We start from the raw sequence: 72,089 nt of genomic DNA on the forward strand, positions 1-72,089 counted from the left end.
GAGTGCACCACGTACCAGTCTTCTGGCCAAGGAAAGTGCTTACAATTTCCGGGAATGTAATTCGAGTTCTCCATACGGCAGCCTTCTACTTTGTGCATTGACCTACTGAGACGGAATGAATTCAGCAGTAGTAAAAAATAAAACGTTTTTCGGTGAAATCAAAAGGAAAGGCGTAAATTCCTTTGTTAAACGCTGGGAAAGAGAGTACACTGAAGGCCTCTGCTTGGTGGATGTAATGTCTGATAACTGGCAGAAGATGATATGGCATAAATGTAAAATACAGGTATAGAGAGTCCAGTATCGAAGTCAGAGCTTAACAGAAAGAATTGCGATCAAATAAGACGGAACAGATAAGTAACATTCACTCGGAATATGTAAAGTCATTGGTGGAAGTGGCAAGAAAATTACAATTCAGTGCGTTTGTAGAAGCTGCGAATCTGGAGAAATACTATCAGACTTTCGCAAAATTATCTTCGATTCAATCTAGGAGGTTGAATCAATTTAGGAGAGAGATCAATCATCTTAACAGCTAATGCATTCATTCTGTTGGAAGGAATAAGGCACACTAGAAATAGAAAGAATATGGAAGATATATTGTATGACGATCAGTGTACCTTGAAGAAACGTAAAGGCAATTGAGAGACTGGTCTAACGCTGCGCTTCACGATGGGAGTAAAACGTAAAATGACCGAGACACGCTCATAGGTTTTGTAGGCCTAGCAAAACCGTTTGTCAACCTACAATAATGCAAGACATTCTGAAGTCTCGGAAAAATAACTGTAACCTACAGGAGAAGGAGGAAACACACAATAAAATACAAAATGTAAGGGTATTCATGGCCAGCGGAAAACTACTAGAGCCACACACACAGACCTAGATTTGAGGAAGAAATGTCTGAGAATCTACGTTTGGAGCACAGAATTTTGTGGTGGTGAAACACGAAATTAAGGAAACCGGAACAGACGAGAATCGAAGCATTGGAGCTGTGGTTCTAGAAACGACTATAGAAAATTATTGAAAAATATACAGGGTAGTCCATTGATTGTGACCGAACCAAATATCTCACGAAATAAGCGTCAAACGAAAAATCTACAAAGAACGAAACTTGTGTGCTGGAAGAGGGAAACCAGATGTCGCTACGGTTGGCCCGCTAGATGGCGCTGCCATAGGTCAAACGGATATCAACTGCTTTTTAAAAAAAATAGGAACCCCCATTTTTTATTACATACTCGTGTAGTACGTAAAGAAATATGAATGTTTTAGTTGAACCACTTTTTCTGCTTTGTGACAGATGGCGCTGTAATAGTCACAAACATATGGCTCACAATTTTAAACGAACAATTCGTAACAAATAGGTTTTTAATTTAAAATACAGAACGTAGGTGCGCTGAACATTTTATTTCGGTTGTTCCAATGTGATAGACGTACCTTTGTGAACTTATCATTTCTGAGAACGCTCTCTGTTACAGCCTGATTACTTGTAAATATCACATTAATGCGATAAATGCTCATTATCATGTCCGTCAACCTGATTGCATTTGGCATTACGTGTAACTACATTCCTCTCGACAGCTAGTAGTTCGTCTTCCGTAATGTTCGCACATGCATTGACAATGTGCTGACACATGTTGTCAGATGTTGTCAGTGAATCCTGATAGCAAATATCCTTCAACGTTCTCCACAGAATGAAATCCGGGAACGTAAGATCCGGTGAAAGTGCGGGCCATGGTATGGTGCTTCGACGGCCAATCCACCTGTCATGAAATACGCTATTCAGCGCCGCTTCAACCGCACGCGAGCTATGTGCCGGACATCCATCATGTTCGAAGTACATCGCCATTCTGTCATGCAGTGAAACATCTTTTAGTAAAATCGGTAGAACATTACGTAGGAAATCAGCATGCGCTGCACCATTTAGACTACCATCGATAAAATGGGGACCAATTATTCTTCCTCCCATAATGCCGCATCATACATTAACCCGCCAAGGTCGCTGATGTTCCACTTCTCACAACCACCGCAGATTTTCCGTTGCCCAATAGTGCATGTTATGCCGGTTTACGTGACCACTGTTTGTGAATGACGCTTCGTCGCTGAATACAACGCGTGCAAATAATCTGTTATCGTCCCGTAATTTCTCTTGTGCCCAGTGGCAGAACTGTACACGACCTTCAAAGTCGTCACCATACAATTCCTGGTGCATAGAAATTTGGTACGTGTGCAATCGATGTTCATATAGCATTCTCAACACCGACGTTTTCGAGATTCCCGATTGTCGCGCAATTTGTCTGCTACTGATGTGCGGATTAGCCGCGACAGTAGCTAAAACACCTACTTGGGCATCATCATTTGTTGCAGGCCGTGGTTGACGTTTCACATGTTGCTGAACACTTCCTGTTTTCTTAAATAACTTAACTATCCTGCAAACGACTCGGACACTTGGATGATGTCATCCAGGATACCGAGCAGCATACATAGCATACGCCCGTTTTGCATTTTGATCGCAATAGCCATACATCAACACGATATCGACCTTTTTCGCAATTGGAAAAGGGTCCATTTTAACGCGGGTAATGTATCACGAAGCAAATACCGTCCGCAGTGGTGGAATGTTACATGATACCACGTACTTATACGTTTGTGACTATTGCAGCGCCATCTGTCAGGAAACGAAAAAAGTGGTCCAACTGAAACATTCAAATTTCCTTACGTACTACACGAATATGTAATAATAAATTGGGGTTTCTATTTAAATAAATGCAGTTGATATCAGTTTGACCTATGGCAGCGCCATCTAGCGGGCCAACCATAGCACTATCTGGTTTCCCCCTTCAAGCTAGACGAGTTTCGTTCTTTGTAGTTTCTTTGTTTGTTGCTTATTTTGTGAGATATATTTGCGCGGTCACTATCAATAGACCATCCTGTATGCATTGAATAAGCAATGCCGAATATTATAGTTTAAGAATGGTGTTAAAACTGCGAGCGAAATATTATCAATGATAAATTTTGCCTATGACATTAGTATCCTCAGTGAAAGGGGGGAAAATCCACGATCTGGTGATATGAATGAGCAAGGTAATGAATGCACACTACAGAATTAGAGTAAATAGAAGAAAGACGAAAGTAATGGGGAGTAGCGAAAATGATATTACCGATAAACTGAACATCAAAACTACTGATCATGAAAAATGTGAGTAGAAAACGTGATGAATTTCTGCTTCCTTGGAAACAAGATAATAAATAACTGACCAATTAACGAGGATTTATAAAGCCGCATAGTACAGATAGAGAAAGGATTCTTGGTCAAAATAACTTTATTTCGCCTTTAATTTGAAGAAGAAATTTTTGAGTGTTTATTTGGGGCAAAGCATTGTATGTAAGTGAAAAATGGACCGTTGGAAAACTGGAAACGAAAGAAACTGAAGCGTTCGGAGGTGGTGCTGTAGAAAGACGTAGAAAGTTAGATGCACCGATATAAGGCATGAGGCGTTACCCCTCAGGATCAACGAAGATAGGTACATAGGGGAAGCAGTCACAGGAACAGTGGAGAAATTGAACGGGAAGTCGTAGATTGGAAGCGCTGCTCCGTGATGAATAAGTTCGCGAAGGAGAGAAGTTTGTAGGGGACTGTGTAGAAAACTGTCTGATGCTCCTGTGAAAAATCTTCAATAATATTAGTAACATACTTGAAATTTGATTTTGTCAATATATAGCTGAAAGATAGCTTTGTCTGTGCTTATGGTAATACTTCTCGAATTTAGGTAGCCTAGGACTTTTTCTATATTTTTTGACTGTCCGCAGCCACCACTTACATCACAATTCACGTTTCCCCACTTAATAAGATTGGTTTCACACCATGATACTCCAGATTAAAGGATTCACAAGTGAGTTATTGAAAGTGTAAGCTATTAGAGGGAGCTTCTTCTAATCTTAGTAATGGGGCTCTCTGACACCTTCTCTGACGCACTTCTGTGCTGTATTACCAGTAAGTGGCTCACCTGGTCTTAAAATGTTCTTCCTATATCTAAAGCAGGAAGGTGGCATTCGATAGTTATGTAGAATATGACAGATCAGCTATCTGCTTCTTCTGCTACACGTCTGCTGCGACGAAATCTCATTTCATGGCGAGCAATAATGCATATAGTGGGATTCATTTTTTCAGTAGAGTTTAATTTAGAACACCCCGGTACAATACTTCCAGCGCCATTAAGGAAGACATCTTCTTGCTTGACGTAATTGGAATATTTCCATTCGTGTGACGCATATCCTGCAACTGACAAACAGTGAGCAATGACCTATGTGCAGAAGACGTGAGGCTGCGCATCCCAAATAGTTCCACTAAGTTCTCGTATGACGTTTGTTACGCTCAGGCTTCGTTTCAAGGTTAAAGTTCTATCCTGTATATCTCCAAGATACTTCGCGTATAGCAGTGATAAAGTTCTTGTTGTCCCTTTTTCATCTGTAGTTTGTTTAGAGCTTAAGTGAAAAGTACATACCATGCTTTTTCTGTGGCGTATTTACGGAAGGTTGATGTCGTTGTAAATTTTTACAGCGATCTAGTTAATTTGTTCGATGAAGTTTAGGTCACCGTCATAAGATGCGTTTAATGAATAACGCTTGATTGAGGACTTGCTTCGGTAGGTTGTATCGTTTTCAAACTAGCCTAAAAATGCATCATGGTAACAACATCTTGGTAGGATAGGTTGATACGTAAAACATCATGCACTAGTTGACAGTTATCTTGGTCTGAAGAACTTACACCTATGCCCGAAGATTTCTTCAAATTTGATGAGTTTCAGCTTGGCCCACTGGTAGGTTGCTAAAGCGCTTTGTGCATCGCTTGGCGAAGTGCAAACCGTAAAACATGTTCCACAGGTCTACTACACTCGTATTCGAGTAAATTTAGGTTTACATCATAAGTTGCTTATGAACAATAGGACTTTATTGAGATTTATCTTCGGTAGGAAACACAACAATTATTTCAGAACTCGTCTTCTACAAGAAACGAGTGGCATATTTATACATCTAGCGCTTCTGGTAGACATTTACTGGTAGTTTTCGATGAAGTAGCTCACTGCCTTCCGATCAGAATTCGCAGTTATAGCCTCCAAAGGAATTGAGAAAACTTGAAACCATAACTTTAACATAATACTTTCATGATATTATGAGCCATTGTGGTGCTTTTATGGTTCCGCGTAAAGACTGGCACGTGTATGATTTCGAGACGATTACTAATAGATTAAGAGAAGATGTTCTATGATTCAAAATGTCAGAATAAAGAGGTCTTATTTATTTATGAAGTCATATGGCCATCTAAGTGAAGAAAGGACGTTCTTTTTCTCTCCGATCACTGTTAAAGTTAAGAAAACTAACATATATCATTTCAAGGACATTGATCAATCAGCTGTACTAAAACCTAGATATAACGTGAGCTGACGATATAAAGAAATTTAAGTGATTTTCTTATATATCGTCAGAACAATCACGAGATTTCTATAAGAAAGACCTAGAGGTATACGATGAACATAACATTGAAAATAATGACGTACAATACCATAACGGAACAGTTATTAAATTATTATTTATTCAGTCGGTTGCAATAAACTAGAAAATTACAGCTATAAAGTAATTAATCTGTAGTATTTCATTTTGGCAAAAAGTCATGAGTTTCGCATATTTTTATTTGCAAATGAAAATCGATAGAAAGTTTTCCACCGTTTCATTACCTACCTAAAGTTTATTTGTGAAACATAATTTTTAAAACATCAGCATTGTTCACTGAAAAGCAATTCAAAAAATGAATTTTCCGAAAATTTCTATTTTTTGTAGACGTGGAAACAGTTCTCAGTTTTAAGTGGCTGTAAAAAAAACGTCTTACTATGACAGATACACAAAATTTTGTGTAAAAGTTAATACTTGTAAAGAAAACTTACGTCATAACATCATGTATTACTGTTATACGTTCTCCGCATGACATAAAAACATAGGTATGTCACAGCTGAACGACATCTAATATTTACAAATATTAACTGCCATATGACGTTCCACCTGTTAACCTGTTCTACCAAGATGTTTTTCTTATGAAGTGCCGACCGGAGTGGCCGTGCGGTTCTATGTGCAGCAATCTGGAATCGAGCGACCACTACGGTCGTAGGTTTGAATCCGATATCGGGAAAGGATGTGAGTGATATGTGAGTGATGTCCTTAGGTTAGTTAGGTTTATTTAGTTATAAGTTCTATGCGACTGATGACCTCAGAAGTTAAGTCGCACAGTGCTCAGAGCCATTTGTTATGACGTACTTTTTCTCCAAAAATGATATTCCGTACCGAAACGAGTGGTCAATAAAACATTTCACATTAAGGGCAGTTTCTGGTGGCATACGAATTTCTTCTAATAGATTAGAGATATGAAGTAAATTTTACAAAAAAAAAAAAAAATCGTGGAGGTCAGTGGAGCCACCGTTGTAACATCAGCATAGCAATACTTGACTTCTGAATGAACTGGTTGGCCGTTGGCGTAGGAAGTAAGTGAATTTTGTACGACGGCCATCAAGAACGGAAAAGCCAAGCTGTGTTCGCGTGTTCTGCATCACCGCCCACCATCTCGTTCACTTTGCATTGGGAACGCGATGCTGTGTTAGGTCTGCTATTTCTGCTTCTCGCCTCCCTCCCACAACAATCAACCTGTCCTCCTCTGCCAACCGTCACGGGGGCGTGCAGTGACGTCACGGTGGTCATAGTGTTACAAACGTGTGTGTGTGTGTGTGTGTGTGTGTGTGTGTGTGTGTGTGTGTGCGGGTGGGTAGGTTGGTGGATGGGTGAGTGGGTGTATGTGGGCGCGGCAAGAGATAGGTGGGTGGATGGAGGGAGGAGGGGGGATGAGGGAAGGAGGGGCGCGGGGTAGTTTCTGCCCGCGTAACCCACTCTGGACGCAGCTATCAAATATGCATCGGCTGCGTCGCAGCGCGTCGTGATGCTCCATTAGGCTGCTCCGCCACGCCTGCACGCCTTTCCCACGTGGACCGCCCCACCCGCCCTCGAGGCCCTTCATTATGCATGAAACAGGCCACCTGCACTGACGTAATTATCCGCTAGTAACATCTAACAGCTGTCACGAAAGTGGGAAGATTTTACTTTCAAAAAGAGGCTGCTAAGTAAATAAAATAATTAGTAGCAGCAGGAAATATGATTTTTGTGTATGGTGGATAATTTCACATCTTACAGAAGCCTTGTCAAAGAGCTAGTTTTTCTTCCCATTTCCAGTGACGTTTCTTGGTAGTATAATGCCTTACATAAGAAGACTGAACTTGTTTAGAAAGGTCCATTCTCAATTTTCCTTTTGTAAAAGTTCGTTATTGTGATTTTTTGATCATCCAACGACTGGTGCATCAGTCCGTGCTTAAGAAGCTGGTAGTCAGCATTTGATTTTGATAAAGGAAGCCCAAAATATTTCTTCTGGAGAACTGGTGGTATAGCAGTGAACTGTCATTGTAAATAGTGCTAATGAACGAGGAGAACATTTTAGATTTTAGCAAATGGTTGATTCATTTCTACAACGAAATTGGACTCTCTTTGGAATCCCCAAAATAAAAAATGGTTCAAATGGCTCTGATTACTATGGGACTTAACATCTATGGTCAGCAGTCCCCTAGAACTTAGAACTACTTAAACCTAACTACCTAGGGACATCACACAACACCCGGTCATCACGAGGCGGAGAAAATCCCTGACTCCGGGAATCGAACCCGGGAACCCGGGCGCGGGAAGCGAGAACGCTACCGAACGACCACGAGCTGCGGGCTTGGAATCCCACATGAGATGCTTGGAACGTCAATCAATGGTAATGTTCAGTTGTACTGTTATTCGGAATTTAGATTCAATCCAAAATTTTTATACGTGACCACCTTCGCTGCACGTGTAAAACTGGCTTTCCAGTGAAGTTTAGGGTGAATGAATAATATAGCTCTTCCTCATTGTCCTAAGGAAAAGAAAGATATGAAGGACATTAAATATATCTAGGACAAACTGTACTGGCAGGTCCATGTAAAACAGTAGTAGAAGAGTAACAGAGTCAGAGACGGAAACATCATTAAGGCAGAATGAGATTTTCACTCTGCAGCGGAGTGTGCGCTGATATGAAACTTCCTGGCAGATTAAAACTGTGTGCCCGACCGAGACTCGAACTCGGGACCCTTGCCTTTCGCGGGCAAGTGCTCTACCAACTGAGCTACCGAAGCACGACTCACGTGCGGTACTCACAGCTTTACTTCCGCCAGTATCCGTCTCCTACCTTCCAAACTTTACAGAAGCTCTTCTGCGAACCTTGCAGAACTAGCACTCCTGAAAGAAAGGATACTGCGGAGACATGGCTTAGCCACAGCCTGAGGGATGTTTCCAGAATGAGATTTTCACTCTGCAGCGGAGTGTGCGCTGATATGAAACTTCCTGGCAGATTAAAACTGTGTGCCCGACCGAGACTCGAACTCGGGACCCTTGCCTTACGCGGGCAAGTGTTCTACCAACTGAGCTACCGAAGCACGACTCACGTGCGGTACTCACAGCTTTACTTCCGCCAGTATCCGTCTCCTACCTTCCAAACTTTACAGAAGCTCTTCTGCGAACCTTGCAGAACTAGCACTCCTGAAAGAAAGGATACTGCGGAGACATGGCTTAGCCACAGCCTGAGGGATGTTTCCAGAATGAGATTTTCACTCTGCAGCGGAGTGTGCGCTGATATGAAACTTCCTGGCAGATTAAAACTGTGTGCCCGACCGAGACTCGAACTCGGGACCCTTGCCTTTCGCGGGCAAGTGCTCTACCAACTGAGCTACCGAAGCACGACTCACGTGCGGTACTCACAGCTTTACTTCCGCCAGGGTCGTGCTTCGGTAGCTCAGTTGGTAGAGCACTTGCCCGCGAAAGGCAAGGGTCCCGAGTTCGAGTCTCGGTCGGGCACACAGTTTTAATCTGCCAGGAAGTTTCATATCAGCGCACACTCCGCTGCAGAGTGAAAATCTCATTCTGGAAACATCCCTCAGGCTGTGGCTAAGCCATGTCTCCGCAGTATCCTTTCTTTCAGGAGTGCTAGTTCTGCAAGGTTCGCAGAAGAGCTTCTGTAAAGTTTGGAAGGTAGGAGACGGATACTGGCGGAAGTAAAGCTGTGAGTACCGCACGTGAGTCGTGCTTCGGTAGCTCAGTTGGTAGAGCACTTGCCCGCGAAAGGCAAGGGTCCCGAGTTCGAGTCTCGGTCGGGCACACAGCTTTAATCTGCCAGGAAGTTTCATATCAGCGCACACTCCGCTGCAGAGTGAAAATCTCATTCTGGAAACATCCCTCAGGCTGTGGCTAAGCCATGTCTCCGCAGTATCCTTTCTTTCAGGAGTGCTAGTTCTGCAAGGTTCGCAGAAGAGCTTCTGTAAAGTTTGGAAGGTAGGAGACGGATACTGGCGGAAGTAAAGCTGTGAGTACCGCACGTGAGTCGTGCTTCGGTAGCTCAGTTGGTAGAGCACTTGCCCGCGAAAGGCAAGGGTCCCGAGTTCGAGTCTCGGTCGGGCACACAGTTTTAATCTGCCAGGAAGTTTCATATCAGCGCACACTCCGCTGCAGAGTGAAAATCTCATTCTGGAAACATCCCTCAGGCTGTGGCTAAGCCATGTCTCCGCAGTATCCTTTCTTTCAGGAGTGCTAGTTCTGCAAGGTTCGCAGAAGAGCTTCTGTAAAGTTTGGAAGGTAGGAGACGGATACTGGCGGAAGTAAAGCTGTGAGTACCGCACGTGAGTCGTGCTTCGGTAGCTCAGTTGGTAGAGCACTTGCCCGCGAAAGGCAAGGGTCCCGAGTTCGAGTCTCGGTCGGGCACACAGTTTTAATCTGCCAGGAAGTTTCATATCAGCGCACACTCCGCTGCAGAGTGAAAATCTCATTCTGGAAACATCCCTCAGGCTGTGGCTAAGCCATGTCTCCGCAGTATCCTTTCTTTCAGGAGTGCTAGTTCTGCAAGGTTCGCAGAAGAGCTTCTGTAAAGTTTGGAAGGTAGGAGACGGATACTGGCGGAAGTAAAGCTGTGAGTACCGCACGTGAGTCGTGCTTCGGTAGCTCAGTTGGTAGAGCACTTGCCCGCGAAAGGCAAGGGTCCCGAGTTCGAGTCTCGGTCGGGCACACAGTTTTAATCTGCCAGGAAGTTTCATCATTAAGGCAATTATCCATCCCGAATTCGACAATGTGTGCTAGTTGTGTACCTACCATACTAGATAAATAGGAAGCGGAAGGTGATTTAGAACACCACTATACAAAATTCCATTGAAGGCGGTATGCACTTGCCTTCCTCCGATCGTTGATCCAACATACCCGCTCATTACAGGGGGACTCCTAAATAAGCTACGACTCGCCGATTTACACAATAACGAACATTGCCAGAGGTTGCAGAAGTTATGACAGAGGAAGACAAGAATTGAGTGGGGATCGAACGTCATACACTGAAGCGACAACGAAAGTGGTATAGGCATGCCTATTCAAATACCGAAGTACGTAAATAGCCAGTATACAGCGTTGCGGCCGGCATCGAATACATAAGGCAACAAGTTGCTAGATCGGTTACCGCTGCAAAAATGGCAGGTAATCTCGATTTAAGTGAGACTGAACGTGGTGTTACAGTCAACGCACGGGCGATGGGACACACCATCTCCGAGGTAGCGAGGATGTAGGGCCCTTCCCGTATGACCATTTCACGAATGAACCTTGAAATCAGGAATCCCTTAAAACATTACATCTCCGGCATCGGTGCTGGCGGGAATAGATCTTGGAAGAAAGGGACCACCGACGACTGAAGAGAATTGTTCAACGTGACAGAAGTGAAAACCTTCTGCAAATTCCTGCAGATTTCAACGCTGGGACATCAACAAGTGTCAGCGTGCGAACCATTCAACGAAACATCGTCGAGGTGGGTGTTCGGAACCGAAGGCCCACTCGTGTATCCTTGATGACTGCACGGTACAAAGCTTTACGCCTCGCCTGGACCCTTAAACACTGTCATTGGACTGTTGACGACTGGAAACATGTTATCTAGTGGGACGAGTGTCGTTTCGAATTGTATCGAGTAAATGGACGTGTACGGTTAGCAAGACAGCTTCATTAATCCATGGACCCTGCATGCAAGCAGGGGACAATTCAAGCTGGTGGAGGCTCTGCAACGGGGCGTGTGCCGTTGGAGTGATACGGGACCCACGATATGTTTAGATACGACTCTGACAAATGACACACAAGTAAACATTCCGTCTGATCACCTACATCCATTCACCTCCACTGTGAAATCCGACAGGGCTAGCCAGTTGCATCAGGGCACTGTTACACCCCACACGTCCCGAATTGCTACAGACTGGCTTCGGGAACACTATTCTGAGTTTAAAAACTTCCTCTGGCCACCAGACTCCGCAGACATTAATATTATTGAGCATATCTGGGATCTCGTGCAACGCACTCTTGGAGATTTGAAGACAGCCCTGCAGGATTCGTAGTGCAAATTCTCACCAGCACTTCTGCATATATTAGCGAGGTCCATGCCACGTCATGCTGCGGCACTACGTGGGGACCCTACACGATATTAAGCTTGTTTATCAGTTTCTTTGGCTCTTCAGTGTATATGTGAATTCGTCATCTCATTCTCGCACTCATAACCAGCGAACCACAATTCCATTTCGAAAGAAGCAAATAAATGAATTTATTTTTACATATTAAGGCCTAAATGAAGTAATAAGAAAGAAATTATTTTAGAATTCGGTGCTTATAGGAGCAGTAAATATGCCGTATTTTACGCGATTCGAAAGCTTGTCACATCCTACCCACTGGTTATGATGTTTTTATAATATGTTCAATATAATATATTCTAAAATACAGAATCAAATAAGGGTAATGTAGGAGTAGGTTTAAGAATGAATAAAAAAATAGGAGTGCGGGTAAGCTACTGCAAACAGCATAGTGAACGCATTATTGTGGCCAAGATAGACACGAAGCCCATGCCTACTAGAGTAGTGCAAGTTTATATGCCAACTAGCTCTGCAGATGATGAAGAGATTGATGAAATGTATGATGAGATAAAAGAAATTGTTCAGGTAGTGAAGGGTGACGAAAATTTAATAGTCATGGGTGACCGGAATTCGAGAGTAGGGAAAGTGAGGGAAGGAAACATAGTGGGTGAATGTGGACTGGGGAGAGAAATGAAAGAGGAAGCCGTCTAGTATAATTTAGCACCGAGCATAACTTAATCATAGCTAACACTTGGTTCAATAATCATAAAAGAAAGTTATATATATGGAAGAATCCTGCACGTACTAGAAGGTATGAGATAGATTATATAATGGTAAGACCGAGATTTAGGAAACAGGTATTACACTGTAAGACATTTCCAGGGGCAGATGTCAAATTTGACGACAATCTATTGGTTTTGAACTGCAGATTAAAACTGAAGAAACTGCAAAAAGGTGGGAATTTAAGGATATGGGACCTGGATAATCTGACTAAACAAGAGGTTGTACAGAGTTTCAGGGAGAGCATAAGGGAACAATTGACAGGAAAGGGGGAAAGAAATACAGTAGATGAAGAATGGGTAGCTCTGAGGGATGAAGTAGTGAAGGCAGCAGAAGATCAAGTAGGTAAAAAGACAATGGGCTAGTAAATATCCTTGGATAACAGAAGAAATATTGAATTGATGAAAGTAGGTAATATAAAAACGCAGTAAATGAAGCAGGCAAAAAGGAATACAAAGGTCTCAAAAATGTGATCGACCGGAAGTGCAAAATGGTTAAGCCGGGATGGCTAGAGGAAAAATGTAGCGATTTAGAGGCCTATCTCACTAGAGGTAAGATAGATACAGCCAACAGGAAAATTAAAGAGACCTTTGGAGAAAAGAGAGCCACTTGCATGAATATCAAGAGCTCAGATATAAACCCAGTTCTAAGCAAAGAAGGGAAAGCAGAAAGGTGGAAGGAGTATATAGAGGGTCTATACAAGTGCGATGTACTTGAAGACAATATTATGGAAATGGAAGAGGATGTAGATGAAGATGAAATGGGAGATACGATACTGCGTGAATAGTTTGACAGAGCACTGAAAGACCTGAGTCGAAACCAGTCCCCAGGAGTAGACAACATTCCATCGGAACTACTGACGGCCTTGGGAGAGCCAGTCCTGACAAAACTCTACCATCTGGTGAGCAAGATGTATGAGACAGGCGAAATACCCTCAGACGTAAAGGGGAATATAATAATAGCAACCACAAGAAAGCAGGTGTTGACAGATGTGAAAATTACCGAACTATCAGCTTAATAAGTTTCAGCTAGAAAGTACTAACGCGAATTCTTTACAGACGAATGGAAAAACTGGTAGAATCCCACATCGGTGAAGATCAGTTTGGATTCCGCAGAAATGTTGGGACACGTGAGGCAATACTGACCCTACGAATTATCTTAGAAAACAGATTAAGGAAAGGCAAACCAACATTTCTAGCATTTGTAGACTTAGAGGAGCCTTTTGACAATGTTGACTGGAACACTCTCTTTCAAATTCTAGAGGTGTCAGGGGTAGAATACAGGGAGCGAAAGGCTATTTACATTTTGTACAGAAACCAGATGGCAGTTATAAGAGTCGAGGGTCATGAAAGGGAAGCAGTGGTTGGGAAGGGAGTGAGACAGGGTTGTAGCCTGTCCCCGATGATATTCAATCTGTATATTGAGCAAGGAGTAAAGGAAACAAAAGAAAAATTCGGAGTAGGTATTAAAGTCCATGGAGAGGAAATAAAAACGTTGGTGTTCGCCGATGACATTGTAATTCTGTCAGAGACAGAAAAGGACTTGGAAGAGCTGTTGAATGGAATGGACAGTGTCTTGAAAGGAGGGTATAAGATGAACATCAACAAAAGCAAAACGAGGATAATGGAATGTAGTCGAATTAATTCTGGTGATGCTGCGATAATTAGATTAGGAAATGAGACACTTGAAGTAGTGATGGAGATTTGCTGTTTGCGGAGCAAAATAACTGATGGTGGAAGTAGAGAGGATATAAAATGTAGACTGGCAATGGCAAGGAAAGCGTTTCTGAAGAGGAGAGATTTATTAACATCGAGTATAGATTTAAGTGTCAGGAAGTCGTTTCTGAAAGTATTTGTAAGGAGTGTAGCCATGTATGGAAGTGAAACATGGACGATAAATAGTTTAGACAAGAAGAGAATAGAAGCTTTCGAAATGTGGTGCCGCATAAGAATGCTGAAGGTTAGATGGGTAGATCACATAAGTAATGAGGAGGTATTGGATAGAATTGAGGAGAAGAGGAGTTTGTGGCACGACTTGACAAGTAGAAGGGACCGGTTGGTAGCAAATGTTCTGAGGCATCAAGGGATTACAAATTTAGCACTGGAGGGCAGCGTGGAGTCTAAAAATCGTAGAGGGAGACCAAGAGATGAACACACTAAGCAGATTCAGAACGATGTAGGTTGCAGTAAGTACTGGGAGATGAAGAAGCTTGCCCAGGATAGATTAGCATGGAGAGCTGCATCAAACCAGTCTCAGGACTGAAGACAACAACAACAACGACAACATAATATATTCAGTACAATATAAATTACCGACGTGAGGAAATAATTATTCTGATACCAAGAGAATTAATTTAGAAGACAATTTGTTGTTTCTCGTGTAGTGGCGTGAATGGGTATGGAGCATCTTAGAAATGCCCGATGAAACAGTGTTTTACGCTGCTCAGATTCAAAACGATAAACAGTTTCCATTTTTTTTCTGCCATGTTATGTAGGGTGAATATGGCTTGCGTATTATCATGTGTAGCTCTCTGACACGATTCTATAGAACGTAAAGAAGAAAATTCGGAATTGTTACAAACTCGGAAGGAACCGTTTAATCCACTTTACTCCCCACTTTTGCTATGAATTATTTTAGTCAGTGGCTTAGCATACCTGCTAGTTGCATGGCAAATAGCAGCGCCTGCTGAAAACAGGTCTGTGTTCCATGAGCGCATACATAAACCTTATTCTTTGTCGAAATGTTCCCTTGAACGTTTCGTTAAAAGGTATTATAAACGCAGGTTACTTATAGTAAATGAAGAAACAGTAGCCTAAATTCAAAATAGTGAACAAATTGAAATTTTACGTCCTTCAATTTCATTTTTTATAAAGGCTTACCGTATGCACATGTTCGCTAAAGGTACTTATTGATGAAGCCTCCAGAACTAATTTCATGCAGTTATCTCCTCGTTTCAAACGTTTATTTACTCGTCCTTGCATCTGAATGTTATATTGGGTGCTTCATTTTGCGGAATGCGGTGAATGTAATCATTCAGTTCCATGTGCTGACTACCCACATACCGAAACCCGGAATATTAAAATTATTTTATTATAGTGTTAACAACAGACATTAGCAGAGATTAATTACAATCGTACTATTAATTAATTGAAATACTGATATTATGATTCTAAGTAAAAATTAATAAATCGAGCTACAAACTTTTCACGATAATACACCAGACTGATAATGTTTTAAATAAAAGAATAAATATTACAGATTCAAATTACAACTCGTAATAGTTTAATTAAAAAGAAAATACATTAAATAGTTAGACATAATAACAATTTATGGTACTAAAAGTAAATGAAACTTTTCTAGAAAATGACTAGCTTCTTGCTTTGAACTCACCCTTGGCACTTTGGGAGGTCGCACGGGTATCAAAACTAAAATTCCACTCTCCTCACCAGCGAATTTAGTGTGGTAACCACCTCTTCAAAGAAAAAGTCCCTGCAATACTGAATATTACTTTGTACAAGGTGCCCGTCAGTCACGGAATACTTTAGGGAAGTAGTCTAAAACTTTTTTTATTTCAATGGCCCTAGTCAAGTTTATACAAGTATTCTCCCTGAACAGCTTCGGCTGTCCCTACGAGACCCGAGCTGTCAGTCTTTCAGAACTGAGGCCTGTCCGGTGAAAGCTGCTGAAAAGAGACCCCTTCAGAACTCTACCGAAGTTGCTACCGAATTTACGACATTTGGTTAGCCAGTGGCGAGCCTGTGATAAGGATTGCGTGTGTCGACGCTGAGAGAGACTGGAGAGCAGCACTCAGTCGCTTCTCTCTCTTGAGATCGAGCCAGATCTAGACTAGCACCGACGTCTTTCTTTGGAAACGGAGCCTCTGGCTCTGCGTTCCTTGCCCGGTCACTAACAGTACATAACATGAACTAACAACTGTCGATGTGCCCGTGCCCTTAGATTGTTAGATGTTTTAAACCGGCCTACAGCTGAAAACTTCCTATCCTGGGCGCGCCCCATGTGTTCCTATTATCAAGTATACACTCTCAGTTTGACCTAACATCCTGTTCTCATCAGACCCAATAACTTCCTGTACACCAAGTGGGCAAGCTTCAGTTGATATAGTTCCATAATGTGACACTCTCCCTTCCCCTCCTCTTCAGTGCTGGAAACAGCCTTTCTACTGTATCTATACTCACAGGAATTTTACACAATATCGTTAGTATACCAATCTGCTCAAATCTTAATTTAACACTGAATTCGTGCTAAGCAGTCTTACAGGTTCACTCATTGTTTTATTTCTGAATGCTCCAATATTATACACTACGCCAGAGAGCTCATTTCTCAATCATGCTGGCGAGGAACTTTACATACTCATCTAAGAGACTCTGCAAGCTGCTTTCGCGGAACTGATTAAAATACTGTCCATAATTAACACGTGACAATATATTCGAAAATTTTAATTTAGCGTAATCTTAAAATCATAAATCCAGGTGCCTGCAAATGTTATCAGCCACTTTACAACAGATGCCTTTATAGTTGTTATGATTCTTCTTCGAACGTTCTCCTACCTGAGAGATGATTTCTTCAACAACATGTTCACAATCGTCAAGTAGTGCGTCTGTTTGGCGGCGAGTCATTTGAACTTTCTGGTTCAAAATGGTTCAAATGGCTTTGAGCACTACGGGACTTAACATCTAAGGTCATCAGCCACCTATAACTTAGAATTACTTAAACCTAACTAACCTAAGGACATCACACACATCCATGCTCGAGGCAGGATTCGAACCTGCGACCGTAGCAGTCGCGCGGTTCCGGTCTGCAGCGCCTAAACTGCTCGGTCACAGCGGCCGGCTGAACTTTCTGTTCACGATACAAAATATTACATTCTTGTCTGTGAAGGATGGTGTAAAACAGGTGGTGCAGGCTGTGGCTGTTGACCTCGCACGGAAATAAATGTAGCTTGTTGCGCATACAAAGCAAAGGGAATCCACTACAGCACAGCTACAGTATTGGTGAGAAACTGCTGGGGACAGCATCTGCCGTAGAATATCTAGGCGTAACTATCCAGAGCGACCTTACATGGAATGACCACATAAAGCAAATAGTGGAAAAACAAGACACACTCAGATTCATCCGAAGAATCTTAAGGAAATGTAACTCATCCACGAAATAAGTGGCTTATAAGGTGCTTGTTCGCCCTATTCTTGAGTAGGGGGAGCAAGCGAGAGACCTCCAAGGGAGCAGTTACTTTTTTCGTCTTCGAATGCATCTTTATGTGCCTTGATCACTGCCGGTGCTCCCTTGGCAACTCATTGGTCCTTTCAAATTAGGCTAACTCTCTCAGAAGGCGATTTAAAGGTAATTACAACAGCGATTAAGAAATTAACAGCAGTATGAAACCCTATACAAACGGCACTGTTCAGAGCCAACTTAGAAACGTATTCAGAATATGACAACTGAATGCTGAGGGACTGTCCAGAAATAAGGGCGAGATACTACCTAAAATTTGGAGAGGGAATAGTGCGGACGTCTTAGCGCTGCAAGGGACTCATACTGAAGATGACAACGCTCTGTGGAAGCGTGGGCGGATCCCAGACTAAAAATTTGTTTCCCGAATTAACCACCCTCAATACGAAGTTGCCAGCTTTGTCCGCAATTTAAAGGATGTCTGTTACTGTCGAGGAGAAAGCATAGAAAGAAAACATGATGGTAGCGACGATTCAGATCGGAAATAGAAAAATAGCAAATATCTACAAGCCACCGAATAGCAAATAACTCCCAGTGCTAGAACACCCTGCAATATATGTAGGAGATTTTAACAGCCACAGTAATGAGTGGTGCTATGCCAAAGAGGGCGAAAATGGTAGAAGTCTGGAAGAATGGATAGATGCAAATAACTTAAAGCTCCATTGTGGTGCAAAGTGAAACTACACACTCAGGCCTTGAACAATCGGTACAGAGAACACACCTGACATCTGACTGTAAATTAAGGACCCTTCCGAGAGTAGCAGCGGAACTATCATCAGAAAGGTCCTGCATGACTTTCCCGGAAGCCAACATCGCCCCATTCTCATTTCCTACGGGCTACACATTCCCCCAGTGCGATCTGCTCATGTCTCCCCCTGAACTTTCAAAAAGGAGACTGGGATAAATTTTCTAAATAGCTGGACGAGTCAATAACACAGGTCACTGCACTTCCAAAATCATACTCATAGTTTTTAAAGACCGTAATATCTACTGCCAAAAGGAGCACACCCAGAGGGTTCCGGAAAGAATGCATTCCTGGCTGGAATGAAGAGATCAATCAGATGTTTAACTAATTCAAGGAACGTAGAGACCAAGAAACAGCTAAAAAGTTTATGAAGTCCTTGAATGAACAAAGGAGAGAAAATGGCATAAAGAAACAGAGGACCTCGATTTCAACACTCCAGAAGAAAAACATGGACGCTGATTCACAAACTTTTGAAGACCCTTCCCACAACAAAGAAAGGTCAACGGTCTCAAGCGACTCAATCGCCAGTCACTTAGTGAGAGCTTCCAAGGTCCCAACAGATAATGCAAATCTTTTGCAAGTAAAGAGAGAGCTTACGGAAGTCAAGAAATCTGTGTAAGATAACCCGGGGTTCTCTTCTTCATTTACAATCAATGAACTAGAGACAGCCCTTAAGCATACGAAATATAGGAAAGCTGAAGGTGAAGAAGGGCTTTACCCTGAAGTTTTGGTGCACAGTTGACCCGGTAAGGCGAAATTAGCTATTTTGCCTTTTTAACGAAATTCTTCGTACAGTGGCATTACCCAGAAAATTTAAAAGAGCGAACATTATCGGTATCAAGAAGCCAGGGAAAGAGGGAACAACTGCAGAACACTTCCACCCAATATCCCTACATAGCTGTGCTTACAAGCTATTGGAAAGAATGATTCTAAACAGAATCCATGATCAAACTATTGCAATGATACCACCTGAACAAGCTGGAGTCAGACCTTATAGAAGCTGCTGTTAACAAGTGCTCTCCTTGACTAGTCACGTGGAATCTGGATATCAAAAGAAACTTAAAACTGGAGTTGTGTTCGTCGGCCTGTCAGCAGCTTATGACATTGTAAGGTGTCCGGCAAATCCAACACCTTCCATGAAAACCCTGACATGATAAGCAAATCCAGTAGTATGTCACATAGCTCCGAATAACTCGTGACATTAAATTAACCAAAGTAATATGAGTAACGAGTGAGCAAATGGAATACCACAGACTAACACAAGAATGCCTAAATGCATATCGTACTTTCCCACCATGAGACCCACGCAGTTCTGAGGGGAGAAACGAGAACAGAAGCTGAGAGCAGAACCGTGTTAAGCTAGAAGGCCCTACGATAAGGGACGGACTGGACACCCACGTCGCCAGCTAACCACTAGGGCACAGCACCCGCAGGTTTTAGCGTGAGACTTTTCGCGTCTCTGTTACATCAAGGACCACCCCCCGCCTCCCCAAGACCAAGTTAAAAGCTAGAGCCCTCCAGAAAAACAGTATAGATCTTACAATAACACAAAAATGGCCACTACCACCCGCAAGTTTTAGCGTGAGACTTTTTCGCGTCTCTGTTACATTAGGACCACCGCCCAGCCCATGTTAAAAGATAGAGCCCTCCAGAAGAACAGTATAGATCTTACGATAACGCTAAAAGGACCACACCAGCTGCAGGTTTTAGCGTGAGACTTTTTCGCGTCTCTGTTACGTTGCAAACTTTAAAAACATTGTCGCACCACGAAAAGTATAACGTTTCTCATTGGACAGACAGAATTTTTGTAGGCGGAGCTTAAGGTTAACAGTGAGACCATGATTGGTCAGATGAAAACACAGCCAGATATTTTTTTTTTTTAAACCAACTTCGGTAAATTGTAGTAAGGAGAAGATAGGAAAGAGTTGCTTCCGAGATGGCGAGGTGAGCGGAGCTGTGCTGCCCGCCGTCGCCCTGACGCTGCCCAAACACCGACATGGTAATGAACGCACGCGATGCCGCATTTTTGAGCGCGCATAAGGCTTCACTCAGAACTGCAGAAGACTCATCTGTTACACCTCTTTTTTGCGTAATACTAGTGTCGATCGTTAATTAAAACTCATGGTGTTCACATTTGCCACTTGAACCGAAAATCTGAAACGCGATAATTTTTCTATTATATAGTTATTGAGAAGCCACTGTAATTTACGAGAAGTTAGATAAGTAATTAAAGATAATTGAGGGTCACTGTAGACCATTTTGATAGTTTTCTCTTTTGTGAAACTTAATTTAAACCAAGATTATAAATGTGATGTGGCATAGGTCACCCTTCGATCCATTGTAGAACTTGGAAACCCATTCAGGGAATATTCGTTCACATTTTGTTGAACGCAGTTGGTTTTCACCATCCTGTATTAAATCACTTCCTTTTATCAATAGTGCAATTTATAAACAATGTTTTGTGGGTAGAATAAAATTTGCAGTGGTAAACTTAACTGATTTTTCGACGTTATTTTACCAGCTAACTAAAAATAGGAAAGCCTTGAACCCCTTCCACTAGATTTAGATAGTATTAAGATTCTTTTACAGGGAGTGCAGTGGAGCTGACGCTGAGACCATTTAGTATTTCGTTATATCATCGCTAGTCTCACTGAACTGTTCTGAATTCTACATGTCACATGTGGTCTGGCGTCTCCTTACCAGCAACATGTCCCAGCTTCAAACTAGTTAATTCCCTAAAAAACACGGTCAGAGCGTCGTTGCGCGAAAGTGGTAGGGAGACACGATATGGAACAAACAGACACCACCATGAATGTTTAGAACATGGTGTGGTGTGACGGACTTTTATTGAAATTTTTAAGAGCAATACGTTGGAAAACTCTAGGCAGTCTCTTCAGTAACATGTTAAGCCATAAGCGGTTTGAAGTGCATCAAGGAGAAGAGAAAAACTGATGGCATGTACTCAGTGACAGATTACCTCAGGGGTCTGTTCTTGCTCCAGTGTTATCCAGCCTCTACACTGCTGACCTGCCCTATTTCACCTGCCGAAAATTTCAATTTGCAGATGACCTGGCAAGCTCATATGAGAAAGAAGACCTTTCTGAATGTGAAGAACACCTAACGAACAGCTTTACTAAACCTTATGAGTATTTTGAGACATGGCGACTGAGACCAAACGTTTCTAAGAGCGAGGTAAGCCTGTTGCACCTCTCTAATCACCTTCCAGCAGCAAAGGTCAGTACACAGTTCGGCCCTCTTGACACAGTGAGATACAACGAAAGCCCAGAATACCTCGGAGTCACTCTGGACAGAACTTTAACATAGAAAAACACCTTTCCAACTTGGCCAAGAAGATAAAAACGCGAGTGAACCTTGTGAGAAAGCTGGCAAGTAGTACATGTGGAGCAACCATATCAGTCCTCCGAGGAGCATCCCTTGCACTTGTATAGTCTGCAGCAGAATACTGTGCACTAGTTTGGCTCTGAAGCTCCCACGTAGTGAAAGTAGACCTCCAACTGAACTCAGTTATGAGAGTAACAGTCAGGTCAACACCAAATTGCTGGCTACCGGTGCTTTCAAACATCTGTCCACCAGACCTCCGTCGAAAGGCTGCTGTTTACAACCTCTGTCAGCAAGTTTCTGAAAACAATTCGATCCCTTTTCATGACGATTTGCTATCACTGACCAGGAAACGCCTCAAATCTAGAAGATCAGCATATGAAATTGGAGTCCAAATGCTATCAACCGGATTCAACCAGGACGCAGAGTGGAAACGTAAGTAGCAAGCAACAAGAACCCGAAACCACGACCTTGTAGATAATCCAACAGTTCCAGGCTTCCGCCAACCAAGGGAGGTGTGGGTGCAGTTAAGTAGATATCGGATTGAAGAGGGTAGGTGCAAAACCAACAGGCACAAGTGAGGCATTTCAAGTGTTTGTGACTGTGGTGACACCCAAACAATGAGCCACATTGTGAATGAATGCCCAAAAGGCGCTTCCCTGGTGTCATTGAGAAGCTCCATCAAGCATCCCACCAGGCACTCCATTGGATCGAGTCCATCAACATCGAGTGTAGTCTGAGCCATTTTAAAATTGTGTACTGTATATAAAAAATGATTCAAATGGCTCTGAGCACTAAGGGACTGAACTTCTGAGGTCATCAGTTCCCTAGAACTTACAACTACTTAAACCTAACTAACCTAAGGACATCACACACATCCATGCCCGAGGCAGGATCCGTACCCGCGACCGTAGCGGTCACGCGGCTCCAGACTGAAGCGCCTAGAACCGCTCGGCCACTCCGGCCGGCGTACTGTGTATAATTGTATATGTTAATTTTATATATATTCCTTTGTTTTGCAAATTGCGTATTACTGTAATTGATGCATACGATAATAATAATAATTCTTAAGTATTGTTCAGCCATCTGGGATCCCTATCGGATAGGTTTTACAGAGTAAATAGAGAAGATCCAAAGAAGAGCGGCGCGTTACGTCAGTGGATCGTTTAGCTGGCGAGAAAGCGTTATAGAGATGATAAACAAATTCCACTAACACACGTTACAAGACAGGTGTTGTGTATCACTGAGAGATTTGCTATTGAAATTTCGGGACAGCAGTTTTCAGGAAGAGCCGGACGACATATTACTTCCCCCACATACATCTCGCGTATTGACCACGAGGAGAAAATTAGATAAATTAGAACCAATACAGAGGCTTACTGACAGTCATCCTTTCCACGCACTATTCACAAGTGAAACAGGGTTGGAGGGAACAGATAGTGGAACTGAAAGCAACGTCCGCCACACTCTACCCTCCGCCACCCACCATTAGGTTGCTTGCGGAGTGTAATGTAGATGTAGATATAGATCGGAGAAATTAAATATTTTGTAGAATGTGTTCAATATAAAAACAAATTGTAACTCTTCTAAAAGTACAGATAGCCATGAACTGGAGCCAAAATACGTCTGTCAGTTTCTGAAGAATGTTATATCATAGCGCTAGAAGCATCACAGATTTTAGTTTTGTTTCGCACACAGTGTTTTCCAATCGCTATGAGAAATTCCATCGTATTGGGCAGATGTGTTTGAGAGGTTTTTGAAAGAACACTGTTAGCAGTTATGGCAACTAAAAAAAATATTTTACATTCCGGTATTTCATTGCTGCTTTGCGTCATGGGTGTAGCAGTGAAAACAATATAGCTTCGTTATGTGAGACTTTGATAAATGCTTGTACCCCATTCACTTTTCCCATCAGAGTCGCCACACCATGAGAGGTTTGTGCACTCAGTGTTTCATTAAAGCCTATTTCTGATGCCAGAGTTGGAAAATACTGCTACAGTTATAATTTTCTTTACTTTGGTACACGACCGGTTTCGGGCTCTTATACACCCATCTTCAGGTGTTATTAGTTCGTGCTGTAACCCCGAGTGCCGCGGTGGACTCCGTGCTGGTAATACACCGCGTCCTGTACTAGTCCACCGCGGCGCTCCGGGTCACAGCAAGAACTAGCAACACCTGAGAATGGGCGTGTGAGAGCCCGAAACCGGTCGTGTTCTAAATAAAAGAACCTTACAACTGTAGCAGTATTTTAAGCCTCTGGTACAGTGCTCAGCTGCGTATGTTTCTCCGACAGGACGATTTCTGAAAACAAGTGCCGGATGGATTTTGAGATACTCTTCTCTTGTTTGTCGCTACTTGTATTCCAGAATGCCAAGAGTCTTTTCTTGATCTCTTCTTCATTTACACTACGCAGCACAACAAAAAAGGGTGCTGTATTTGCCTCATCTGAAGTTTCGTCATTTACGAAGGCTACAAAAGGAACATCCACAATTTCCCGCTCTATAGCTGTTAAAACAGTCAAATCAGCGGGCCGTATTGGATCATTTAGCATTTGATCATAAATTCCTTTAAGCACATTATAGGTCAATATGTGCACGGCTAAAAGACGATCACAGTCTGTAATGTACTTCAGCAACTGCAAATAATTTTGTTGATTAATTGAATTAATTGTTTCATCGTGTCCATGAAAGACCAAATCCTGTTTTCCGAGGAAACTCAATGCGTTAATAAGCTGTTTAGTGATGTCCATGCCCTATCTTACATTTTGATTCCATAGACATTTCATTTTCCTAAAAACCATCTGTAGGTACAGACTTTCGTAGACAGTCCATGCTCCGTTATCAACTTCACTACATTTCCCAAATGCGTTTACCGATTTTTGGTCCAAATATATATTCTATCCAAACAGCAGGCACGACCTACAAAACCGCGCAGTTAGGTCATACTGCCGGCTAACCAGCAAAACACACTATTACACTAAAAATCCTAATGACATTACTCGATTTTTTAACGAAACTCGGTAATTCCAGTGTTCGCTGACTGTTTTCAGTTATCTCCTTCTATAAGAAAAAATGCGAAGAACATAGCTTGGGCAAAGTTTTTGTAATAATATATGCACACACAGGCTAGTGGACAAATTTTAAGGTTTTAAAGGCATATGTCACTAGGGACAGATGTAAGTAGCCTGTGCAGGTTTTTATGTTGGTAACGCCACGTAGTGCTTTGTATGAAAATCGCTGAAGGCGCTGTGCAGTCTGTGGCTGGTTAGACTCATTGTTGGAACATTCGCTTGTGTTGTTTTGGGCAGTTGGATGTGAACAGCGCGTGGCTTTGGGCAGTTGGAGGTGAGCCGCCAGCAGTTGTGGATGTGGCGAGAGAGATGCCACAGTTTTGGGAGGTCAATGTAAGCGGACGATCTGGACGTTTGTCCACCAGAAAAAGGAAATTTGTAAAGATGGATGTCATGAATTGATGCATATTTATATGATGCCTTTTGAACATTATTAAGTTAAATAAATTGTTTGTTCTCTATCAGGATCTTTCATTTGCTAACTATGCCTATCAGTAGTTATTGCCTTCAGTAGTTTGAATCTTTCATTTAGCTGGCAGTATTGGCGCTCGCTGTACTGCAGTAGTTCGAGTAACGAAGATTTTTGTGACGTAATTTATTCATGAAATGTATAGGTTATTTTCAGTCAGAGCCATTTTTTTGTAGGAATAATTGAAAGTCAGATTGCGTTGCGCTAAAAATATTGTGTGTCAGTTTAGTGATGATCAGAATAAGTAAAGAGAAATCTGTTTGAGTACGTTGAGTTTTGCTCAGGTGTTTGGAAATCAAATAACGTAGAACTTTACTAGTACGGTCATTCTTATTTTTGCTAAGTGGACGTTTCACAGGTAGATACCGCCTACAGGAAAATTGAAATCTTTGGAGAAAAGAAATGGGGCTGTACGAATATCAAGACCTGAAATGGAAAACCACTCCTAAGATGCGAAGTAAAACTTTAAATGTGGAAAAAGTATATAGAGGGTCTATACAAGGGAGATCTGTTTGACGGCAGCATTATTGATATGGAAGAGGTCGTAGATAAAAGTGAGATGTGAGATATGATACTGCGAGCAGAATTTGAAACAGCACTGAAAGATCTAATTTGAAACAAGCCCCGGACGACAGTCCGTCAGAACTTCTTGGGAGACGGAGCCATTATACACCTCTTCCATATGGGGTGCAAGACGCATAAGACAGGTGAAATACCCTCAGACTTCAAGAATAATGTAACAGTTCCCAAAGAAAGCAGATGCTAACTGGTTAGAGTATGACCTAACCACCAGTTTAATAAGTCATAGTTGTAAAATATTAACATGAATTCTTTTACAGAAGAATGGAAAAACTGGGTGTAGCCGACAACGAGGCAGATCAGTTTGAATTGCGGTGAAAGGTAGGAACACGCTAAGCCATATTGACCTACCACTTCTCTTAGAAGGTAGGTTAGGGAAAGGCAAACCTACGTGATAGCATTTGTAAAGTTAGATAAAGCTTTTGACATTGTTGACTGGAATACTCTGTTTGAAATACTGAAGGTAGCAGGGAGCGAAAGGTAACTCACAAGTCGTACTACTTACAGCTTGTACGGAAACCGGATGGGAATTGTAAGAGGTGTGGAGCATGAAAGGGTACAGTGGTTGAGAACTGAGTGAAACAGCGTAGTACCCTATCCCCGGTGTTATTCGGTCTGTACATTGAGCAAGCAGTAAGGGAAACACATGAAAGATTTGGAACTGGAATTAAAGTCCAGGGAGCAGAAATAAAAACTCCGAGGTTTGAAGATGACATTTCAGTTCTGTCAGAGACAGCAAAGGACTTGGAAGGGCATTATAACTGAAAGGACAGTGTCCTGGAAAAAGGATGTGATATGAATATCAACAAAAGGAAAAGGAAGTAATGGAATGTAGTCGGATAGAATCAAGTGACGCAGAGGGAATTAGATTAGGAAACGAGTGTTTTGATATTCTGGCAGCAAAATAACTGATTATGGCCAAAGTAGAGATGATATAAAAGTAAGCTGGCAATGGACAGAAGAGCATTCCTGAAGAAGATAAATATGTTAACATCGAATATAGATTTAAGTGTCAGGAAGTCTTCTGAAAGTATCTGTATGGAGTGTAGCCATGTACGAAAGTGAAAGGGCCGATAACCAGTTTAGGCTAGTAGTGAACAGAAACGTTTGAGGTGAGTGCTACAGACGAATGCTGAAGATTAGACAGGTGGATCAAGCGATGTTTGATTTGTGGGGTGCTCAACTGCGCAGTCTTCACCGCCCGTACAAATTCCCAATCTTCACACTTTTCAGTCCAGCCAATTTCACGATGATAGAATGAGTAGGACAACACAGACGCCCAGTCCCCGGGAAGAGTAAACCTTCAACACGGCCGGAAACTGAACCCGGAACCTCGTGATCCAGAGGCAAAAACTCTAGCTACTAGACCGCTACGGACTAGGTTGGGGAGAAAAGAAATCTGTGGCGACACATGACTAGAAGAAGAGATCAGTTGATAGGACACATCGTAAGACATAAAGGACTCATCAGTTTAGTACCTTATGGAAGTGTGTGTGTTAGGTAGGAGGGACAGGTAAAAACTATAGAAGGAGACCAAAAGGTTAATATAGTCACCAGATTCACAAGGATGTTGGCTGCAGTAGTTTTTCGGAGATGAAGAGGCTTGTATAGTACAGCGTTGCAAGGACAGTTGCTTCCATGCAGTCTTCCGACAGAAGACCACAACAACAGGTAAGCATTACATAGGGCTGTTACAGCTGAACATGCGCTACATGGACGGTCCCCATAAGAAACGCGAGGTTGAAGCCCAGTGAAACTTGTTGAAATATTTGTAATGACCTGCGTAAGGTAAATGACGAAAAACCATTGAATGAAACACATTTAATTTCTACATGAGAGGGTAACATCAGTTAATGCTATATGATGTTTACATTCCAGGTTACGAACGACAACATGCAATCGCGCTCAGGTGGCTATACTGTTGTCCGAAATTTCTCGTGTGGGATGTTGGCTGCCTCCCTCGCTACGTTCAGCTTCAACGTGCATCGTATATAAGTGACCTGTTGGTAATCCTCGTCCTTCAGCTAACCCCATCCTAGGAATCTTACGTGTTCAAATGTGGTGATCTTGGTGGCCACGCTGTTTAGAACAATCGGCCAGTGATTCAATTTTCTCCAAATCTCTTAGGGATTAACCGAGTGAGCTCACGAGCAATATGTAATACGAATTCCGTCCTGCATCGATACTTGCAGAGAGCGGCAAACTGCTGTTGTTGTTTCGATGAAACGGCTTTAAAAATAGAGCCCTGCTCAACTTGCCCCGACCTATGCTCAATGTCTGTAATTGTAATGCACGTCGATGTTTGTGTTTCAAAACTACTAAAGTCAACTCATGACACTAACACTCCTAACAACGAAAATCCTGCAGTGCCCGGTATGAACATCATTCCTATAAAGTTGTGCGCCTTCACGGTAAAAGTTTTCTTTTGCTTTGTCTCAGGAAGCTAAAATTTAATTACCACAACCATGTATTCCTGGATACTATCTGGCACACACACACACACACACACACACACACACACACACATTCGATAAACCTGTAATCCGAGGAAAACCATACACTACTCTTATTGATACACTTTGTTACCCTGTCTCTGTATTATATGCTCATCCGAAGCTATCATCGGTTCACCAGTTATTCAGTGGCCGAAGGTAGCATCGATTGTGACACAGACCAACGCACACGGCTCGTGACCAACAGATGCTTGCGCACAAGTCTCTCCCTGGTCACGCAAGTTAAAAGGAGATAGCATCGGGTCAGCTTACAATGCTGTACGTGTAATGTAATATAACGTATATATTAGTTCTATGTGTTTCAAAAAAATGATGGTTTTACCTAGATGGTAACTGATAAACCCGGGATTTTCCAAGTATTTTCTGCTAAATATGAAGGCCAAAAAAGTAAAATATGTTTGTAACAAAGTGTCGCAAGCAGTTCCTTTCCATGTATACGTGAAATCATCTTTGAAATTACGAAACTGTCTTACGATGAAATATGCATAATGTACATATATATCAAAATTAAGAAAAATAATGCTGGACAGTCTGTGTACCCCGGGCTCATCTGCTTCGCATGTCGGCAACGTAATTTTGTAAACGTCGCTGTGAAAACATCACTTTATAAATCAATAGCCAGCTGCTGTTTTCGCCTACTGCCGTTTGCGCATCGCAGTTCAAAGTTGTCAAAAACACCGCCAAGTGCAACGAACTTCCTTAATTTGACTCGACGGCAGCAGTGTCCTTGGAGTGAAGAATAAATGTAGTAAAACTTTATACATAAGGCGTTACTTTTGCATAGCTTTTATGACTTCGTATCTCCTGAACTATGTTAGACAAGTGGTTCGCATTCTCATAGCGTTTGTTTCCTGATAGGAAAGAATATTTGTACCAAGGTTGTCTGAAATCGCTATTGTGATTTAGGAGTAGATGTGGAACACTCAACAAACTCACACACAAGAAGCACACATACACACACACACACACACACACACACACACACACACACACACACACACACACACACGCACTTTCACACGCATGCGCATATACACACATAAACACACACACATTCATTTTTATAATATGTAGCGATTATTGAATAAGCGTGTGATAACAATTAAATTGTATATTCGCAGAATCACTGTTACCGAAACAGTGCTCTCCCTGCATACAAGACACTGTAGTCTGTACACGTTTTCACCACTTTCGCACAAAAATTGGTACTGCTGTAACACACGTTGTTGTCAGGTGACACTGAATTCTTCTGACATCATTAGAGTATTCTTAAGAGCACATGTTCAACAGTAACACCCGAAATTAGAAGGAAACGAAATTTTAACTTTTTAGAAAAAATATTCTGCGACATTTAGTAGATCAAAATTCTGGCGTTGTACGTACTCATTGACTGAGTAACTTACAATAACCATCTATGCAAGAGAATTCGAATATTTCAACCTAACACAGATACTGTATTAGATCAAACGACAGATCTAAAACGCTCAATCGCAACGCTCATACCTGAGTTGTTAAATGGCATCAACAGCATTCACAGATCGTTTGGTAACTACTGTATATAGATAATGTTTCCTCTTAGAACCCTGACAGACTGCTCTCTTTACGTGTAAACAAACGGAGAATAACAAAACGATGGAAACAAATAGCCCCGGGCTACAAGATCAGTGGTAAACCCCCTTTCACCAGCCACTAGCTGTAGTAAAAAGTAGTAGTATTAAATGCCGTGAACGCCAAATTAATAGTGGACAAAGCTAGTGGAATACTATACACCCACTAGGGATAAGAAAGCGCAATGTTTCCGTTAACCTAAAGTTACAAGCTTAACAGTACCATTCTATATATGATGTTCTAAATGGTTCAAATAGCTCTGAGCACTATGGGACTTAATATCTGTGGGCATCAGTCCCCTAAAACTTAGAAATAATTAAACCTAACTAACCTAAGGACATCACACACATCCATGCCCGAGGCAGGAGTCGAACCTGCGACCGTAGCAGTCGCGCTGTTCCGGACTGAGCTCCTGAACCGCTAGACCACCGCGGCCGGCTATGATGTTCTAGATCACCGCTCCAGTCAATGACATTTTTACGTAGTATGCTTGTCAGGGAATGCAACAGAATTTCAGAGGTATGATATTGTAGCAAAAGAACTGTTCAGCCGTTATGCAAGTGTAGCAACATAACGATCGGTTTAGTGTCAACTTTTTCGACCTTGTTCTTGCAGAAACTTGTTGCATAAGTTTAAATAATCGGTGTTCGAGAGATATCATACTCATATTTTTAAGAATTGGGGTTCTCCCTCTTCGATGACTACCTTGATATACCTGGCGAATTGGTGAATTTTGTAAAGGTTTCGATAAACGCTTCTGATGCAAATACGAATAAGATGGAGGTTGGTTAAGACTCTGCACATTTTAGTTGTGTTGCTAATCGAAACTAAATAAAGTGAGTGTTCCGTAACAATTGCAACAGATACCTACACCCACACATAACTTTCACACCATCACATTCCTTCACTTTCACACCTTCTAATTCGATACCATCACCACCATCCACATCACCCACCACTCACGCCACTCACATAACAATCACATCAAGACACGCTGCATCCCCTCCACCATATACAGCAACATTAGTCCTCGCATTATCAGCATTTCGTATTCTACAGTACACGTCACCATGGTGCAGACGGCTTTTCTGTTGTGTCCTGTTCTTTATCGGTTATAGTCTCCGACATACGGAAACGTATCCTCATGTTTACCTAACTGAAACCTGAGATACGTTGTATGTAGGACTCCTCATGGAATTCCATAATTACTTTCGTGTTTCTAGAAAAATCTGGTACCCGCATAAATATTAGAAGTACTAGTTATAAGTGAGATAATAAGAGATTCTAGGATGAGTCTTAGTGTCCAGAAATAAGACAGGCGATGAGGTGTCAGTTTAAATGAGCTATTAGCAAAAACCAAATAAAAATGAAATTTTGTACTAAATTATAGCTTACTCGTGATGACTGTAACCAAGGTTTTAGGCTACGACACAAAAGCAGGATGATACGCGAAATATTATTGTTATTCAGAGGTTGTGGAAAGTTAAAAAGGAAAATACTAGTCATTAAAACAGCAAACGCGCTGAAAATACTATACATTTCAGCCAATGTTGTGTATTCTAGGCCATATTTCGCAAGGCAATTGCGGTTTTACTTTACTTACACTTTTTGTGGTTGCATCATTTTGTCCTTCTAAACTCTTACGGTCAAAAGCCCGTATCATCACTAGATTACTGCACAAACTTCCGCTTGGAGCAGATAAAGATAGGCACCCCTAGCATCCGAAAGCATTGGAAAGATTTTAAAACAAATAAAAAGAAATCTGCATTTAGCTTTACAGGGAATATTACTTAGCTCAGGTCTGTCGTGGATCACTGCAAAGCGGAAAGTCTCAAGCATAGGTGTAAAGAGTATATAAAGTGTAAAAGAGCGGATCCACAAAATTACTGAGTCGGTTTGATGTTGAATTCTTGATCGTATCACGATTCAGAATATAACTAATTTCGTTGATGGAGATTCCCTTATATCCACACATACGCACTGATTGAGAAAGCCAGTGTGGAAATCAGCTCGCTCTCTTCTCACGCGATACTCTGCGAATCATATATGGCGGGCAACTCACTGATTTTCAGATGGTACGATACTGCAGACTGTTAACGAAGCCCTGACCATACGGAATATTTTCTCAGATATATGACTCAAAAGCTTTGTAAGTAACAACGTGCTTCTCTGGATGGCGAACGTTCATTGGAGACAAAGATACATCAGGGATGCTCCAAGGAAGTGCAGAAGGACTGCTTTTGTTCTCTTTCTGATAGGTAGGGTCAGCAGCAACCTGCGATTCATTGCTGATGAAGCAGTGGAGTACTGGATGGTGTCGCCATTGAGAGACGATGGGAGGTTACAAGGTTCCTTGGACAAAATTTCTGTGTTGTGTGGTGTAGAGCACTTTGCTCAAAATGATTAAATGTAAGTTAATGCAGATGAATAGGAAAATAATCTTGTAATGTTTGAATACGTACACAATCACGCAGATTAAAGTTCTATGATTAGAGCTCCAAAGTGACATGAAGTAACCTAGAATGTAAGGTTGGTTTACGGAAACCGAATGGTACTTCGGTTTTTTGAGAGAATTTTACGCATGTGTGGTTTATCTGTAAAGGAGGCCCTGTGTGGAACACTAACGCAACCTTTTGTGTGATGACTGCTCAATTAATTACCCCCACCCACTGATGATGTCATGTTTTCCCCGCTTAGGTAACTGTCAGAGTGTTCCACCCTCCAGGAAACGGTGGAAAATTTTTCGCTGGAAATTCAAATTTATTGGCTGGAATATGAAATTTCGTGTGTGTTCACCGTGTGGTTAAGAAACCAACTGGCCTAGTTCACAATACCACCATCACAGAACGTTATTGGCCCTCCCCCACTCCCTCTTCCCCTCTCCCCTCCCCACCTGTCCCCTCCTGGCCCTTCCTAACTCCTTCCCTCGACTCAAGCCGCAGCCTGTCCAACAGAAATGTATGAAATATATTGTACCGTTTTTTTTTTTTGATGTTGTGCTCATTACCTCTGAATACAGCGTCTCAAGACGAAGAAGAAAATAGACCAACCACCTCCTGTCTAGTCCAGCGCCATCTGCCATGAGTATTGTGTACCTGAAGAGCTGAGCCGTCGAGGAACTGTGGCTCACCAAGGGCCAAGCTAACCCGCAGCTTCCATTAGCGTGAACACTCCCACTGCTGGTTGCAGTACACTTCGAGTCAATCGCCAGCAGCTGGGATGTATGTAGAAGGTGCGTCCCTGAAATAGACTCCTCAGTGCAAACAGTCCAAAACATGTATGTTGTTTTGTTAATACACCTCGAATTTCTCATGTGAACTGTAGATTCCTCTGATTTATACGAGTTATTTTCGAAGACAGAGGAAATCAGACCATATACGCGTTTTCGCATCACTAATTTATCGACATGTGTTGTGGAAATCCTGTACAACACTATGGCCTAGGCTATATGTCTTCTATGTATTCTCTCATCACATATAAAAATTTGTCCTTATCTGTTATTCACAGGAATAGAATATTGAACTCATTTTTGGCTCATAATGGAGTACTATGAGCATGCTCTATCTCTGTAACAGGATTCACCTCATCTTCGAACTCTCTCTTAAAGTAAACAAATGTCTTTTAACTTGCGAAGTCTCTGAAGGCCACAGCAAATAGAAGTATTAAATTTCAGGTTTATGATATGTGTCACTTTATAAATTATGTAGCTGATGTTATTATGATGGTTATTTCACCATGTGTAGCTTCTGTTAAAAGAACTCACTGCAACGAAAAACGTCCTATTAATACTCCAACTCTCGGATCATATCTGTGATACACTCACCCTCACATCCACCAGCTCAGTGGTACGTAACTGTTATCAAATCGATAGATTAACTGATTAACTTCGTCATGAATACCCCTTTGCACGGTGAGTCTATTTCTCTTTTCTTGCAGTCGTATTATACTCAACAGGTAACAATTACAGACGACTCCCTGACATCTCTGGTGGCTCCCCACAGGCTGCATAATCACTTTCTCTGTTACTAAACCGAGAGGTAACCATCTTCAAACCGGTGAAGACAACCAACGCTGTATGTGCCGTGTGTCTCGGTTGTCTTGTCATTTGGATGAAGTAAGTCACTGAAAATTGTTGTATACCACTCCCAAACGGACACTGCTGAGACCTGTGCCCCAGTGCCCCAATGGGTCGCAGTAGGATGCTTGACTCTCTGCTCCACCCCTGGATACCATTTGAACAACTGTCACCAGGACGGAAATGTCCAACCACGCATCAGGGCTGCACTGTTTCCAGATGACAACCCACGGCTCCCGGTGCAGGACAGCTATTAATAATTCCAGACTCCAGAAAGTTATCCCATCCTTCTCAGAAGGGCTCGGTGCTTATTTGTCGCTGGGGTGAATACCAGGGTGTTGAACAATATGCTTTCCTTCATCCCCTCTGCAAACTGAAACGTTTTGAGATGGGTTTTCTAGCACCCTGGAAAAGTTGACGTACAGTGCAAGAACCAAATACCTGACTACAGACTGCGAAATCTCAAATGTGTATGCATCTGCAGATATGGGTTTCCTTCAGAATCCAACCCTATTGAAGCGTTCCTATTGCATACCGCCAAATTAGTGGATGTATATCTCAACAGCTCAAATGGGAATCCGTAAAGGGAAGACGACATTCTTTTCGAGGAACGCTATTGAGAACTGATCTTTGACGCTGACTGCAAAAGGATTCAGAAATGGTGATTTTGGCCTCTTAATTGAGCCACGAGGGAAGACCAGGAAGGGCCGCAGTAGTAGGGATTTTACACACTTCAAACACTCTTTGAACACAAATTTATTTTACATAGTTTCAATTATATAGTAGCCAATTAAGCCCTTCTTAAATAATTAAAAGGACAAGCAATGAGAATCTCATTTATATTCAATGACAGTTTAAATAATTTACAGAAATATTTGAAGTTAATTTCAACCTAAAAAGAAACTTCATCTTCCTTAGGGCAAAACATATGCTACATAAGGCACAAAATAAAATAGAGCTATAGGCGGAAAAAAGGCAGACTTAAATCTAAACTACAGTACCCATTATAAAATGTTGAGAATAAAACATGATTTAAACTTAACTGGTTAAAAAGAAAACCCAGAAACATACTCAAAAAAATTTAAAATATTTAACACCAATAGCTAGGCAAGATAAATCAAAAGAGGAAAAACACATCAACTGAAGATCTAGCACTTTTTTATAACAACACGAGAGCAATTACATTCCAGCAGCTTAAGGTATTCATTGGGATGCCAACGCACTTCCATAGCACATCAAAAGTTCCTTGAAATGAAAACCACTGGCTAATGGATACGAATCGAGAGTAATTCCAAATATAACCATAACTTGAAAAAGGAACATTAAGTAGAGCGGTTGCGTTTGGAGGAAACAAGGAGACAGCGCGAAAGACTGACAGTGGCGATGGCTGCCAAATGTATGCACTCCAAATGACGTAGACAGCCGGATAAGGAAGCCAGCGAGCCATGAATATGAGAAAGTTGTTACCTGTGCTAGGTAACACATGTCAGCAATGGAGTATTAGATCTAGAGAGATAATTCCAACACACCGTTGTAAATCAAGTAAAGACTGTTAGGTACGAATTAATTAATCTGAGCTCTTACCAGGACCATGGCAACTTAACTGTCTTAACAGCTTAACCAGAGGATTTAAGAAACGAGCTACAAATTCTGAACAAAATATTTCAGCTGTGAGGTAATAATATCACCAAAAAAATTTCGTTTCTACCAAACCATTAAAGCAACCACAAGGGCAGTTGCATGACATTCAAAACTCATCAGTAAACACATTAGTGGACAGCAGTTTGAACAAACTAATCCATTCTCGAACAGACCTAAAATTCATGTGTCACATAATATGTAATTTTTCAGGCAAGTTGAGTCTCTGGTATTAGCTTCAAAGAAACCAGAACTCAAAAGCGAATTATAAACAGACCAACAAACAGCAATATTGACACTCATTCTCACACTAACAATTTATTATCCATGGTACCTGCTATACTAAACATTTCATTTCCCCTCAAATTGGAAATTGCATTACCAATTATTTATTTTAAAAATAAGAAGAATAAAGTCAAGTCTTCCAAGGAAAAGGTCACGCATATCCTAATGCATACCTTCAACATTCGAAATAAGCTTTCTTCTTGAACACAGCAATTAACAATAGCTAAGAGTTCACAAGCACCACGAATACATCATGTTAACACATTAAACGGGATGACAGCCAATGAATTACTCTAAAATATCTACCAAACGTTGTAATAAGACTGCGGATGGAATACCACCGAGAAACGAGCAACCATACGCAAAAACGGAAGGGAGACAGACCAAAATGACAGTGAACACTGCCCTATGAGCTCGGCGACCTTGTGATTAATCACTGCATAAGTTACGTCGGTAGTCGAAGACGTACTTGAGGTAATATCACCCTAATATTTGTCGCCCATCAACAGCTTCATTCCTCGGCTCCCCCTCCAAAACCGGCCACCACTCACGGAGCCGCTACACCAGAGGGTGCTCCGGTCCAACAGCAGCATGTTAGTCAACGATCATATGAACAGTGATATCAATACATAGCGATAAATCCACCACGGCTCATATTATACTGCCGTCAACGAACTTTTCGCATAAATGCCACTAAGATAACATACGACAAATAACCGCTCATATGGAGACCTCGAACACCAAAGCAGTTTGGAGCTAAAATGTAATGACTTCTCGCACCGAAGCTCCGATACCGGATTCTGGTGAGGTTTAGGGTCAAAACTCAGGACTTTCCTTAACTTGGCTAACATGTGCCCTAGATTACTTGCCTATCTTAAGGTTACGAACTAATAAATAAACTGGACACAAAACTGAATAACATAACAAGGGCCCACGAAGCTGGGAGACAATTTATCAGAAGGTTCTAGCTGTCGTCGCTGGCCCATGGCGAAATTACGTGTCAACACATTATAACCCATTTTAATCTTACAGGCGTTGCTTGCCGCGGTTATATATAAGATTCTGCCTTCAATTGCCCAAGTCGATGTTCTTCCTAGCCTTACACTAATTACTTTCTAAAACGCCCAGTTCGATCTTGTTAAGCCAAAGTTGATCAAGAATCCGCAAATTGGCCAAGGTAACTTAATAGGATCAGTCAACGTCAAGGAAGCTGGGATGGGTTTCAGAGCAACACGCCGAACGGTATTAAATGTAAAATTAAGCCACGGGATAGAACTGTCACACTTCTTCTAGGCCCTAGGTCTGAAGATGATAAATGAGATTTAAGGTTCTATTAACACTATCGGCCAAAGATCCCTGGGAATAATCAGGAGTAGTTCTATCAAGCTGAATACCATTTATGAAACAAAGAATACTGTGGAGACATGGCTTAGCCACAGCCTGGGTGATGTTTCCAGAATGAGATTTTCACTCTGCAGCGGAGTGTGCGCTGATATGAAACTTCCTGACAGATTAAAACTGTGTGCCCGACCGAGAAACGAACTCGGGACCCTTGCCTTTCGCGGGCAAGTGCTCTACCAACGGAGCTAACGAAGCACGACTCACGCCCGGTACTCACATCCTTACTTCTGCCAGTATCCGTCTCCTACCTTTCAAACATTACAAAAGCTCTTCTGCGAAACATGCAGAACTAGCACTCCTGATAGAAAGGATACTGTGGAGACATGGCTTAGCCACAGCCTTGGAGATGTTTCCAGAATGACATTTTCACTCTGCAGCGGAGTGTGCGCTTATATGAAACTTCCTGGCAGATTAAAACTGTGTGCCCGACCAAGACTCGAACTCGGGACCCTTGCCTTTCGTGGGCAAGTGCTCTACCAGCTGAGCTACCGAAGCACGACTCACGCCAGGTACTCACAGATTTACTTCTGCCAGTATCCGTCTCCTACCTTCCAAACTTTACAGAAGCTCTTCTGCGAAACATACAGAACTAGCACTCCTGAAAGAAATGATACTGTAGAGACATGGCTTAGCCACAGCCTGGGGGATGTTTCCAGAATGAGATTAATCACTCTGCAGCGGAGTGTGCGCTGATATGAAACTTCCTGGTAGATTAAAACTGTGTGCCCGACCGAGACTCGAACTCGGGACCCTTGCCTTTCGCGGCCAAGTCCTCTACCAACTGAGCTACCGAAGCACGACTCACGCCCGGTACTCACGGCTTTACTTCTGCCAGTATCCGTCTCCTACCTTCCAAACTTTACAGAAGCTCTTCTGCGAAAGATGCAGAACTAGCACTCCTGAAAGAAAGGATACTGTGGAGACATTGCTTAGCCACAGCCTGGGGGATGTTTCCAGAATGAGATTTTCACTCTGCAGCGGAGTGTGCGCTTATATGAAACTTCCTGGCAGATTAAAACTGTGTGCCCGACCGAGACTCGAACTCGTGACCCTTGCCTTTCGCGGGCAAGTGCTCTACCAACTGAGCTACCGAAGCAAGACTCACGCCCGGTACTCACAGCTTTACTTCTGCCAGTATCCGTCTCCTACCTTCCAAACTTTACAGAAGCTCTTCTACGAAACATGCAGAACTAGCATGTTTCGCAGAAGAGCTTCTGTAATGTTTGGAATGTTAACCTGCTGTCCTTCTTGTAAGTAACATTTAATAGGTAGAATAACGGGGTCTTGGTCTTGCTTAAGTTTACGATCAGCAAATAACTCCGGACCTTCTGAGTACAACTCCCGTACGCCTGACATTATGAACCTCATTCCCAGGCTTAGTATGGTCACGTTCTTCGAACATTCTGTTAATGACATCGGCGACTTGATTTTCAGCCGATTTGAGGAGCCTAACCGTAAACAAAAATGCTTATATACTGACACACCGTCGGGCGATTCTTCGCATTTTTCTTGGTCGCCGCAGAACCCAGCTTAGTACCTATTTACCTGTTTCAAGTTGAAACTCAGTATGCTTTAAAGAAAATTTGAACTTCTCTAGGGCGAAGAGAACAGCGAATGCTTGCCATTCATATACCAAAGATTTTAATGCAGAAGGTGTTAATCCTCTCAAGGCGTAAGCTATAGGACGTGTTTAACCCTCAGAGTCCTGCAAAAGTACAGCGGCCACCCCAGAGTTCGAAGGGAGGTTTGAACGGTAAACGGAAGTTCAAAATTAGGAAATCCTGAAATTGGAGAGTTAGCCAAAGCATCCTTAATGGCTTCAAAGAGACTTGTCGACAAGGATTTCTTTTTTGCGTAAGTTGAATGAAGCGGTTAGTTGGGCAAAATTTGGGACCAATTCCAGAAAAAAAATAGCCATGCCAATAAACGTGGCTAAGCCCATATTCTAATTCTTAGGTGGTGGAAAGTTACGCAGGTCACGCGTACGTCCTTGTTCTATTCTGATTTTCTCAGGCGAAACTAAGTGTGCCAAAAAAGGAAACCTTGACTATAGCTAAGTTGATCTCTTATGCTTTCGCAGTAAGCCCTGCCTCTATAAATTAAAATAACACTTTCTAAAGATGAACCAAATGTTCAGCAAAACTCTCACTTTACACAATAACATCATCCAAGTAGTTGTAGGTGTACTTCAATTTAGTGCAGAGCGCTTTTAGGCACTTCAGTCTGGAATCGCGCTACTGCTACGGTCGCGGGTTCGAATCCTGCCTCGGGCATGGATGTGTTTGATGTCTGACTGCTACAGTCGCAGGTTCGAATCCTGCCTCAGGCATGGATGTGTGTGATGTCCTTAGCTTAGTTAGATGTAAGTAGTTCTAAGTTCTATGGGACTAATAACCTCAGATGTTAAGTCACATAGAGCTCAGAGCCATTTGAACCATTATTTGCATTTGTCTGTTTCCTTGTAAGAGGCATTCTCCGTTGCTTATGATCATTTTGTAGGACTCATGCAAGCATAGTAAAGCTTCTGACCCATGACTGAATATGAACGGTGGGCGCTACCTCCAAAAAGATATGTTATTCATTTATCACAAAGACCTTACATTTTACTTTTTTGGAGAATAAACCAGTTTTACTACCTGAGAGTCTGTCACCCTATTGAGTGGGATAGAATCCTTGCATGGTGGATGCATATGAGATGTTGGACATTTATGTGCTGCATTAGAGTATTAAGAGGGTTCCACTCTACATGACTAATATTTCAGAAAGCTCAAGGTTTTAACATTGTATTGTTTTTAAGTGCTACAATCATTTATCTCTTGTCAATACTTACTTGGTACTGACCATACTCTATAACATGCTTTGGAATCGATAGCACAGTTGATTTATGTAAAATGATTCCAACTCCATCCTTCTGGAGCTCCATCATGCATAAACCACATGTTTGTTCTTAAATGCCAGTTATACCATCACAACACTCTCATGTCTATTATACACCGATAAGGGGTGGTGATCTCCTCGACTTGCGATCATCTGGAGAAATCTCCTGCAGTTAGTTGGGTGCTGTGAGTAAGACTGGTGTGGAACCGGCTTCACTCAACAGCAGTTACGGGCTTGGCTGACCCTATTACTACACAAGACATGGTACGAAGCAAGTATAGTACCCTCATACTTCTAGTCAGTTGCAAATTAAATCGGTGACAGCGTTTTAGAGAGAGTTGGTCAAAGGCAATGCGTGGAAGTTTCTCAAACTTCAACTCGATCCTGAGAATGCGCAAATGCTCGGTGACTCCCATCCTTATAGGGAAAGATGGGCAGCCATAATCGTAAATAATATTCTGTTATCGAAGTGCTAGAAGTATGAAGACAACCTAACTGCATTGGTATAGGACATTATCTGGCATACTTTGGTATATATGTTCGAGCATTAACCATGAATGGACGTAGTACGTAGTCATGTATCTACACTCGTAATCTAGTGTATGGTATATGTGAAGTAGTTTAACGATTAAACAGATACTGGGAAACATGCTGCCATGTCACTGCTTGGTGTTGTAGGTGTTGAAAATAAAGAAAACTGTTAAAAACGCTAAAATTGATCGCACTATCAGCTATGGTGCTTATTAAGAACATTGTCTCATATAGATAGTGTCTTTAACAGCTCCATCCACCCACTGGTACGCTGTTGATTATCACATGATGATTGACTAATGCCATTTGTTCGAAATGGAGAGTTTTGGTGGAAGCAGTACCTTCCAAGGGTGGCTATCAGCAAAGCAACAACCTTATACATGGCCGTCATATAAGAAATCAATACTCTTGGTCTCTTTGAAATGAAACACCTAGTCATCTGGTACCCTGTCACTGCAGATGTTTGGAAACGCTCCACAATTTCACAATCTCTTACTGTATTCCTTAGTTGTCATGTCGTACATATTTTTGACAATAAGAAACACCACCTCTGTCTTTTATTTCACCCATTCTGTATGTTGTGGGGCAGCTTAGTTAACACCACGCTTTCTGTGAGAGCTAATGGACTGAAACATGTTACGGTCGGCTGAGCACATAACACAGATGTCGAAGTCGTGATGGAAAAACAAAATGTATGGTAGTGTGCACAGCGGTAGTCATTCACCAGTTGGATGTGTTAAGACAGAAAAACAATGTATCAAACTGCTTATGAAAGAACAACACAGGGAGCCTCTCTTCAAACTGATTGTCTTTGGGATATGCTACTCCCATAATTGGTGACGACACCGATCTGTGCAAGTGATTTCGATCTTTGGCCACCTGCCCCAATGTACAAATAACTCTATACTTAAAAGGATCTCCACATATAATCAATGTCAGCACCCTGACATTATTTGTCTTATGTGGGAGACAGGGATGCAGTAATATCTTATCAAGTTCTTTGCTCAGTGTCATTAGTAGAGTTCTTATAGATCATAGTTCGATTCATCTGTGGTTTACATAAAATATCATGGAAGGGGACAGAGACACTATTCCACCAATAAAGACTCTGTCACCATTATACTATCGTATTTCGAGCCTCGTAATCGTATTAATACGGTAAAGGAGATAAGGTAATAGACAGGAGGGATATTTATAGTCAGTCATTCAATATCGATGAGTTGCAGGTGTTATTTTCCTAAAATTCCTTGTGCAGCTCACGTATACTTCCCGAGGTTATGAATATCCTCCTGGGCATTAGTGTGCTCTTTCCCTCATTGTGATAACTCTGGAACAAATGGAACAGTGCTTTCGCAACGTTATGCTAGTACAAGAGAATCAGCAAGGTCTGTAACTTGGTGTGGTACATCTCTTACTCATCAAAATCACGAGAATTCCAATGCTCTACATTGAAGAATGAAACATTCGTGTGAATACAGCAGGCAAGCGATCCTGTGATGAAATGGTCAGAGGTGACCTATACCATTTCATCTATATACTGTTGCCAAACGTACTACAACCTCTCACATATGACTCATATGTCTCGTAACCTGAATGCGATGAGAGAATTAGGGGCTAATACGAAGGTTTCTGCAGAAAGACAATCACCAGCAGAAGTTGCATCTTTCGTTTGCTAGATAAATGGGTGGAATGGCATCTTAATAGGTAGACCAAATTTACGTGCACGTCTATATGCTCACTTTACAATCAATCATACAGTGTGTGGTGGAGGGTAACACTACCAGTCATTCTCTTTCCTAATCCACTCGCAAATACAGCGAAGGAATAAAACTATCTATATGTCTCCCTGTGAGCGCTGATTTCTCGTGTTTTATCTTCATGGTTCCTTATGCGAAATGTAAGTTTTTTGGAGTGGAATCCTTCTGCTGTCAGCTTTAAATGCCAGTTCCTAATTCCTCCAAAACAGACTCATTTTCTCCCCAGAGATATCCGTTTTGTTCGCGAATGCTCTGCCAAGTAATCTCACAGGAGACAATAGGAATGCTTCAATAGCACTGTATTCTGAGAGAAACCTTAGTCTGCAGCCCTGTACACGTTTGACATGCATTTGTCGCTATGTAGATATTTTGTTACTGCTCACTGCTGTCAGCCATTCCTACATATTTCGAAAACACAACTTAGAAGGTTTCAGTCTGCAGAAGGGATAAAGGGAAGTATATTATTCAATAACATTTTATTTATCCGAGCGAAATTTAAGTGCCCAATCCGTCTGAGAAGGAAAGGACAACTTTTGTGAGTCTGGCATCATTGACAGCTATACAGTATGGTGAGCGGTGGCATGTCAGTCAGGTGAGATGCAGAGTTGAGAAACAGGCGTTCGTGCCCTGGTGACAGCTGTACACTTGCAATGTGGGTGTGGGTAAGAGAGTGAAATACGATACTGCCTCACAGACTGACATGTCTCAGCAGGATTAGTTCGGAGCAATGTACCGCAACCCAGATCGGAACACTAATAACATTTGATCTCTTCAGTTATTTGACAGTAGTTACCAACCATTTTGATATCAGAGCAAATGATTACTTCTCATTTGGAAAACCTTCAGAGACGTCACGGAAGCGTCTGTAACCGTTTGCGAGAGAGTTTAATGCGACAAAATGAAAAAGAATTACTTACAATGCAAAGGGGTTCTCATGATCAAATGAATTAATTAGCTTATCAGGTTGGAATCAATGACTTCCTGCTGGACGAGTGGACGCAAGGGTGGGAGTACCACAGATATTAGGGAGTTGGAGCATTAAAAAATTCTTTTCTTTGCGTTGAGATGTTTTAACGTACCTTACATTGGGCAAGATTAAAATCGTGATAAAATCAACCATATAATCGAATTTACAAAGTGATACATAATATTAAACTGGTATTTCCCACTTCCCCATGTTGTGACTTTCAGAGACTTCATATGTGGTGACACATTTGTTTACTGCAAGATGGAGTTCCAAAGTGAGGAGGCATCCAGTGCTCATAGCGCTCCATCGTGTGCCAAAAATTAAATAAGTAATCTACGATGCAGGACATAGCAGAGAACAGATTTATCTATACGGGGAGAAAAAGTTAGAAGACATATAACCTATGTTATAGTGTTGTGCAGAATTTCCGCAAGTAACGGTACCTTAGCAATGTGTAAGCGTGTACATCAACCAATTTCTTCTGCGTTAAAAAATAACTCATATGAAAGGGAAGAATCTACATTTTGTATGAAGATTTCGAGGTTCTGCTGTATACAAGGTGTCCCAGCTATCTTGTCCGCCCAAAATATCTCTGGAACAATAACAGTTATTGGAAAACGACTTTCACCGTTATCAATGTAGGGCTTGGGCCCATGAATGTACATATTTGGAAACATTCTAAATGAAAGCATATGTGTTTTTCAACACAAACTTATGTTTTTTTTAATCGAACTCCTATATTTGTTCTTCAGCAATCCAAAGCATGACAAAGCACATACACAATGACGTTCATTGAATCGCAATATTCCCATTACATCCCGAGATATTAAGACGCGACGTTGACGCTTGAAACACTCGACATGCGCTGCTAGCGCACGTCCTGAGGCTCAGGCGTGAACCCCATGCTGCCCGTAATCGCGATGTGATTGACATGCGTAATCACACTTCCATCCTTATCAAGAGGACCGAAACGAATAATACGGTCTGCTGCCATCCTGCATTAACGTCGTATATTCCAGCAGGTATTTATCCCATAGGCTAGGGGTGATGCGGTTCTGTAACATATCTGCGTACCGCAACGTTAGTCACAAAGTTAATTTCGCATATCGTTAATCCGTTACTAAAAAAGGTAATGCCGTTCAACGTTAAAACTTTACTTTACTGTAAATCTAGCGTAAGTGACAGTTAATCATTCACTCGTAATAGTAAAATTCATGTTGATGGTTTTAGTGACGCGAGCAAGTGGACTAAAAGTTTTACCGTTGTTTAGGTAAAAATGTTTTGATTTGGGAATTTCAGTTAGGACATAGAAGATGACTGAAAACATGTTTAACTAATTAGTTTTATTATCACATAATTATCAATGTTATGTTTATCTAATGCGTTAAATGACAAATTGTTGCAATGAAATGTTTCTTAACATCACTGCGTGAAATGGCCCTTTGTAGAAACTTCCACTGTGATAACAGCACCACATACTAAACATAGCGTTCACATCTCATGTTAAAAGTGATGCCCATTGGCTTGCATACATTGGGTCACTCTGCGGATGAGGGATGCCCTACTTCGTGCTACTGTTTCCTCTTTTATTGCTGTACAAGCATCAATAATGCGTTGCTTCATGTCCTCTGGTGTTGTTGGTTTATGTTGGTAAACAGCATCCTTCACTGCTCCCCAAAGAAAATAATACAGCGGTGTAAGGTCCGGAGATCGGGCAGGCCACCTAACTGGGGCACCTCGTCCAATCCGCCTACCAGGGAACTTAAGGTTCAGAAGTCGTCGTGCTCGTAAGGCGTTATGTGCACGGCATCCGTCATGCTGATACTACATGATCATTCTCCGGTTCAGAGTACGGTGTCCAAGAGAACGGGAAGATTGTGTCGTAAAAATCGGGAGTATTACCTGCCGTTTCAGATGTCATTTATAAAGAAAGGTCCGATAATGGTATCTCCAATAATCCCACACCAAACATTAACTTTCGACGGACGTTGATGCTCTACCTGACGGAGCCATCTTGGATTGTCTGCGGACCAATAATGAATTATTCCTCATATTGACAATTCCTTTGTTGGAGAATGATGCCTCGTCGGTAAAGAGAGCATCTGCAAAAAAATTTGGATTAGTCAGAAGTTTTTGCTGAGCCCACCCTATTGCGGAAGTCATTTCCATGAAGATCCTGGTGTTAATGAACATGGTAAGGACGAAATCTATGACGTTTAAGAATACGCTGTGCACTTGATTTCGACAGATCAACTTCACGTTCAATTTGACGTGTGCTGATTTGAGGGTTCACAGCTAAGGTAGCGAGCACAGCAACTTCAGCACGTTCATCTGCTCTAGGATGATGTCGAGGTCTTGGATTTAAGCTTCCCGTTTCACGTAGACGAGATGTGAGACGACCAAACATCCGGCGCGAAGGCGATGGCTTGTCAGGGAATCGTATTCTGTACAGTCGTTCTGCCTGAACAGCATTTTGTCCACCTTCAATAGGGTACAGTACAGGTATGTAGAGTAGGGTAGAAAAAAGACATATTAATAATCGTAATGTTCGCTAACAGTACTATCAACAAACAAGAAATGTCATAACGTAGTTCACGTCAACTTACATTCTCTGTAGATCAGCAGCATTTCTAGCATATCTTCATGTGTGTACATTATACTGTACAGTATAAGTTCCACAACACAACGTTTATTAACAATGTATACTACCTCCGTGCCGTCACTAGATTACTCTGATGCACGACTACACTGGCAAGCGGTGTACTGCATGCCAAAGCAACAACAAATGGGATACTCGGAGGGTGGCAGAGTAAAGGAGTTTGCATGGGTCGCAGATCAAAAGCAAGGCGAAGTGGTAACTGTGGCAGTAGTGGGAACTACGTTGGACACTTGACTAGGTAGAGCCAGGCACTGCGCGACAGGCACAATGGGTCATATAATGCATTAGATAGACCTTATTTTGGGTGTGCAGGATAAATAAGACAACCTGATGGGTGTACACTGATCGGCACTGGTTCACATTGTGTACGTAGATACGTAAAACGTGCAAGAGGGAGACCATTATGTGCTTAAGAGAGTTGATGGCAGCAGACCGTATTATTCGTTTCGGACCTCTTGATAAGTATGGAGGTGTGATTACACATGTCTGTCACATCACGATTACGGGCTGCATGGGGTTCACGCCTGAGCCTCAGGACGTGCGCTAGCAGCGCGTTTCGTGCGTTTCAAGCGTCAATTTCGCGTCTTAATATCTCGGGATGTAATGGGAATATTGCGATGCAATCAACGCCATTGTGTATGTGCTTTTTCATGCTATGGATTGCTGAAGAACAAATATAGGAGGTCGATTAAAACAAACATAACTTTGTGTTAAAAACACATATGCCTTCGTCTTAGAATGTTTCCAAGTATGTACATTCGTGGGCCCCAGCCCTACATTGATACCGGTGAAAGTCGTTCTCCAATAGCTGTTGTTGTACCAGAGATATTTTGGGTAGACAAGACAGCTGGGACACCCTGTATATCCCAGCAGCTAGTGCTTGACTCGCAGTGTACCAGAGTGTCCAGGCGTCTGAAAATTGCTGATTAGTTGGCCTACAGTGAGCCACAGTTTCTCTTTGTGGAGGGAGGAGTGGAATGGGCCAACATCGCTCTCTGGTGGTGGTGCTGTGAACTAGGTCAGCTGGTCTCATAACCTCAATGTGAACATACATAAAATTTGATATTCCTACCAGTAAATCTGAATGTTCCACGAAAATATTAATTGCTTGACTGCCTGTCATTTCCCGAAGGGGGAGGGTTAGGGAATTCCCTGAGTAAGACCCACATGCTAGCTGGCGAAAATCCTTGATTACATCATGGATATGGGCTAGTTAATTGATCCATTAAGTAGTTTTATATTAATTCGAAATAAAAAAGCACCACAATTCTCTTTGTCCCATTACTGATCACGTGTTTGCAATCGCATTTGGTTTTATTAAAGGAAGACACTGTAGCAACTCAGAGCCACGCTACTAGATTCTTTATTGGTAGATTTGATTAACAAGCTTGTTTTACGTAAATGCTGCATGTACTCAAATGAGAATCGGTGGAAGGTGGGAGAGTTTCCTTTCGTGAAATATTGCTGAGAAAGTTTAGTCATAGGATTTTTGCCCAGACTGTAGAATTATCCTACTCGTCATCAAAACACAGCCCACCAAAGGAGTACAAGAACCAGATGGGACAAATGATTGCTTGTACGGAAGTATATAGTATTTGCAAGTAGAGCATTACAGGCAGATAGCAAAATATTTAGCCTCAGATCGTTTGCTGGGAATCTTTGTCCTTCACGCAATGACGAAACAGTATCAGCTTATATTGAATTCTTGACTGAGGTACAGAAGAAGAGACATGAGTGCAGCTTCCGCGTCCCTCTTTTCGCTGTACCCACCGCAAAGGTCCTAAAATGTGTCATTCCATGGATTCTAAACACATGGTAAAATCAAAGTAATTTGTACAACAGTCGGTTTTCTTTTTTTTACGATCAGTCTTCTGACTGGTTTGATGTGGCCCGCCACAAATTCCTCTCCTGTCCTAACCTCTTCATCTCAGTGGGTAACAGGCTGCAAAATGGTTAAAACGTGTATGACTTTGAAGATCGTGGCTCAATTGGTAAACAGACTCCCAAAGTGGAAAAATGGTTACCAACCCTTATCCGGGAAACTCATTCACAATGTTGCCTCAAGTGTTTGAAACAGCTGTCGAGGCAAATTCGACGAATATGGATGTCTCTTCCATGTCAATACGCTGAAAACTTGTTTTCAAGTTTGCATCGGCGAAATCAAGCAATTGTTGACATTGCGGGTGACTGGAAGTGTTATTAATTGTAACTGCATTTTTCTTTTGTTCACATGTGTTGTACATGTATGTTTTTGTTTGTAGTCAAATATATTTTTCTACTGATTACCCGGACCGTGATATTACTTACAGACTCTATCTTCCACTGTGCGCTGTATAGTGGCTTGCAGACTATGTAGATGTAGTTGAGAACATGGGGCTGTGTGTACGTATAATCCGCTTGGAGACAAAACTCTCTTGTTCCTCTGAAGGGTCCAGAATTTTGGTTGGATGAAAAAACATTTATCGCGCCGCAATTTTTAGAGTAACGAAGTAAGAATTTCCATTCGGAGTTCAGTGACTTCCTGATTAGCGTTAAACCACGACATTTCTGCTCACCTCATGCCATACAGTCTAAAATGGGCTATAAGTTTTTATTACGGCACTATAACTGTCTCGAATTCGAAATCCTTCGTTACCCCCCATCGTCAAACGTCTAAGTTGGGAAAATTAAGTCTCTGAAAGGAAACATTTGGAGCTACTACCGAGGCGGTATCAGCGTGTGTGAAGTCAACGCAGCCTCTGGTAATTATGCAGAATGGCGCTACGAGCTGTCACAAAGTTCCGCCCGTGGCCGTTGCAGGCGCCAGGGAGGCGGGGAGGCGCCGTCGGCCGCATGCATAGCGTATGCACGGGGCGGACGCCTGATACGGTGGAGCGGCCGGGTCGACTTTCCGATACATTAAATAATGCACGGCTCCATGCGTTAAACTCACGGCCGCGGACCTGACGCGAATACGTGCCTGCAGTTCGGGACTGCAGCCGGTACGAAATGCTCCAGCGACGCTGAGGCGAGTACAAATTTGGAATTAAACCGCGCCGTTGCCATCTACTGCCGCAAACACAATACCCACACTTCAGTTGACGTTAACTCTCTTTGTAGAAGTTTCAGCAGAGGGCCATTTTCCTTTTATAGTATTATTTAATAGAAGTTTAATGACACAGTAAACTGTCCAGGGAATTACAAACGTTAGTTTTCATTCTTTTGTTTCTTAATTTCTTAAATAATTCAGTATGAAGTATCTCTATGAACATGGTGTATCATCATTAATAGAATATCATAATAAATGGCATAAACGGAAACAGTTAAAAGTACACAGCTTTACGAGACGTATTACAAAACCAAGGCCTCGTGACCAATATTTATCAAATGATAGGCGTGATTGAAGTTTCGCCCATGCAGCGGTATCTATCGACTCCTTAGGAAAGCACCAGTGTTGATTTTATTCAGAAGTCCTTTGCCAGTCGTTGAGAGCAGATCAGAATGGCTGGGATAATCGTAGATCCCACCAGTTGTGAAGTTCACAGTGTGATTACATTTTTGCTTCTAAAAGGACCTTCAGTTGCTGAAATCCATCGTCAGTTATGACCAGCGTATGGATCTGAAGGAATGAGTGACAGAAAAGTTCCATGAGAGTCCAAGAATTTCAAAGTGGCCGCACAAGTGTTCACGATGAACTGCTGAGTAGCAGTCACAGTATTCGGACCGACATCTTAGGTCAAGTGAACCAAAAACTTCGAAATCATAGGTAACAGACCACTGGGTCTGGCTAATGAACTTCCAAATGTTATCCAAATCTCTCTTCATAAGAGTATAACTGAGCATGTTGGGTCTCACAAGCTGTGTGTAGGACGGGCTCCAAAAAGTTTCACTGATCACTAAAAAGAGCAAACAATGCTTAGTGCATGACAGTTTTCCGAGGACTATAGAGAAGATGGAGATGAGTTGTTTTCTCACATTGTTACGGGCGACAAGACTTGGATATCGTCACAACAGTATTTGCAGTTGTGCCATTCATCTTCACCCAAACCAAAAAAGCTCAAATAATCAACGTTCTCAAATCGATAAATGATGGCCCTCGTCATTTGGGTTGAAAAGTGTGTCCTTGTCATCGATTTCATTGATTGTGGGTCACCAATCACAGCTGACGTATACAGTGAACCGCTAACCAAACTGAGTCGTTTGACCCAATATCGAAGCCCCGGGAAACTGTCGTTTATTGTAATTATCCTTCATAAAGACGCACGCCCTTACACCGCTGTCAAAAGTAAAGAGAAGATTCAAAACTTTTTTTAGGTGTTTTTGCAACACCCTCCGTTCAGTCCTGACCTAGCACCAATTGACTATTTGCCCTTCATGCATTTGAGAAAGTGGCTGAATGGACAGGGATTTCAAAACGATAATGAATTCAAGACTGTCGTTACCTGCTGGTTCACTTCGAAGGCGACAGACTTCTGTGCAGAGCGGGTGAAGAAGCTGCCGCAGCGTTACAGGAATTACATTCACTATGTGATCAAAAGTGTCCAGACACTCCCAAAAAATACTTTTTTCGTATTAGGTGAATTGTGCTGCCACGTACTGACAGGTACTCCACATCAGCGACCTCAGTAGTCATTAGACATAGTGAGAGTGTAGAATGGGGCGCTCTGCGGAACTCAAGGACTTCGAAAGTGGTCAGGTGACTCGGTCTCACTTGTCTCATACTTCTGCACGCGAGGTTTCCCCTCTCCCCTCCACTGTTTCCGATGTGTTAAAGAAGTGGAAGCGTGAAGGGACACGTACATCACAAAAGCTTACAGTAAAACGTCGTCTGATGACTGACAGAGACTGCCGACAGGTGAAGAGGGTCGTAGTGTGTAATAGGCAGACATCTATCCAGACGACGACAGAGGCATCCCAAACTACATCAGGGTCCACTGCTAGTATAATAACAGATGGGCGGAGAGTGAGAGAACTTGGATTTCACGGTCGAGTGGCTGCTCATAAGCCACACATCAGGCCGGTAAATGCCAGACGATGTCTCGCTTGATGTAAGGAGCGCCAACATTGGACGATTGAACAGTGGAAAAACGTTGAGTGGAGTGACGAATCACGCTACACAGTTGGCGATTCGATGGCAGGGTGTGGCTATGGCGAATGCCCGGTGAACGTCATCTGCCAGCGTGTGTAGTGCCAAAAGTAAAATTCGGAGGCGATAGTGTTATGGTGTGGTCGTGTTTTTCATGGAGGCGGCTTGCACCCTTTGTTGTTTTGCGTAGCACCATCACAGTACAGGCCTACATTGATGTTTTAAGCACCCTCTTGCTTTCCACTGCTGAAGAGCAATTTGGGGTTGGCGATTGCATCTTTCAACACGATCGAGCACCTATACATAATACACCACCTGTGGCGGAGTGGTTACACGACAAATCTCTGGCCGGCGGGAGTGGCCGAGCGGTTCCAGGCGCTACAGTCTGGACCCGCGCGACCGGTACGGTCGCAGGTTCGAATCCTGCCGCGGGCATGGATGTGTGTGATGACCTTAGGTTAGTTAAGTTTAAGTAGTTCTAAGTTCTAGGGGACTGATCACCGGGGCGGTTAAGTCTCAAACTGCCCAGAGCCATTTGAACCATTTTTGACGCATCTCTGTAATGGACTTTCCTGCACAGAGTCCTGACATGAGTCCTATAGAAGACCTTTGGGAGGTTTTGCAACGTCAACTTTGTGCCAGGTCTAACCGACCGACATCGATACCTCTGTTCAGTGCAGCACTCCGTCAAGAATGGGCTTCCAACATATGACTGAATGTAGTTGAAGTGCAAGCTGTCATCAAGATTAAGGGTGGGCCAACACCATACTGAATTGCAGCATTACCGATGGAGTGTGCCACCATACCTTTCTTCACATAGTGTATATGTGAACGGCGATTGTGTAGAAAATAAAAGTAGCTGGAGAGTAAAATATTACTGTCAATAAATGCCTTTCCTCGTAAGCTTATTTTTATATGACCAAACGGACCTTATTCTTGAAATACGCCTCGTAGAACGATAAAGTCCCAGTAAACGCAGATTCATAAACGAACTGTTTGAGAGATAACTGCAACTTTATAATTACCAGCCACTACTGGCTACATTCTGTGTAAATACGGCATGGCGGTGCGTGGCGAGGTCTTTGTTTACATTTTCTTGACGTGGAGTTGCAAACAGAATGAATACGACAGTACAGTACACAGAGTGCTACTCACATAAGTTATTTGCTGAGCTTCATTTGTACAGGGGTAAGTGGTAACATGGAACATTACAGTTATGAGTCTGCGGAAATTGAAATCATGTTCGGTAATGGTAACGAAAACGCACGGGGAACTGTAAGCTTGTACCAAGAAGAATACCTTGCCCGAGAGCACCCGGAGAGTCGAACGTTTGCAAGGGTACATCACATGCCTCCGAGAAGCGAGCATGCATTACGTTTGTGCTTGTAGAAGAGGTACTAAAATTAGTCGAACAATCTCCTGAAATATCAATGAGGAGACTTGCCACAGAAACGCCTGTAGTAAATATGTGGAGAATAATGATCACAATGCAATATCCCGGTACTATTTATAACGAATTCAGTGTCTCCGTGAGGCGGACTTAAGTCCTTAATTAACGTTCTGTCAGAGGATGCAACAACAAACTGTAGGTAACCCGAGCCTTGACAATATCGTTTCATTTATAGATGAATCATGGTTCATAAGCGATGTCCTGTATAATAATACAATTCTCAGGTTTGGATTCATATGGACCCCAACTCGCATGCTGTGCGTGTGTCTGCACATAAGTGAAATTTCTCATTGAATGTGTTGTTTAGGCACTAGGATATCGTCTTATCGAGCCGTACATGTTACAAAGCAGTGGGTGGACGAAATTATATTGTGCTTGTGCGGAGTGTTGCTAGAGGATGTTCCCTTAGGTTAACGCCAGAGGATGTGGTACATGTATGACGGAGCGCCAGCACATGTTGCTGCTGCGGTGAGAAGACATCTAATGTGCCAATATTCCCAAAAGTGCGTTGGGCAAGGAGGACCTTTATCATGGCCTCTAAGATCATTTGATATGATCCCCACGCACGTCTGGGTTTGAAGTCATCTTAAAGATGTACTATAGGCCATTCCTGTTAACATGGTACACGAATTGGATTAGAGACTTGTCTGTGCTTATTAAGAACTTTTAAATGAACACAGATACGTTTAAAAGGGTTCGAAACTCATTGCGGCGACAGGTAATTGCCTACGTATGGGTAAAAGAAAGACACTTTTAAACACCTCCTTTAACTGCGAGTACGTCCTGTCACTTTCACCTCTACCAAAATATCTGCAATAACGTTTCTTAATTTTGAATAGTATTGTTACCGTAACTAAGATTACATTTACGCAGAATCAAGCCAGTGGTGGCTGATAACCACAAGGTCTTAATCATCTTGCAGATGGTTTATTTTCGGAGCTACATTAACGTTGAGACTTTTAGTTCTATTAACGTGTGAGGAAGTAAGTACCAGAAACGAGAACGGCGAGAATCTTAAGAATTCGTGATCACCAAGTAGATGAAGTTAAGGAACTCTCTTACATTGGCACCAAAACAACCTATGATGAAAGGGTGAAGGAGGATATAGCGTTGGCAAAAAATATATTCATGGTGAAGATAAGTATGTTGGCATCAAAGTTAGGTCTTAATTTCAGGAAGAAATGTGTGACATGTCTGAGAATTTACGTTTGGATCACATGTCTCATGACAGTAAAACAAGGAGTGTGGAATAACCGGAACACAAGAGAATCAAATCATTTGATAATGTTGCGCTACAGAAGAATGTTGAAAATGAGGCAAACTGACAGCGTAATGAAGGAGAAGGTTCACCACAGAATCGACGAGGAAATGAATACATGGAAAGCAATAGAATGAAAAAGGAGGAGAATGATATCATATATGTACAGACAGCAGCGAATAACTACCACAATACTAGAGGGAACTACAGTGAGTAAAAACTGTAGATGACATTAAAACGCATCCAGCAGATACATGGGGGTGCATGCTGCACGTAGTATTCTGAAATGAAAAGCATGGCACAGGAGCGAAATTCGTTATGGGTTGCATCAGGCCAGTCAAAAGACTGATGACTCAGATGACTCAAACAAAATTTATTTGTGAACACCCACCTGTTTGCACTTATGCCACTAATTATGATACACCTTGTATACACTAATGTGCTATGAACATAACAAGTAGTGCCACCTGGTGACGCTGGATCGAACTACTTGTGTCCAATTTTTCTGTGCAAAGTTGCAGACTAAGTTATTAATGTTTCTGTGACACGTTTTCTTAAACCCTTAAATAATATGCCAACGATAGAACCATTACTTCAAAATAAAATATGTACATAGACCCATTCGTTAAAATTTTAAAAAAAAGAACTGATATGGAAGAAAGAAAGTCGTAACTCCTTGTAGAGAGAGTTGAGCAGTTGCAGCAAGTTGCTAGAATTGAGCCTCAGTGTGCAATGAATATAGCTTTATGCACTAGTGGTATACATAGGAAGAAACGTGCCTTAATGTTTATGTTGTGGCGATGTACTGAAATGACAGAGCAAAAGCTTCATCCTGACTGATAACTAATCATAAAATCATCACAGAGATACTGAGAGAGACAGGAAGATATCACTCCACCAATGAAGTCACAATATCCACTTCAACGATGCATCTACATAGATACGTTGAGTAATAATCTTTGTGAAGTGCAGCTCGCAATTAATCCTTAGGAAGTTCTTTGGACTTGCATCAAAAATTATTTCAGCTGAGTTGCCTATTTAACTATTTCTTAAACCCATCATAATAAAACACTTATAATTTTTATTCCATTCAAATATCAAAATAGCGTAACTTATGTAATACCTTTGCGAACTAACACCTATTTCATTTCGCTTAATGAACCCTTCCCAGCTACATTTAATATTTATTAACTATTACAGTCATGTCACATAATTTTACTTGCTGCATGATATTTTAATAATAGTTTATATCCGCAGCTCCGCTCACATATCAGGAGCTTCATTGAGAGGAGAGATGGTGACTTGGTGAGCTATTATATGGTCAATAAAGTCAGCTACCCTCACAGGTGTCTGTCTGTTTGGACAATCACAGCCAATGACGCCCACCCACTCCACTTCTCTTCATGTTCCAGTGCAGGAGCGACGTATCGGCATGCGCGATATCGCTGCCAAGCAATGTGTGGGGAGATGCAAAGGCATGAGCACACATCTATGCATTGTGCTGCCGAAGCAGCTGTACATAGCATGTTGTTCAGTGTTTGCCCCCCGCTTCCACCCGCCAGGTGAAGGTGCTTTTCGTTCAAGTAAATGATTAACAAGTTCGGAACTAGAACAGTTCTGTGGCTAATTACAAGTCGCCGTTCGCTTACCACAGTATTAAAAATACTCCACATCTCATCGAAGCCCTTGAAGACTGAAGACTATTAATGAGAAATTTGTCTATTGCAATGCGTTTCAATTTCGTTCACATATTTGTGCCTAAGTTCATGATCATTTTGGAACACGTTTTCACAGTTGGAAGTATTTTAGTTTTCCGGAGTAATTCCTGTATTTTTAGTAAAGATCTTCAATATATGGGAAACTTGTGAGACATCATTTAAAAATAGTTATTGGCTAGAGGAGACAGTCTGAAAAGTATAACACTCTCCCCGCCGGCTGTAGTGGCCGAGCGGTTGTACGCGCTATATTCTGGAACCGCGCGACCGCTACGGTCGATGAACGACAAAAATAGGTAAATATGTTACAAAAGAGATCTTGTAGTTACTGTCAGTCTGTTAAGAGATATCTCGGCTTGTCAACTTTGTACAGCTGTCAAATAGATATTTTCTGGCGCTGGTGCAGTGGCATGTTGCAAAATAGTCGTCTCTCGGTGGAGCAAATGTTTCGGCCACGGTTGCACTGTGCGTCATCTTCTTAGCACAGAGGTTGCCTATGCATTTACGATAAGGCTCGCAGAGTGGGTTTCAGTGTACTACGTGCAATTACTTCCTATCATATGGCTGCTGGAGCAGATGAAACGACTTCGAGACCAAATATTTCCCTTCTGCTCCGATTCTCAAAGTGGATTCGTGCGACAAGACAGACGTACCCAGCGGATAGTGTCATATAGGGTAACCCAGATCCTTTACCTCTTTTGCAAAGAGAGCCGAAGGAAAAAATTTGCTGTTTTTCAAAGGAAAGAACTTGCTGATGCAGCTCCCTCTATGCTTCCAGACTCTTCGGATTACTTCTTCACAAAGTAAGAAAGCCAGACGTCTGTATGTTCTGCTGAACCGAGGCATTCCCTTGACCTCTGGATTAGGCGCTCCGTTTTGCAGCCCTGTCATCCTCAGATGCGTACAAGATGACGAAATCTTCATAACTACTACTCTTCGACCGTCTAATTACAATAAGTGAAACCGAGTTCTTTTGCCATGCGTGTTTGACTTTTATTACTCGCAAGGCATATTTAGCGGGTTCGTCGGTGTACAAATTTTTGTGTATACTATTTAGTTACTATTTAAGACAATGTATACTTAGGATAATATAACAGTTCTGGCACTTCTTGTCTTTGTATCTACATATAAATCTCGTGATTACTCTGCTATTCAAAATAAAGGGCCTGGCAGTCGGTTCAATGAACCACCTTCAAGCTGTGTTTCCGCCGTTCCACTCTCGAAGGGCGAGCGGGAAAAACGTTCACTTAAAGTTTTCGGTGTGAACCATGATTTCTCCTATTTTATCGTGATCATTTCTCCTTATGTAGGTGGGTTCAAACAGAGCGTTTTCACAATCGGAGGAGACAACTGCTGATTGAAACTTCTTGAGAAGATCCTGTTGCAATTAAAAACGTCTTTGTTTTGATGATTGCCACTCCAATTCACATATCACGTCTGTGGCACTATCTTCCCTATATCGCAGTAAGACAAAACGAGGTGCCCTTCTTTGTACTTTCTCGATGTCATCCGTCAGTCCCATCTAATGCGGATCCCACACCGCACAGCAATACTTCAGGCTTCGGCGGGCAATTGTGATGTAAGCGTTGTCATTAGCAGACCTGTTACACCTTCTAAGTGTTCTGCCAATGAATCGCAATCTTTGGTTTGCTCTACCCAAAAAATTATCTATGTGATCGTTCCTATTTAGGTGATTTCTATTTGTAGTCCTTAGGCATTTAGTTGAATTTACACCTTTGAGATTTGTGTGACGTATCGCTTAACCAAAATTTAGCGGATTCCTTCATGTGAATAACTTCACAGTTTCTTTATTTTGGGTAAATTGCGGCTTTTCGCACCATAACAGTATGTTATCTAAATCAGTTTGCAATTCGTTTTGTCCTCCGATGACTCCGCAAGACGGAAAATGACACCATTATCTGCAAGCAATCTTAGACGGCTACTCAGATTGACTCCAATGCCTTTGACATAGATCAGGGACAATTACACTTTCTTGGGGAACGCCTTATATTACCTCCGCTTCACTCGATGACTTCCTTTCTATTATTGCGAACTGTGACCTTTCTGATAGGAAATCAGGAATCCAGTCGCACAGCTGAGGCGATATTCCATAGGAACGCAGTTTGATTAGAAGATGCTTGTGAGGAACGGTGTCGAAAGCCTTCTGGAAATCTAAAAACATGGTATCAGTTTGACATCCCCTATCGATAGCACTCATTACTTCATGAGTATAAAGAGCTATTTGTGATTTACAATAATGATATTTTCTGTATCCGTGCTGATTTTTTGTCAACAACTCGTTTTCTTCGAGGTAATTCATACTGTTCGAACACAATACATGTTTTAAAACCCTACTGCAAGTCGACATTAGTGATGGGGGCCTTAGTTTCTACTGGCGTATACAATTTTCAAACAACTTACGAGACTTCAGCCACGTAATGTTTACGGCGACCGCCGATATTTCGGCGGGAGCATAACGCGCCATTTTCTAGACACAAACTACTACGGGCAGGCGATGTACAGGCAAATTTAAAACCTCGGTTATTGAAGTAATTCAAGAAGCATAATACACACACACTGAATACTAGTGCCACCAGAGATGAAGAAAGTCGGAGGTATCGATAGTGGAAGATTACGAACAAGCAAGTGAGGTAACATTGACTGTGTCCCTCTGTATTTTGATAAGGGAGACAGCAGGATTCCAAGCAGAGCTTAAGCAAAAACCTCCAGCCCTGTTTACAAGGTTGCGTCCTAATTTAATCTCAACAGCCTTCTTAATAACACTGTCCCAGCAGCGGAACGCGCATGACAACATCTCCGCGTTGTTAAAGAACGTCGGGTGACCAGTATCCAAGCAATATTCGGCAATAGCAGATCTACTAGGCTGCTGTAACGGTGTGTAGCCCTTATGCTCAGAACATTGTCCTCCACGGTCCTGATAGTCTGACCGAATATGCCATGCCACAGCTAAAAGGAATTTACACCCGCATTATGCAAACTAAGATAATCCTTAACAGAACCCAAAAGCACTCTCATTTTAGATGGAGGTCGGAAAACACATTTCACATCGTACACTTCCGTAAAATACGACCGATCTTTTGGCAAGTGCTTCCTACGTAAGGCAAAAAAGCAGTAGGCTTAGGTATCGATATAGTATTATCATCAATCACACTGTGCACAGTTGGTCGACAGCGCAACGCATGTTCAGTCTGTCTTTCACTGTAACATTTTGATGAAATGTATCTTGAAGATGGGCCAGCTCAGCTGACCAAGTCTCAGTGTCGGAAATTAAATGTGCCCTTTGTACCAAGGTACAGGTCAGTGTGAGTGCATTTGCGGTAAACTGCATGTCCCAATGATCCATCAACCTTCCTCCTAACCAAAACATCAAGAAAAGGAAGGCAACCATCAGCTTGCTCCTCCATCGTAAAACGAATATTCGGGTGGATCGAGTTCAGATGTTCTTAAAAGACATTAAAATTCTCTCTACCGCGTGGCCAAACTATAAAAGTATCTTTAACATATCTGTAGAAACAGGCGGGTTTCAAAGGCGCTGACTCCAATGTACGTTCCTCCAGCTGTTGGGATGTGCTATTAAGGAGTGTGTTGAGATTAAATTAGGGAGCAACCTTGTAAACAGGGATGGAGGTTTTTGCTTGAATGTTTGTTCTCTGTCTGCTCTCTCCGTTGTTAAAAACAGAGGGATAGGGTCAATGTTACCTCACTTGATAGTTCGTAGTCTTTCACTATCGATACCTCTGACTTTGGTCATCTCTGGTGACAGTAGTATTCAGTGTGTGTGTATTATCTTTCTTGCATTACTCCAAGAACCGAGGTTTTAAATTTGCCTGTACATAGCCTGCCCGTAGTAGTTTGTGCCTTGAAAATGACGGGGTGTACTCCCACCGAAATATCTGCGATCGTTGTGAACTTTAACTATCTGAATTCTCGTAAGTCTTTTAATAAACATATGTTGGCCTGTAGTCCAACTTCGCTTGTTGGGTATTCGTGTGACTTGGGCAATTTTCCAGTTTTTAGGTACGGATCTTTCTGTGAGCTAGCTGTTGTATATAACTGCTAAATATGAATCTATTGCATCAGCATACCCTGAAAGGAACATGACTGGTATACAATGTAGACCGGAGGCCTTTCCTTTCTTGAGTGATTTAAGCTGCTTTGTTATTCCCAGGATGTTTACTTGTATGTTTCTCATCTAGGCAGTTGATCTTGATTGGAGTTCAGGAATATTTACTTCGTCTCCTTTCGTAAAGGAGTTTAATAACTCTAGTTTAGTGGCTCTGCCATCAGTGACTTCAACATTGTTACCGCGCAGTGAAGGTATTCATTGACACTAGCCACTAGTGCGCTTTTTGTAAGACCAGAATCTTTTGGGTTTTCTGCCAGGTTCCAAGACAGACTTCCATTGTGGAATTTACTAAAAGCGATATATTTCTAAGTTCTGTAAAACTTTGTCGGTCTTCGGGATTTTGCATTCTTTGATGTATGAGTATAGATTTCGTGAATGATGGTTTGTCTGTTTCCTGGCATTTTTTGTAGCTGGTCTTTCTCTGATATTCGCTGTTTCCACAAAATTAGCAACTGAACAATCGTTTCCATGCTACGTTCTTCATTCTGTTGGCAACTGTGGAATGTTATTTCAAGGTGGTTTTTTGTGCTATTGCTCTCTCTCTCTCTCTCTCTCTCTCTCTCTCTCTCTCTCTCTCTCTCTCTGTGTGTGTGTGTGTGTGTGTGTGTGTGTGTGTGTGTGTGTGTGTGTGTGTGTGTGTGTGCAAACTGTTATTTTTTTGGTACTTTTAAGTGTTTCACGGTACAAGAAGGTGCACGGCTGACATTCCTTGGGTTAACTGTCCACATAAGTTGATCTAAGAATAACAGCATTCTACCAACCATAAAATTATGCAGCTTAAACAGCAATATAGTTATACCAAATAGCATTAATATTTCATACAGCACTTAAAAGTGATGGAAGCAAAATAATTACAAATGATGCATAAAACACAGTCCAGTGTCTAACAAAAAAAAAACAGTAAAGAATGGAGGTAACTGCTTATGGCGGGGTGTAGTGCGCATTCTTGCACGTGATTCTCAAATTTATCTTTACACTGAAATACCTAATGAGAAGTACAGTGTATTCTCAGGTATTCTGCTTTCTATTACACCTCTCTCCTGTCACCACCGCTTGTACTTACTTTCTCCTTAAACTGCAATCGTGTGCTTCTGTCACTGTCAAAGTAGTACGTAGTAACTACCTGTCTCCGTATACTTTGCAGAAGCCAGGTCGTGTGTCGTCACGATATACATTCAACAATTTTAGATACCAAAAGAAATATATTATCGAGTAAAAATGGTAAACATGGATGGGAATCAAAAACTATGTAAGTCTGAGGAGATTGAAAAATCAGCGAACCAGTCACCAAACAAAGGTTTAGGAGCTCTTGGCCAGGGTTTCGATGTTTCTGAAAATATCTTCTTCAAACGAAGTAGGCCCCAAAAATATATATAACCAACTACAACAATTACTTTTACAAACAAAACAAAACATTAATAGAGATATATTTGTGAGGTAAGCTTATTCATTTTTACATTACATAATGGTGCAATAAAATGTCTATTGTCATATCTAAAATTTACAAAAACAAGAATTATCCCAAGGCATGGCTTTCGGTAGCAGCCAGGTTACATTTAGCGTACCCAGAATGAATGGTCACTGGTGAATGTCCACAGGTAGAGCATCTTGCCAACAAAAAATTATAACAGGAGTTACAGGATAAAATATTTGCATACACTAAGCGTACATCATGCCAGAGACAGAGGCTAACTGTTACGAATATACAGGCTCAATCGACCAAGAAAAATTGCCCTGCAGACGGTGCAAAATACATGAGCGTAAGAACTGCGCCTTGCTTGTGTTAAAAGTTAGCATTTTCTATTAAAGTAAGCACGAAATTACCTCTATAAGGCTACTAAAAATGTAATATATTTACTGGTTTACATTACAAATAAAATTATTAATACATTTGCTGACAGTAATACTGTACATAAATTCAGCTGCAAAACGTAGAGTTCTGGTAACTGTTAAAAATTCATGGAGAAAACATAGTGAAAATACGGTAAACAACGTCACTAAAAAGAAGAAATGAAACACTTAGGCTTAACACAACGGAAGTTTAATCGATAAGGAAAATGGGAAAGAAGTGGGCGCTATAAACATGCGGGTAAGCACTGTGTCTTGCTGTTGTTAAGTACCATAATTATACATTAAACCAATACGAAAATCTCTTGTGCAAAGACACAAGTAAGTGTAAAAACTTTAGAGGTTTACATTAAATATAAAATGATATGTAAAACATTTATGTAGCGAAGTGGTACTGCAGTAAGTTTAGTGTACAGAAGGTAACTATTACAAAAAATTACTTCTGTTAACAAAAATTATGGGGGACAGAATAAAATGAATAAAGTTACATCACATCATACAAATGATAACCTTCTGCTGAAGTGTACTAATATCATTTATAGAATGTCGACCGTAGAAACATGTGTTGGTATGGCCACGAAAAATGAAATTATGTGATATGATATGTCAATAATTTGTGGAAAGCGACACACCCACCGATATCAACGAAGATCGGTAAACACGTATTATGTGACAGTGAGCAGTGGTTTAAATGCATCAAGGAAGCGCTTACTCGCGAGTTCCAACTGATCGTCCAAAATGTTGCCTTCTATCTTAGCAAGAGGTATTCATTAACTCTCTTGAAGATGGCTTCTTCAGAACCTAGTCAAAATTACTTAGTAATAAAACTGTTTATGTACCTTATGTAGAGGCTTAATTTTTGCATTTGATGGAACCGATCAAGAATTAGATTGAGTATTCAACACCTTTAACGGATTCCACGACAAAATTAAATTTACAAAAGAAAATCAAAGTGAGGAAAGTGACCTACATTTCCTTGATCTGAAATTACGCATATAGAATGGCAGTATCACTTTCTATATTCGTCGTAAGACAATCTACTCTGACAATACTATTTCATCAGATTCTTCACAATCACATGCTCGTGAAGTTGTGTTTTTGCACTGAACAATAAATCGTGCTTTAACAAAGCCATTTTCCCCACACGATTTTCAGAATGAAATTTATTTGATTGAGACTATTGCTAGCAACAATGACAGAAAAAGACGTAATTGACCAGATACGTAGCCACAAAACGTCATGCAAAAATTTTTTTCAACTCTAGGTGACAACAAACTGAAGCGTAAGGAATAGGGAATTAGTAAGTGTATTTCGATAGCAGTTTTAGGTAATGTATCGTACAGTACTGGCCGTCTTCTGACAGGGGAATACGGTTGTGAAGTTAGCTTCTCTACGAACATAGTTTGAAGAAAAGTTTAGTATATACATTATAAACTGAACAAGGTCCTTTCACAAATTCAGCCGACTATAAAATCGTCTGTAAAGATTGCCCTAGCAATTATATAGGATAAACCTATGGCACTATTAAAGCCAGATATAAGGAGCAGTTGTTTGGTAAGAAAGGCGGAAATAAGCGTAATTCTTAATTTCCTGAAAATTTACTTATTTCAGGCCATACACCGAGGGAAAAAGGCTGAAAATTGGACTTAATAGAACATATTGAAATTATACGCTACCACTGGTTGATAGAAATTTTCTGAGAACTATACGATCGCAAGATCACATTGAGATCACAAAAAAGATTCTTTTTGCAAGTAGCTATCTTCATGCTTGTAGCTATCTTCAAGCTTGTATAAAATCAGGTGATTGTAGTGTTGCAATATCTATGTGCAATGCAACCTTTTTGTTGTAATATCGATATACTAAGATGCTTAAAAGTCCTGTGACAGTTTTGCTTGATAATTTACTTGATGATGCAGTCTTCTGAGCGATCGCACATTTTCCATGAATTTCGTTGTGACTTCAAGTCCCACATAACTGAAGGCGCCCTCATACGTTCGAAATCCTTTGCTTTTGCTATCTTTGTGAACATGCGGTTTTAACAAAGTAGCTCCGAAATTACGTCGTTTCTATCACTGAAACGCTTACATATGTGAGTACGTAAGTGCAACGAACGCACGCACTATCGTCGCACATCTTGGAGCCGTAGCAGCTTACGTATGGAGACCTGTACCAGAATGATGTAAATGCGGCAGTAGTACAAATTTTCTGGATTCTAGCTAGGATCTCAATGCCCTTAAACACTATAATCAGCTGAACTTTGGAGACGACTGGCGTATGTGAGAAATAAATGGTATCAGAACATTTGATTGCTGTCAGATCCTGTGTACACGACATTTTCGACACTGGCTCCGTGGAAATGCAGTTGCTAGGTTTTGTCATGTGCCATCTTGTGATGGTTGTACCGCGATTACATCGCACAGATGAGAGTAAGCTGCCGTCGGCCAAAACGACCATCACAGACTGTAATAGGGTTTAAAGATGTGTGCAAAGTTTAAAGAGCTGTGCAAACAGTCGCTTCGTAATACAGTACTAAACTACTGCAACCGTTGAGCAGGGATGGTGTAGACACTGACACCCTTCACTAGCACCTCTGTTCATTATACTTCACAGGGTACAGAGTACAGGATGCGTGTAGGAACACAGCCATTGGATGCCACACACGTACGTGGTCTATACTGTGTTCATCATAAGTCTGACACTGGGATTAAACACTAGTATTCCTGCACGGTACCTCATTGCAACTTCATTGCCCCCCTTTCGAGTTCAGTTGTGCGCATACACTGCTGGCTCGTCCTCTCTGCAGCGCTACGTGGCCGGGAAGCTGAGGTGTGAGTCCTCGAGTGTCGCGACGACTGCTTGTCAAGGATGCTCGCTCTAGAGGGTAATTCGTTCTTACTTCATGCCTTCCATACAGTACTCCGATACGTGCCGCTCGTGGCTAGCGGTGTGGTGAGATCTCAGTGGCTGGCAGAGAGCAACGACTATTCCGTTGCAAGACGTCAGCTTAGTAACGTAAGGCTAAGCCAGACGGCATTCTAAAACCTCTGGCGCTCTGTGCCCCTGATGTGAAGGACGCAGGCCGCATGTCGAACCTGGGCCGCAGAATGATTGGCTGATGTGTAACGCAAAGGCACTCAATTGGAAGCCTCACCTAGGTGGATTGCATTTCGAGTCTGGAACCAGCAAGACTAGGTGACTGTTCATAGATCTGCAACTCCACCTAAGTGGTGATACTACTTTATGATGCCGTAGTGCCAGAGCATACGTTCCACCGATGACTGGCGCGGTGTCTGCAGTGGTCCAGTGCACAACGTCAAGGTAATGAAGACCCTACCTGACGTGGGAGCATTTATACTCACCCGGTCTGCAGCATTATGACATGTCGTAGGCTCCTGCCGGTTATTAGGCTGTGGTAACACTGCGTTGTGCTACATCTTCTAACAGTAGAGTCAACGACTGATCGCGCAGTACCAGTTTCCAAGGAACCACACCAGCATTATTTCAGCACCCATTTACAGAAATACATCGGAGGGCTGGCTTTCTTATCATTTGGATGACTGCGGAAACCGGTTTCAAGCTCGGGTCACACCGTTACGGTACGTTTGTGCTGTAGCCTCGCAGCTCATTCATCACTATAATGGCGCATTTAACTGCAGCCTTCCCAGCCACTCGGATGAACGCCAGGTAAAGATTAGGCCATAGATGCCGAACATCAAAACGTGAACTCCAGTATTTATGTTAGTGGTAAATATTCTGAACAGCAGGTAAACAGTATAACTCCAAACTCCAGTTAATGCAAATAGTAACAGCAACGAAATAAAATATGGTAAAACTCCGATAATATGTTAGTGCGAAGTGTAGTGCGATTTTATTTTTTCTAACACGTTTGGTGCAATTGTGATTCATTGATTCGCTGGGCAGAGAGGGTGCTTGCTCGCTCTGGCGGGAAAAGCGATAATTCACGGCTATGGACTGCTGACAGGAGACTTCGGTGTGTTCCGAGTGCAGTGTTGTTGCCTGCGGAGTTGTAGCAGTAACATTTGTCAACAGTGAAAGAGCCCAGGCTTCTCTTGGTCCTTCGGAATGTGTGGCTACTGGTGTGTAGACAGCTACGGCTGAGATTCCTAACACATTGGACACCTTACCTTATCGCTATTACTCTAAGTAAATGTGTTTACCATATGCCTACAGAGGTAGTGTTACGGACAGACACTGTAAGCTGATACCTTTGCTTCTCTGCCCCTGTTTAATTGCGATGAACGCACTTTTGTATCCAGTGAAAATGGTGTAACCTCTTTTGATATACTGGCCAAGTCAATATGCTTAATGGTCACAACCTTTCAGGGTCAGTTATTTTACATATCGTTTAAACTGATGTTGGAACATGTTGTGTCTTGCGGCAAAAACTGAATGGTTCAGTTCAACATTGTACTCTTTAATTCTTTCAGAAATTATATACAGTCTGTTAAGCAACAGTGTGGTCGGCGTTCCACACAGATGGTAAACGATATCGTCTCAGTTCAATGGAGGATACCCTTCTTGTTCATGCAATGTCCATAGAACAGTAGTTTACTTTGAATTCTTCGTTGAGACGCACAAGAACAGACGTCACTTGTGTTTCTCTGCAGAGATCCCAGAGATCCAGAAACGAGTCATGCAGGGCCGTTCAAATACATGGGGAAATCAAAGTCATTCGTACAAAAAAGTTAAAACGCTATACATTGATTGAAAACGTGAATAACTTTAACAATACGCTGCAGTTATGTCTCTTTTTGTTTATATCAGCCAACAATTCAAAGTAAATACTTTTGGGACAGCGCATGAAGTGACTTCCATTGGGGTCTGAAAGAACTAAGGTGATGTATTTTACTGTATGCCTGCCGACCACGCTTTTGATGAACAGACTGCGCACTGATGAGGATCATTTACCATTTCGTATGGGAATAAATAAGAGGAATGCTATAGCATCCCAATTTTGAGCAACATCGTCCAGGATGCAAACCTATACCCTACCAAGTCTGTTATAAACGGGACCTTTTAAATGAGTGATTTTTAAAATTGTGAAGCTCTGCAAGTTTGACTTCATTACCATTAAGCTATGCATTGCTTGTTACCCATGAAAACAAAACAATTTTTGCTGTATATACTTTTCAACTCACAGATCTCATCAATTCAATATATTCAAACCAAAGCACGCACTTTATAGTGGCTACTATAATCCTTCTCTTTAGTTGGGGAAACTGAAAAGTTTCTGTTACGTCTACAGTAGAACGCACGAACGAAAGACGTGGAAATGAATTTTCAAAAATGGTTGAAGTGGCTCTGAGCGTTATGGGTCTTCACATCTGAGGTCGTCAGTGCCCTACAACTTAGAACTACTTAAACCTAACTAACCTAAGGACATCACACACATCCATGCCCGAGGCAGGATACGAACCTGTGACCATAGCCGTGGCACGTTTCCAAACTGAAGCGCCTAGAACCGCTCGGCCACTCTGGCCGGTGAAATTAATTTTAAAAAACCTCTACAAATATCACATCGTTGTCGCTACCACATAACTGACCACAACACGGTGAAATAAAATCTACATTCTCTGATTTCCCATCCGACTATACGAACAAAAAACAAAAACGGGACAGCACAGACGGCTGTCGATATGTCACGTACAGACATGCTCCCACAAAAAAATAAAGATTGCCCCTTTGTAGTTGATGGCAGAGAGAATACACAGTGATTAAGATATTTTGTGGAAATAACTAGTCTGGTATCACATATTTTTGATAGATTTTATTACCGTTCGCATGTGAAATTAACGACAGGTGAGTGGCCATTTTCTGTCTATTGATTTGGATTGCTATATCATGACCTACACAGACTATTACGTATCAGCACAAGGTAACAGTACGTTGATGTGGTTGACTCCTGTCATGTCAAATAATATTTAAATGCTACGTATGCTATTATTATTTGCTGAAGCCAAAGTCAGAATACTATTCAGAGTGCTCTATAGAATGGAAGGTATGCTAGACAGACCGCCGTAAAGTATATCATCATAAGATGAAGAAAAGGCAAATCGTCTCACATGTGGGACGACAACCCGCATTGTGAAGAATACCACATGCCCATCGCATTCAGTCAGTAATTACACGCAGTTAATATTTCTTTCCCTTTTATGCGTCTCATTCCACAATGAGATGTGAACAATTTAACATAACACATTCTTGGAACTTGTCTACGCCGGCCGGTGTGGCCGTGCGGCTCTAGGCGCTTCAGTCTGGAACCGCGTTGCCGCTCCGGTCGCTGGTTCGAATCCTGCCTCGGACATGTATGTGTGTGATGTCCTTAGGTTAGTAGGATTTAACTAGTTTTAAGTTCTAGGGGACTCATGAAAACAGTTGTTAAGTCCCATAGTGCTCAGAACCATTTGAACCGTTTTTTGAACTTGTCTACCAACAATCATCTTCAATTTTTTCCATAAGTACTGAAAAATTCGCAAATGTGTCACAAAGTATATTATGTATTCAACATGATATGTATGAAAAACAGTTTTAAGTACGCAAGACAAAACGTAAATAAAATTGTGAGTATTGAATTTCCAAGTTTCAGCATTTCAGGAAAGCAATCTAGTGAATTTTATTAACGTGTAATACTACAGCATCGATCAAATATTAGTATATACACTGTCACGTTATGCAGTTACATCTCTATGTTCCTTATGATAGATAATTTTTTATATTATGGAACATTAGTAATATGCTTTCAGTTAATTAATACATTTTTCATAAATTGACATTTTCTGAATTTCATTCAAGTTCATTTCTGAATATTTCTTTGTACAGTGTGTTTTAGCAGCTTGCTTCCATCATCAAGTGTCTGTTACTTCTACAGTAACTATTAATTATATTTTCAGGTGATGTGTGATGTGTGATAAAACTGTTACTAAACGTTGTTAGTCTGTTAAGAAATATTAAGCAATGTTAGAATGCACCATTCATGCATTCTCTCATATTGGAATATATTTTTATCTTCCATAGAGAGCACAAGATCAGACACACATCTCCACTTCTAATTTCTCATATAGTTGTTTAAAGTCATCTACTGCTTAAATATTTTCTAATGCAGACGAGTATAAAATCCTCTTCTGGGCCAACCACATCATTTTAGAGAAGTATGTTCACCCCACGTCCTCAGTTATTTGCTTGATATATTACACTGTCTGTCTTCCCTTTTTGCTCTATAGAGATCCATGTGGTGCCATGCAGCTAGTTTCCTAGTGCTTTACAACATCTCCTATCATAACAGATAACACATATATCATTTGTTAACACATTACATGCAGTAAGATTACTTACATATTTGTACATGCATATGGAAATGGAAGGGGAAATACATGAAGAAGAAATGGGAGATATGATACTGCAAGGAGAATTAGACAGAGCACTAAAGGGCCCCAGGAGCAAACACTCTGTTAGAGCTACTGATAACCTCGGGAGAAGCAAGATGTATGAGACAGGCGAAATACCCTCGGACTTTAAGAAAATCATAATAATTCCAAGTCTAAAAAAAGTAGGTACTGACAAGTGTGAATATTATCGAACTAATCGTAAGTTTTATAAACCAACAAGTAATCTTTACAAAAGAATGGAATAGCATTATATTCCTGCATGGTGTCCCTCTGTGCCTGACTGCGGATATAGTTAATTTTTGATATGGGCAGATATTTTATCCTTATAACAATGCTACCTGAAAAACTGAAGTGTCCCTTGATCCTGTAACATCTCCGCAAGATTAGAACTTAACCTGCCTTTGGCCAGAGGCCCAGGTCTTTTGCCTGCCACTCTAATCGAGCTAAAAGCCACAGTACTTGCACAGCCTGTTTTAACTCTTCAGTCTGTGAGACGTTGAAGCCATGGAGCTTTTCAAGGCTGATCCTCACTAATAAAGTAATTTTAGATCATCTAACATATTCAGCAAGTGGTTATTTTGGTCCTGGCTACGCTAAGGCCTACTATCTTGCAAATTTTTTATACTATCACGAACATCAGAAACAGATGGAGCACAATAGAATAAGACTGGATTTACCTTCCTAATGCACTCCGGAGTCACCTGTAACGTACTGTCGCAACACACTGCGTAACCGCGCGGCCAGTTCTGCCACCATACCCTCAGCTGGTTGCCGCCTCATTTTCAATTAATAAGCAAGTAGTTCCTTATTTGAATAATTTACTACCAAACATCCTCATACCTCCGTGGAACCGAATTCAAAATTTCTGTAACATTGGCAGTTGGCCAGGAACGTAAATATTTTTATTTAACAAAACACACTAGTAAAACTATGAATGAAGTTGCATTGCCACCACTCAGAACAATACAACCACGCTCTGAAACTATCATTGTAATGACGGTCATAGGGAAAAGTAACAGGGTTAGCTTACAAAGCTGTGGATTGGGTAGGTTATCCCAGCAACAACATTCACAGTTTTCATGATAATTTATATGAACATATTTAACCGGTGCGTGCATCGACACAGTTAAGCAAATTTCTTCCTGTGAGAAAACCCCTAATGAAATCTGCAGTTCAGAAAAATACAACAGTCACTAAAGTAAGAATTTCAATAAATTTTAGGTTTAAGAAAATGTGCGCCTAGCGTATACTAAGCTACCTCTCAATAACAGTTTAAAAGCAGACTTAATAATATTGGCAATTCTAGAAAGAAAACCGCCTGTCGCTTGCCAAACTTTGTTAATAACCTTCCAATTAACAATTGTAATAAAAAAATACCTGCGCAACCGTGCTCACTAAGTCATCAACTGATAGCAGTCCAGGCTGTAAGATACCTCAGATCAAAACGCGCCGCGGCCTTCAACAAGTGATTAAATATCAGTAGGTTAGTGTGAAATAAGATCCGAACTGAAATGTTAATATCCATCGGAATAAAGTCAAATATGTTTAAGAAAGTAACATACTTACGTTGAAGTTTATATTGTCTTATAGCTCCGTCCTCGAATCGTCAGCAGGTCGACATGAGATGGATCGGCGTCATTAATGGTGCCATTGGATGATACAACCTCCTGCTTGAAGACTGGCATGCCCTCCGGTTGCTGCGTTTGTACACACAATGATTGCAGATGGTGCAAGTTTAATTTATAAAATGGCTGATGCCGAACTGAGAGGGCAGCTGCTCTCTGTGCAGTTATTACTGCAGTAATATCTTGATTACGCTGACAAAGAAATTTATGTTGGTGTAACTGAAAATGGTGGATTTTAAGACGTGACGGCAGCTGTAGGAGATGTGCACAGTCTGTCACACGATGAACTGAGGTTGCAGGACAGAAAATCACGCGAAAATTTTCTGAGGGTTGGAGAGATAGAATTCTTGAGATTGCGTCATTTAGTAGGTCCAAGAATAACGAAGCAAAACACAGTTATGTGAGAATGTATCTCAGCTTCAAAGAGGTGAGTAGGTACCTTTACATAACCCTAGTGTTACTAAGCTGCTGTACCTACAGGACGTATTTGTAAGCTTGTAACTAATTCCATAATTTTCTTGAACTTAGTTCAAGCACTGAGTTTTCTAGCTGCTGGAGAAACCTACAGAAGCCTAATTTGTTCATTCCGAAAACCTGCAATCCTCAATTATTCCCGGAACCTGTGACGCAATTTACCAGTGCCTGAAGTATTCATACAGGAAGGTACATTGATTTTAATTGCTTCAGAACATGGCCAAGATAAGTTAATGTAATAACACATTTAAATAAACTGATAAGCACAGTAGAGCAATCATTTTCGTTCAGAAACGTTACTCTCAGCAAGAAACATATTTCAGGTGGTGGTGTATTCTTGGTAGCTTTGCAACAATTTTTGATGCAGTTATATTTGCTATGTTTAGTGAATTGTGAAACTTCGCATTCGCTGTATTCTGCTAAATTCATTCGAATCAGCAACTATTCTTTAAAGTGACATTCTTAACAATTTCCAAAAACATATTTCTAAGTTAGGATGTACCTCTGATCCAACCTTCAGCTTTGCCTGTGTGCAAACATCATAAACTTATTTCTATGGTTAGGCAATCATAATCAAAATGTAGCTATAGATTGTAAAATTTTATATTAAGAACTGAATCTTATAATTTACAGGCCAAAACTGTGTCTCCCCTACCTGACAGACTGTCAGACAAAGTCAGTGCACTTCACCATTCATCATATTCAGTTGTTAGCAGAAAATGTGTCTGATACACAGTGATTTCAGAGTTTAAGATCATACTTACTTTTCAGTTCAAGTGTTTATAAAAATTCCGCAAGAGATTTAATGTCTTTCAGATGCCATCAACAGAGAGTGAATGGAAACATATATGAAAACAGTTGTAAGGCATAAGTAACTTTCTTAATTGTATTGGTGCTTTAGATGGAAAGCATGTGGAGTTCTGACCACCAAGGGTTTTGGGATCATACTACTACCATTACAAAAGAGGCAACAGCTTTGTGTTGCTGGCACTCGTTTAACTACAGTATAAATGTGTGGATGTAGGTTGTAATGGGAGGG

The sequence above is a fragment of the Schistocerca gregaria genome, chromosome 1 (assembly GCF_023897955.1).
Source record: "Schistocerca gregaria isolate iqSchGreg1 chromosome 1, iqSchGreg1.2, whole genome shotgun sequence".
NCBI classification, from domain to species: domain Eukaryota; kingdom Metazoa; phylum Arthropoda; class Insecta; order Orthoptera; family Acrididae; genus Schistocerca; species Schistocerca gregaria.